General features: G+C 33.8%; 6 protein-coding genes across 6 annotated transcripts; 5 read left to right on the top strand and 1 right to left on the bottom strand.

Moving 5' to 3' along the window:
- The first annotated feature begins 163 nt into the window (after positions 1-163).
- On the top strand, positions 164-3816 carry LOC132602834 (intracellular ribonuclease LX-like). The gene is made up of 3 exons (XM_060315619.1): positions 164-489; positions 2091-2584; positions 3582-3816. Exons 1-3 carry the CDS (start codon positions 223-225, stop codon positions 3676-3678), a joined length of 858 nt encoding a protein of 285 aa, XP_060171602.1. The 5' UTR covers positions 164-222; the 3' UTR covers positions 3679-3816.
- A 1534-nt stretch (positions 3817-5350) lies between these two features.
- Positions 5351-7982, top strand: LOC132602837 (diacylglycerol kinase 3-like). The gene is made up of 4 exons (XM_060315623.1): positions 5351-5801; positions 7236-7358; positions 7507-7644; positions 7743-7982. Exons 1-4 carry the CDS (start codon positions 5415-5417, stop codon positions 7830-7832), a joined length of 738 nt encoding a protein of 245 aa, XP_060171606.1. The 5' UTR covers positions 5351-5414; the 3' UTR covers positions 7833-7982.
- Positions 7983-10778: 2796 nt separating this feature from the next.
- On the bottom strand, positions 10779-13659 carry LOC132602836 (ribonuclease S-4-like). Its single transcript, XM_060315621.1, has 3 exons — positions 13369-13659; positions 12105-12575; positions 10779-10971 (listed from the first exon to the last, which is right to left on the bottom strand). The coding sequence occupies exons 1-3, from the start codon at positions 13618-13620 to the stop codon at positions 10903-10905; spliced, it is 792 nt and encodes a 263-aa protein (XP_060171604.1). The 5' UTR covers positions 13621-13659; the 3' UTR covers positions 10779-10902.
- A 23062-nt stretch (positions 13660-36721) lies between these two features.
- Positions 36722-41706, top strand: LOC132602835 (ribonuclease S-6-like). Its single transcript, XM_060315620.1, has 3 exons — positions 36722-37047; positions 37987-38444; positions 41472-41706. Exons 1-3 carry the CDS (start codon positions 36787-36789, stop codon positions 41566-41568), a joined length of 816 nt encoding a protein of 271 aa, XP_060171603.1. The 5' UTR covers positions 36722-36786; the 3' UTR covers positions 41569-41706.
- Positions 41707-44021: 2315 nt separating this feature from the next.
- On the top strand, positions 44022-56807 carry LOC132602831 (diacylglycerol kinase 7-like). Its single transcript, XM_060315618.1, has 12 exons — positions 44022-44569; positions 46121-46243; positions 46392-46529; positions 46628-46713; positions 47794-47881; positions 50204-50279; positions 51341-51423; positions 52473-52543; positions 54390-54467; positions 54661-54748; positions 55971-56087; positions 56429-56807. The coding sequence occupies exons 1-12, from the start codon at positions 44201-44203 to the stop codon at positions 56585-56587; spliced, it is 1476 nt and encodes a 491-aa protein (XP_060171601.1). The 5' UTR covers positions 44022-44200; the 3' UTR covers positions 56588-56807.
- A 7326-nt stretch (positions 56808-64133) lies between these two features.
- Positions 64134-64756, top strand: LOC132602028 (uncharacterized). The gene has a single exon (XM_060315056.1). It carries the CDS (start codon positions 64318-64320, stop codon positions 64612-64614), a length of 297 nt encoding a protein of 98 aa, XP_060171039.1. The 5' UTR covers positions 64134-64317; the 3' UTR covers positions 64615-64756.
- Positions 64757-72089: the final 7333 nt, after the last annotated feature.

The following is a 72089-nucleotide window of genomic DNA, read 5'->3' as shown; positions in this document are numbered from 1 at the left end:
GTGATCTATATATAGGTCACAAAGACAACTTTACCGTTGCATCAAGGCTCCAACTAAAATTAGACGGGCCAATAACTTTCAAATATTAAACGGTTAGGAGGGGAGGGGGGGGGGGGGGGGGGGGGAAGAGAAGAGAAAACCCCTATAAGTATTCTTTATAAAGCTCCCTCCATTGCTTCAATCAACTCAACCAATGAATCAATCTCCACACACACACACAACATGAAGAAACTTCCTTTCTTTCTTCTTCTCATTTTGCTACTTGTAATTAATTCTGTTGACTCCCAAACTCCAGCACTCTGGAGGTATGTGCTCCAATGGCCACCGACTTACTGTATGGAACTGAATTCTGGGCAAGGAACAACATGGGGCAGGTGCCAAGAACCAATTCCTCAACGTGAATTCACACTCCATGGCCTTTGGCCAGCAGATGCAGACGGAAAAATCATCACATGCCCCGACAAACCAGATCCAAATTGGAATCAACTGGTACAGTTAGACCTCTCTATGACAAATGTCATGATCTATAATGACATTCACTTGGTCAAGTTTTATGTGGAATCTATTTTTTTATGTTTTGTTATATTATATGTTTATGACAACAATTCTCTATAGCAATCAAAAAATAAACGGACAAAGAACACCGTTATGTATATATATACACACATATATATACACAGAGACCCACACATCTTGCACTCACGAAATAATTTTAAGTTTTACACACTGATGATATAAGAGAATATTTACATAATTTGGTCATGCGTAAGATAGTCTCATGCTACTAAAAAGGGGAGATTTGATAGTCTCATACTACTAAAAAGGGGAGATTTAAATTTCCGACAGATGTTTCCTAAAAAATCAGTCACAATCCGTTGAAAACGTCATGGACGAATCAAATTCCGATGAACTTCCAACCGTAAATTATAAACTAGTAAATGGATAACTAACTTGTAAATTATATCACAGGTTAAGTAATTAACAGTGTAACATAACAACAACAACAACAATATACCCGGTATAATTCACCAGGTGGGGTCTGGGGAAATAGTGTAACATATTCAGTATTATTATTTTTATCGAGGTACCAATTGATTAATATTATAGAAAGTTACATGTACTATCTTATATATGATCAGATTATATAAATATTTTTTTTATAATGAAACAAGGAAAAGAGAGTGAGAAAGAAAGAATATTTAGATAGACCAGGAAGAGGTGGAAGAATGGGTTGTTTGCATAACGTTCCATTCCTAATCTTAGAGTAAAAAAGTTTCTAAGAATGTATTTCTGAGGTCTATTCTTATACTAAATTAAGGTATATGTATTAACAGAGTAAAAATATATTTGTACTTTAATAGTGTAGCTTTAATATGTAATAGTAGGTCAATTATCATTTTTATCTGACCCCCTTTTAAAGGCTAATTATAAAGATTTTGATGCAGTTATCTAATTAGGTGACCTGATCGTGCACATATTTATTTTATCACACTCTGTTGTTTCGACCGATTGAAAATACACTTGAAATATTTAGGCCACCACTTAGACAACACACATTCAGATTTAAGTCATATACACTAACAATACTACAAAAGTACTTTTTACATTAAAAGTACAATTTCAACATGTGAGAGTAGGTACGTCAGTTAACTATTATCATCATATCATTGTTTAATGCTCTATCATAATCAATCATTGTTTAATCTTCATTTTATAAAAATAACTATATGCTACCTATTAATGATCCTTTATTTTTTATTAATGATCCGATCGTGTAAATATATGTATTTTCTATGGCGCTGCAGTCTTGGCCAATCAAAAATGCACTTGAAACACTTAGGTCACCACTTAGACAGTTATACACACTCTTATACAAATTTAAGTCATATACACGAACAGCGCAAAAGTAGTACTATATTTACATTAACAATACAATTTCTAAGATGTGATATGTAGTATGTAGGCTACTGCTAGTTACCGTTATTATCAGATCATCGTTTAATGCTCATTATAAAGATATTGACATGCAGTACTTACCTATTAAGTGATCTGATTGTCTAAATATATGTATTTTTTTTATGACACTGCAGTTTCGACCAATTGAAGATAAACTTGTAAAATTCTGGCCACAACTTAGAGAAAACTCGAACAGTAGGGACTTATGGAAGCACGAGTGGAGATCTCATGGAGTGTGTGGGGGAATAACACCACAAGTATACTTCAACAGAGCAATAGGGATCAACAACATGTTTGAAAAGGGCAACTTGTTCAATTACTTGGCAACAAGTGGGATTATTGCATGTGATAGCTTGGCTTTTAGTAGAACAGAAATTATTGATGCTGTCCGTAAGGTGTTTGTCGAAAGCCCTCCTCCTTCTCCTCCTCCTGCCCTTGATGTTTACCTCACATGTATTCCAATTAATGATAAAAAAAAAAGTCATTTTTACTTGAGAGAGGTTACCTTGTGCATTAATCTGGCTGGCACTGCATTCATTTCATGTCCTAAAAAAGGTGCTCCGAGTAGTCAAGAATTCAGCTGTTCTGGTGGAGCTAAGATTATGCTACCTCATCCAAAAGCTCAACCGTAAGAATTTAATTCTGTAAAAATACTTACTCGCATTCGATATTTAATTAGCCAGTTTCCAACTGATTCTGTCGGAAAATTTCACGAGTTAAAGAATGCTAATTTCCGATGCAATCCGTCAGAAATTTGGCTCGTCGATAATATTTCTGACGGACTTCTCGTCGGAAATCTATTAGCGTCGAGCCATAATCTGACGGGGTATCCATTAGAAATTAACGTTTTTTATTATTCATACATGAACATTATAATTACTTAACTATGATTAAGTGATACCTATTAGATCTCCTATTTAATATTAAATAAGAAGTAACTACTCCCTCTGTCCCAAAAAGATTGCCCTCCTTCCTTTTTAGTCTGTCCCAAAAAGATTGTCCTCTTTTCTTTTTTAGAGATAATTTACAGCCACACAAATATCTAAGACTTCTTTTGGACCACACATTTCAAAAGTCTTCTTTTATTTCTTAAACTTTGGGTCAAATCAAAACTGGACAACCTTTTTGGGACGGAGGGAGTATATGTTAAGGTTAAATTGTTTGATTTGATATGACACCGAATACAAATATATACAACGACAACAACATACCAAGTGTAATCCCATAGGTGGAATCAGAGGCGGATCCAGGATTTAAATTTTATGGGTTCAATCTATAGATTTTTAGCATTGAACCCGTTATATTTTTAAAATTAGGAGTTCATATCTACTATTTATTGAAATTTTAATATTTTTTTACACATAAATTTAGGTTCCGCGTCCAAAGTTTGGGGTTCAGTTGAACCCCAACCTTATACGCTACATACGTCTCTGGGTGGGATCTGGGGAAGGTAGGATGTACGTAGACTTTACCCCTATCTTTGTGGGGTAGAGAGGCTGTTTCCAATAGCAAATATATATTTACCAATTTAACTAATTAAATATTAGAGTTTAATTCTACATATACACTGACTCTGTTATTTTATCTATATTATCATTGATTTACATTTATAAATTTCTTTGTAGGTCGGCTCCACCACCACCGAGGCTATATCAGGAAAATATAGACGGGACAGATCCTACGTTTGAACAATCATGGGCTGAATATATATTCAACGGCTGAGATTAATGTTTGGCTTAGAATAAATAAAAAAAGAGAATGGAATATTTTGTAGTGGATGATGTATAAGCATAATGCGCCCTCATAGAGTGAAAATAAGTTACTACCTTGAATAAAAGTTCTATTCTATTCTCTCTTTAACACTGATTTGCAACATAATCAAATCAAATTTTAGCACAATATTTATGTTTGTCATCTTCCGCAATTGAGTCAATCACGTTTCTTAGAATTCGATAATAAATAGTTTTGACTAGCAAAAACGAATATATGTTTTGTTGTAACATCTATTGATGTACCTTAGGCTACACCGAATCCTTTAAATTAAAATAAAAATGATGCGCAGGAACCACTTTCTGACCTAAATCTGCCTTCGGGGATGAGTTACGTAGATGGCGATTACAATAAATTGCGTCAAACATTTTCAAACTATATCTTAAGTTTTACAAATATATAAATTAGTAATACAAGATAAATATCAAAATTTGCTCTGTATTATCCGAAATTGAATAATTTTGTCATTCGTTAAACACTTGTTCTAGTCTTATTTTCGCCATTAGAAACATTTTCCCCTTGTCATTAATAAAGTCCCAATGTAAAATAGGTGAACTTCACTTATCTTTTTTTTTTTTTTCTTTTTCGTTTTTGAAAAAAAGGTCCATATCTGTTAAATGTTTGACTATGATATAAAATTACCCTCAATGAGAGGCCCAAGGCAAAAAATGCTACTTCTTCTCTAACATCAGGGTAAGATTAAACTAAAATTTGATGAAAGATAAAATTACTTGATTTCTGTTATTAATATAAGAACAAATTTTACCATTTTGCCTTAATATATTAAACGAGTTGGATGAAAAATTCTATTTTATTTTGAGAACTATAACATAACATCCCAACGGATAACAAATCTTCGAGACCGGTTCATCGAAACATTGAGATGAAGGTTAATGCATGTCGACATTATTAAAACTATATATTATGCGTTGAATATTACATAATGAGGTGGATCAAAGTCCTATTTGATTTTAAAACAATAGCATCTCCACATATTCTTCCTTCGTTATACCCTTCTAACTTTGCGATTTAGAAAAGATATATCTATCATTAAGAAAGTGATGCATATATACCCCTATCGTTACACAAATGATGCAAACACGCACGTTATTTGGTTGAATATATAAATTTATTCGATTAGATTAATTAAAAAATAAATTTTTATTTTCATTTAATCAAGGTCACAAAGACAAGTTATTTTAAATTTTTATTCCAAACTCAATTTTATTTTATTTTTCAAATATCAACTTAAAGTATTCTATTCTTAATCAAAATTCAAACGCGTTAGTGGCTTTCTTCATCTCCACTTTTTCCCCGCACAAACTTTAGCCCCCACCCCCAACCCCACCAACCCACTCTTCTCCACAATAATATTAGCTTTTAACCTATAATAGAATAAAAGAAAGGAGGGGAAAATTAGACAATTCACAAGGGTTCGTCAAAGTTAATGACGACTGATTTATCAACGAGTCAATTGACACGAAGTTTAAGAAATAAATGAAAGATTTTTAAAATTTTTGGACAGTTGCTTCTTAACCGTAAAATATCGACTTAAAAAGATATCTAAATGCCATTTCGATGCCTTTCTTCGTCTCCACTTTCCACCCCACCACCCGCCTTGTCCTCCTATATATATCCGACACATTATTCCCTTCTTAACCAATCACCGAAAACTTTAAAAAAAAAAAATGAAGAGGGGCAATTCAGTCATTTCAATGGGTTCGTCGGAGTTAACGACGACAAATTTATCATCATCATCAACGACGACATCATCAACTAGATCATCATCATCTGTTATAGATTCAATATGGGGATGTACAGGTTCAACAATACACAAAGAAGATTTACGAAAACGTATTACAATACCTGAATATTTAAGAGTAGCAATGAGAGAAGCGATTATAAACAAAGATGTTGATTCTGTGAAACGGCATTATGATATGGCTTATGCTGATGGATCGGAAACTCCTATTGCATCGGAATCTCCGATCGTTGTGTTTATTAATGCTAAGAGTGGTGGAAGACATGGACCGGAGTTGAAAGCCAGGTTGCAGGATCTCATGGGTGAAGAACAGGTAATGTTATTTGCTGGCAAGAGCGTCTCAATAAAATTAGTGGCCTAATTCAACAAGAGCAGTCACAATAGAATTAGTGGCATAAGGCCAAATATTAAGCAACGGTATCTCAATAAAATTAGCGGTATAAGGCGAAATATTGAACAAGAGAGCGTCACAATAGAATTAGTGGCATAAGGCGAAATATTAAGCAAGGGTGTCTCAATAAAATTAGTGGCCTTAAGGCGAAATATTGATCCGAGGCCTTAAATATGTATAAACCTAGGTTGCAGGATCTCATGGGTGAAGAACACGTAATGTTTTTTTCTTTTTTTTGCTGATTTCGTTATTTGCTTCTAGCAAGAACGTCTCAATAAAACTATTGACCTAAAGCCAAATATTAAGCAAGAGCGCTAGATAAAATTAGTGGCCTAAGACCAAATATTAAGCAAGAGCGTCTCAATATACATACTCTCCACATTATTCGGAGGTCTTAAATATATATATCCGACACATTATTGGCACATTTTTTCTATGTAATGATTTTGTTGTTTGCTTTTGTATGTTGTTAGCAAAAGCGTTTGAATAAAATTAGTGGCCTAAATACAAATATTAATCTGAGGCCTTATATATATATGTATCCGACACATTATTGGCTTTTAGACAATTATCGATAATAATTTATTCACGGTTCGTCAATGTTAACGGTAAATTTAATACGGGGTTTCGACGATACATTTGGAAGATACCTAGTGTGATCTCACAAATGGGTTCTGGGGAGGGTGGGTGTATGCAGATCTTACCCCTACTTTTGTGGCAGTGTTGTCAAAGGCGAGCTTTAAGCGCGCTTAAGCCCTGAAACAAGGCTCAAAACATGTTGAGCGCTTCGCCTCGCTTTATGTGCGCTTCAGTGTCGTCATCAAGGCTCTAAGACATACTTTCCTTGAAATGCATGCCTCTCTTGAAGAGGTGACACTAGATGATTGATATTTCACTTTATCGTGATGTTTTTACAATTTCTTTGTCCAAATATTTGTTATTCATGCTTGCTATTATTAGTCTTGGACTAAACATACATATATTTGTAATTTTGCACCATTGCGCTTTTTTTCACTAAAGCCCACACTTTATTTGCGAAAGCCTCAGCTAACCTTAGAGCTTTTTTGCGCTTTTCGCTTTTGATAGCACTGCTTTGTGGGGTTAAAATACTGTTAGAAGGCATAAAACCTAAAATAAATGTACTAACATGTCCAACTCCCAAGGCTAGTTCAAGTGGCAAAGGTTGAGGGACTTGTGTCAAGGGCATTTCTGCTCAATTGCAAATCGTTTAAGGACATATTTGGCCCTTTTTTGATCATTAAATAGTGTAATATCTATATAGTCATTTCTTTTACAAATGGCATTGATTTTCTTTCCTTTTGATCTTATTTGTGTCTTTGCGTTAAACCGTGTCAGGTTTTTGACCTTTCAGCAGTGAAGCCTAATGAGTTCGTTCAATATGGACTGAGTTGCCTGGAGAAGTTTGCTGCTCTTGGTGACACCTGTGCGAAAGAGACTCGTGAAAAGCTAAGGATCGTGGTATGCATACTATGCGACATAATTATGGCCCCTTTTTTCTTATTCTCCCAGTGCATTCTTTTCTGGCATTTGAGACTGTTATTGTTAAACTGTTGCAAAAAGGACATATTAATCAAGGAGCTACATGTTCAATTTTCTGGTTTTGAAGGCAGCAGGAGGTGATGGTACTGTTGGCTGGGTACTTGGCTGCCTTGGTGAGCTCAAGACACAGGGTCGGGATCCACTTCCACCGACTGGGATAATTCCACTTGGTACAGGAAATGACTTGTCCAGGAGTTTTGGTTGGGTAAGCTCCTAGTGGTATCTTTTTCCAACTTGCTTGATCAGTTCTTTCTGTCTTCTTATGACTAGTTTTTATGAAATTTGTGGAGCTGCACTTTTCAGGGCGGTTCATTTCCTTTTAACTGGAAGACAGCCACGAAAAGAATTCTTGACAGGGTTGCCAATGGTCCTATCTGCCATCTAGATAGGTGAAAATTTTATTTTATCGGTAGTTCTTGATAAAGCATTTTCTAGTTCCATGGTATTAATTTCCTAAAATCATAAACATTTGGATCTATTGTAGAACCCGTGACATGATTCCTTTATGCATGTAAAGAACTCCATTGCAGTGCTAAATAAAATGAAGAATTAAGTATTGCTCTTTTTATAGTCAAAAGTTTTTTTAAAATTTCTCTAAGACTAAACAACACTATGTCTTTGTCTTATAAATTTGGATTTGTTGTGGAACTTGTGACATGATTGATATTCCTTCACATTTTGTGCATGTAAAGAACTTTCATTGCAGTGTTAAATAAGATGAAGAATTAATTATTGTCACTAAATAGAAAACCACAAGAAATTTCATAAACTTCGAATTGATCAAATCTTAAAAAACTGTCTTTCCTTTGATATGAAACAGTTTTTCTTTCTAATTAAAAGTACTCAATATTTTCTAAAATGAGATAAACATAATCTATAGTACTCCCAAAAAGAAAAGAAATAAAGAAAAGATTTTTCTTTTGAAAGTTACAAGAATTATTTGTTTAATTGCTTTACTAAATCTGTTAAAAATATTTATTCTTTAAAAGATGCTGTTATAATATTATGTGCTGCATTCATATTATATTTAAAGTCTCGTTCAAGATTTATCAGGAGGATAATTGAAACTCATTGAGTACCGCCTGTAGTTGTACTGATGTTTCATTTTCCCTGCAACTTACATTTGCTTATGTCAATGTATACATTTTTTTACGCCATCAGGTTAATATTGGCTTATAATGTACAATATATGTACAATATATAGACATAACATGGTCTGACCCTTCCTAGAACTCAACTCATAACGAGAGCTTTATGAAGTTCTAGGCAGACAAATTTTAATTCATATAAAATGATTTATTCACGCTCGATACTTAAGTCAAATCATATCAATATACTATGATTAGGTGATACATTAGGGTGAAAAAACATGTATTTTTAATTAACATTACAATGGAAGTGCATATAAAAATTCAATATTGTGAATTCATTAGTTTGATATAAATATGATATTTTACGTTTTGAAGGTCACTATCACAAGAAATAGATGACTTCTATCCAAATCCAAATAAGACCATCAACTCATGAGCACTGATTATCGAATTTTTGTATTATATTGATATAACAATGTTTTGATCCTTCCTTGGATCCAGCTCATAACGAGAGTTTTGTAAATTACCAAATCGACGAATTTTATTCTTATTGAAAAAAACTTATGCCCCGCAAAAAAGTTACGAGGGGAAAAAATTAAAGAGGCAAAAGTGGATGTGACCCTTGATTTTATTCATTTACTTTGGTAGAACACAATTGTTCTACTTTCCTCGAGTCTTGACCCAAAATATAGAACTCATTATTAACTTAAAAATCAGATATATCTAGCCCAAGTGGACCTGGGCCTGTGGCTCTGTCTAATATGCTATGATGGAATTCAAGAATTCCAGAAAAATTCTTTGCTTAGGTATCATTGAAATCTTTAGAGCCCGTTTGGATTGGCTTATAAGTTGGCTTATAAGCTGTTTTCAGCTTTTTTGAGTGTTTGGCTGACCAGCTTAAAGTCATTTTATGCTTAAAATAAGCTCAAAAAAATAATTGGACCCATTTGACTTAGTTTATCTAAAGCAGCTTATAAGCCAAAAAAAATAAGTTGGACTACCCCAACTTATTTTTTTCAGCTTATAAGCTGCAAACAGCTTTAAGCTGTAAGCCAATCCAAACGGGCTTTAATTATTCTGTTTTGTTGTCAAAAGCCCCAATCAGACCTATAATCTGTTGAAAATTTTGGTTTATGATATTCTTATAAATCGATGGCTTAGTCAAGATGATTGTACTTATGGTAGTTCACAACTAGAAAATCTCTATTTTTTGACTTGATTTCCAACTGAAAAATGATTGGTGTCTATTTTCCACTGAATGTCGGTGGGAAAAATAAAATAAAAAGTAGTATTTTTGTATACGGGTAAAACCGAGGATACATGCACGCTCGGTTTCCCGTTATTATGGATATGTTCGGTCACAGTACGACCGTCTCACCGGGAACGAGGCTTCGAGTTCGGGACGGGATAAGGCAGTGAAGGAAGGGCAATTGACTGCTATCTGCGGGAGACCGAAATATCCGTCCTTAACCGGATATTTCGGCGTCGATCTCGGCAATGCAACTGTCACCAAATTTACTTGCTTTATTTAGAATTGTACTAGGGTTGAAACTCCTCAACTATATAAAGAGGAGGCTATCATTCATGAAGGTGGTTGGCAATAGCAAGGAGAGAAATAGTTTACATCAACAATCATAAGAATCTTATTAAATCAGTTCTCATCTGGTCTTAAGTTCATTTTTATTATACCTCGTGAGAGCTTGTAACAAAAGGGTATCGACCTCGGTTTCTATACCCGAGGCCATACGTATTTAACAATTGGTTAGATCCGCTTCTCTGTTCATTTTATTGACATATCTCGCTATTTAATCTTGAATTGAATTTAGCCACATATCTTTGGCATCACGTACAAATTTAATTGTTCTCCGTCTTAAGGTTAAACAATTTTCACATGGAAAAATTAAAAAATTGCATTTAAATGGAAATCTGTTTCCCACCATTCATTTTTCTCAGTGAGCTAGTTCGGTGAGAATGAGGTGAGAAAATCTTATTTTATAACACAAATTTCTCACTTAATATCAGTATGAAAAATCTCTGTTTCTAATAATGATTCTCATGTACTTCAATAACAGTTTTAACTAAAGGGTTATGGTCTTCGGTCTAGTGGTAAAAGCGATGCTACATTAAATTGATCTGTCTATACTTTGAGTGTGTGTTCTCTTTTTTCTTTGGCTTGGACTCCAGTAGCAATATTTTCTTTTTGCTCTGATGTTTTAATAAGATATGGTTTGTTCGACAAAGAATCAAATAAAATGGAAAGATGATCACTTTATTTGCTTCATTTATTCAATACACATCATAGTCACAACTGAGATATTATTCATCTTTCTATTACTCAAAACTTTCTTCCAAATGCTTCACAAGCTGTCAAATTAAATTAGTTGACGAAGGATCTCCCATATGCTATTGGGTCGAAGCTTTTCTGCAGTCCTTTGAAGAGTCTGCACAAAAAAAAAAAAAAAAAAAAAACACAACACAACACAGCTTAGTTTAATATGGAAAGTTGAAACCTCTGTGAAGGAGTTTAAATTATTTTTCAAATATAAAAATTTTATTTTAAAAAAGCTTGAAAAACATAATTCATACTCCTTGTGTTTCAATTTGTTTGTCTTAGTTACAATTAATTTGGACAGTCAAAGAATATTTTCTTTGATCATAATTTTTTCCAATACCTTCGAAATACTTGTGACTTATAATACTTTTTATGTAGTTTCTAAATATACAAATTTTATTTCAAAAAAATCAAAAAATTTATATCGAAATTCACACCGAGCGTTAGTTAATTTGACCGTAATATTCTTAATCAAGCCGATCAAATTGAAACGGCGGGAGTAACAAGTATGTTATCCATGACTACATTTTAATCTACTATAGCAAATTATATTGTATTATTTTTTAGGTTATTGATCCAATTTATTATGGTCAGTAATAAATTCATTTCTATTCATCCATCACGCGATCTGATAATATAGTTTTTTACATCATCAACAACAACAATAACATGTCAACTTAATCTCACAAGTGAGGCCTGAGAGGTCTGGGGAGAGTAGACTGTACGCAGATCTTATCCCTACCTTGTGGGATAAAGGGGTTGTTTTCGAAAGACCTCGACTCAAGTAACTTACTATTATAGAGCAACTTTTTAAAAAATAAAAATAAAGCCGACATAGCAAATAATACAAAACAATAATAACAACAAAATAATGTGATAACACAAGCAAAGAAACAACAGGTAGTAACAGAAATCGAATGACAAAAAATTAGGAGTCTAGTACTAATGCTACTGGAACTCAACTACCTACTAATCTTTACCCTAATCCTCGACCACCATATCATCATATCTAAGCTCACGTTCTCGGTATATAGAATTTAAACCTTTTGTTTCTTATATAGCCTTTGTAAAACAATTCGATCAAATAGATTGTGATAGAGATTAGATTTAATTTTAAGTTTACACTGACAATAAATGTGATAGCAGATAACTTTACGGTTTATAGCATCCTACCAATCAATTTTTTAATCTTTTCACAAAATCAATGCGTATAACTTAATTAAACTCAAAGAGAGCAAGTACCTGCAGGGATGAAGCTCGAGCAGGAGGTGAAGGACGAGGAATAATAATGTTTTCAACAGAACAACGTCTGTTAATGACAGAAGTTGGACAATTTGTAAAATGTTTTGCATCATTTGTCCGGCAAAATGTAACTTGATTCAAGTAAGCATGAGTGCTGTTAATGTTTGTGCAAGTGAAGGAAACTTCTTTGTTATTTGAAACTCGCTGGAACGAGTTCAAGATTTCAACATTTTTGTAAACAGCAGAGTCACAAGGGACAATTCCATCGGATTTTATTAAGTGATCTTGTAATAAATCTTTAATTTCTCCAGCCACTCTTGCAGCCCCGTTGAAATATTGTGTTGGAACTTTGAACCTTTGTATTGTGCATGTTCCATATGTTTTCCAAGCTTCCTTCCACATGTCTTTGGGGTCTTGTACAGTGAGAGATGGCCAAAATGGGTTGAGTTTATTTACCATTGTGGTATCAAACTGTGACACACAAAATTGGAGTTATCTTGTTAGTAGCGACATAGTCAGAAATTTATCGACAAGAAAGAAATTTACGTATATATAAATTTTCTGGAAAATATGGTTTAGTTGACCCCCTTTAATAAATGTGCATTCTTCGTGAATGCTTGTTACTTTGTTAATATTGTCGAAGATATAATTAAATGAACAAAATAAAAGTATGATATCTCCGACAACTTTAGCTTATAGATGAGAAGAGATGATCACACAATTTAACGTGATACCCCAGAGCCGGTAGGGATTCAGGATCCAAATCTCATTACCACCCATTATAAGAAGAAAAAAAATATCCATGATCAGACCCGCACATGAGCGGGTGCATTGAAGTTGTAATTAAATAAATAAAAATATATTCTATCTAACAATTTGATCTTTTAGATAAGGTTATCATACAATCAAACATGTATGAGCTATGAATGAAAATATCGTAACAACAATACTATTTCAGAAAATTAATCTTTTATACGAGATGGTCAAAAACTATATTTGTACTTTCCAGATTATACAACAATTCAACATACTAGAAATACGTGTATTTTCACTAAAACTTCAATTAAATCCAGCTCGTCGGATACTGTTTCCGATGACCTTTCGTCGAAAATCATTGATTTCCAACAGGATATGAGAATCAAATTTCTACACTAATGTCAAATTTGGGACTTCATTTTAGAGGATGAAAGTTAGAGAAAGTAAAGAACAAGAAAATGATGGATACTTAATTTAAGTATAGAATTGGTGTTAATAAAAACCGTACCACTTTGTTCCAATCATGTTCTCCTGTATCTTTGCAGTTTTTGAGAATTTGTGCATTGGAATCTGTTCCCCAAAAACCAACCAAAGTGAATTTCAGAGGAATTTGATTACATACCACTTTGGTGGTACCTTTATTACAGTAAGTTTCTGGCCATCTAACAACATATTGCATTTGCTGTATATTTTGTGAACAAGCAGAAATAAAAAGAAGTGTGAGACTGAGAAGTAAGAGTGAAAAATTCTTCATCTTCATATGTTTTTTGCAGATAGTCTGAGAAAAAACTTTGGATGAACCACAAAAGAATTTATAGATGGCTTATAAGCTCCGTTGTCTATTTTAAAATCCAACCCTCTCCATACCAATGGGGTTGCTTTTGTTTGAGCCGAGGGTCTTTCAGAAACAACCTCTCTAGCTCCATGGTAGAGGTAAGGTCTGCGCACACTCTACCCTCTCCAGACCCTACTTTGTGGGATTACACTGGGTATGTTGTTGTTGTTGTTTTAAATCCAACCCCCCCCCCCCCCCCCCTCCACCACACACACACAAAAAACAAAACTAAAAATAGGGCCTTGTTGAGTGAAAAAATGACCGAACGCGATCGGTTTTAAATGATTACCGACCGAATTGGTGGGTCGAAAAAAAAACTGGTCGGTACAAAAAACGATCGACTTGGTCGCTAAAAATCGACTAACTCCGTCAGTTAATTGGCAAGTAAAATAATTTTAAAAGCCGATAGAGTTGATCGGTAATTCGGTAGATATTTTTAAATAAGTTGACCATAGATTATTTTATCATAAAATTATTTCCCGATTAAAATTATCGAACGAATTTTCTGTTTTCCAGTTTTTTGACGCTAAAAACAAATCGAATTCAGTCGGTTTCTTCTTATTTCAGCCGACTTGGTCAATTTTTGAGTCGGTAAATTTTACCGATCAGGTCGATCGGTATGCTTTGATGGGAAAAGAGTTATTTTTCAATAGTGCCACAAAAAATATGTGGTTTCCTTCTACTTTTTTATACACGTAACATGTCACCAGAAGGTCACGAACTTAAGATGTGGTAATAAACACTTGAATAAATATAAGGTAAACTATGTCAGATATACAAAAAAATTGACTCGCATTTGATATATACATTGAACTATATTTTTTTAATCGGATGTTTGCACTGAACAGTAGAGAACAATGTCGTATTCAGGCGAAAAATTATATGGGGAACAATTTAGGGATGATGGGGGTAAATATAGATTTGACCTAACTAACTACCTTCTCCAACCCTACGCTCGTATTAGTCATTACTGGAGTGGAGATCGTGAACTCTTAATCGCCTAGTATATTGTTCCCTGTGGGATCGACCCCGATTCATAATTGGGTAAATTATATTGCATACGACCGTGTACACTTTCTCTTTGAGGAGTGGATTTGAACGTTATCACTTTGTGAAGCACCAGGCGAACAAATTCTAATTTTATTTGGAAGTTTATTTAATTGACGTGAAATAGAATGTATTGTTTGTACGGTATTATTTGCCAAAAAAGAAAACGATGCATTGATATTATCCTTCCTCACGTTTGCTCACTCATTTTATGATCTACTGGTAACAAAATTCAGCTAGTACGTAGCTAGGTCTTTAATTAAAAGAACATAAAAGAATCAAATTTAATCATATATTATTCGAAATTGGAAAAAAAAATCTCCTTCGTTAAAATTTTGGTCTAATATTATCTTATGTTGCTAGGAAAAATTATTATTATTGCCACTGATTCCTGACGGTGCTCTAACCGTAGGCTGACTTTAAACCATAATAAATATTGAAATGTAAATTTGCACTTTATTTACAAAGATTTTGGACATATGAAAAAGTTAAGCTATTCCACGTTGAAGATTGTTTGATGGCAAGGATAAAAACAAGACAATTTGCTAAGCCGCAAAAATATAAGTAATTAAAAGTCTAACAGATGAAAAACTTGTGTAATTTTTTTTTATAGAGATTCTCCTTGAAAGAAAAACTGTGTCGAATCAAGAAAAGCATGAAAATATATTTAAATATACATGATTATCACTTATCATGTTATATTATTAATTAATGAAATATATAATTTTTAATTTTATTAAATCACTTAATCATGATAAATTAAATTAATTTGTTATAAATACTTCATCAAATAAATATTTACTGAAACGAAACAACCTATTATGTTAGTTATCATTTCATATTTCGCAAGAGAGTCACAATATAGACAAATCTACCCTTCTACCCTACAAATTACAATTATTAATTGGTTGTTTCAGTTTCTGGGCATATGAAAAAATTTGTGTGGTCCACTACGAAGATATCGACTTATGCAAGGGTAAGAATTGTCGAAGCTTCATATGAGCTCAAGTTATAAAAATAATATCCTTTAAATTATAAGAGATGATGTTCGTTTATTTTTTAGGTCAGAATTTTAATCATTCAAATATTAATTATTAAGTATCATTTGCTTTTTTATGTTACTAACAGTCAGTAAGTTTAAACTGATCTCAAATTTATAACAAAGTCTTAATATCATATCATTAAGATATGATTTATTCAAGGATTTCAACGGAGGTGGAAGTTCACCAATTTCATCCTCTCACCGCTATAGTCATCGTCCACCATAATCAACTCCCACCACCACTGCTGCCCCACCCAACCACCCACAACTACCATCCTCATCCACAATAGTCACCACTATTACCACAATTTTTATTACCACAAAAATCACTATTCACTCCCGACGATCACTGTATTAGTCACCATTATATATTGCCAACCACCACAATTAGGAATTAGCTATCACTATCATCAACCAAAATTATAAGCCTTCACCACCAACCATCACCATGCATCGATAGTTACTGCCAGCCATCACTAGGTACTACCCGTAACACCATCATTAGCCAACGCCAACACCTACAACCACCACTGCTAGCCATTATGATCGTCAGCCGCCATATGACTTTTTAAAAATATTTTGTAGATATGTATATTAGATTAAATTTAGTTTTTTTTAAAATTATATTTATTATTTTTAAATAAAAACAATTTATTAGATCCTAATACAAAATAAAAACAAGTTTTTAGATCCTAATACAACATCTTAATATTCATTGGAGTATTCAAACTCAAACATCTAAATCTTAATGCACATCTTAATATTCTGATTGGGATGTCTTATTAATCTTAATAAAAACAAATGAGTTCTTAGGGTTAACTTATTTTTATTAGAATTAAGACGTCTGAATCTGAATACACATCTAAAAATTAAAAGGTGTATTACGATTAAGAGGTATAAATGTGAATATACATCTGAATTTTAATTTGTGTATTAAGATCTGATTACTAAATAATTGAGACTTTATTTTTTCAACATCTTAATCTGTAAACTTGTCTTTATTAAAAATTGATAAGCATAAATTTCAAATAAAATACGTACTAATTAATAATATACCGTATCAATATAATATTTTAAAGAATTAGAGCCTGTTTGGATTGATTTATTTTAGGTTCTTTTAAGTCAACATAGCTTTTAAGCACTTTTATAGTGTTTGGATAAATAAAAAAAGTGCTTTCAAACACTTGTTTTTAAACCAAAACAACAAAATTAAATAAGTCAAAAGCCATAAGCTAGAATTCCTAACTTGTGGCTTTTGGCTTATCCAAACGGGCTCTTAATATGGTAGTTGGTGGTGATGGTGGCTAATTATAGTGATTTCGGGTGCCTACTAAGGGTGGTGGTTGGCACCGATGGTGCTTGATCGTGATGACTGTGGATAGTAGCTAGTGATGATAGTGGCAGAAAATAAAGGTTAATGGTGGTGGATTATAGTGGCAATTAGTTGTAGAGGCTAATAATTGTGGTGGATGATAGTGACAACTAAAGTGGTGATAACTAATATTAGTAGTTGGTGATATATCAATAGTGGTGGATGTCTGAAAATGGTGGCTTGTGACGACGTTTGAAAATGCTGGCTTGTGATGGTGATTGTTGACTGTGGTACTTGGCGGCGGCCGCGGATGTAGTTGAGGATGGTAGTTATGGATGGTGGGTGGTGGAGGCATCAATTAGTGGTAAAAGTGAATGATAGCATCTTAATGCTATTAAAAAATTTCATATGTTTTAATCATTCAAACTTATTAAGTGGTTGCAAAATAAATGCAATTAATGAATGACTAAAATTCAAATCTAAAAATGACGAAAATATGAATAATTAATATACTCGAACTTTCATTAAGTGCGAGCAAATAAAATTTTAGGGGTTGTATGTCCCTTTCTGTTGTCTTTGTCCTCTTAATGGAATTTTGACGTGGTGCTACTTCACATTTTGCAATAAAGAAAAAGAAAAGTTAATTACTGCTCCATTTTGTCTTTTGCAATCAAAAATTTATTTACAATAAAATCTTTAAGACTAAACAAAACTATACGTCTTTGTCTTACAGAAATTTGAATATATTATAGAAATTGGTCCATCAGTAACATGATGACAGCAATAACATATCAAGTGTAATTTTATAAGTAGAGTTTTGGGAGGGTAGAATTTACGTAGACTGTATCTCTGCTTTTTTTAGCAGAGGGATTGTTTTTGAAAGATCTCGCCTCAAAAAAAAGGGTAAAGAGAAGAAAAGAAAGGGGAAAGGAGAAGAAAGAATGCGAAGCAAATACAAAAAATAGCAACAAGCTAGGAAGAAACTACACTATTACTAAATAATATTACTAACGGGAGGGGACATATAAGTAACTAAAAGCCTAACGTCTAAAAGACTTATGTAATTTTTTATAGAGATTCTCCTCAAAAAAAAAAAAATGTGTCTAATCAAGAAAAGCATGGAAATATATTTAAATATATATGGTTATCATGTTATATTATTAATTAATGAAATGTATAATTTTAATTTTATTAAATCACTTAATCATGATAAATTAAATTAATTTGTTATAAATTCTTTTTTTTATGCAAATAAATATTTACCGAAACGAAACATCCTATTATGTTAGTTATATGTAAAGCATGATCAACATCATTATAGAAGCATAGTAAGCAACATAAGAAATAGCATAAGATGGGAGATAGTAGTATCATCGTCACAAATACTTACTTGCTTTTCATAGGGACTTTTCATTTTTAATGTGTGACTGTGTACATGCAGCCGTATCCGTGAACTCTTGAAAGGACAGATTGTTATCCCTTGAATCTCGGGGTATCACTGTGGTCATGCTTATCTTTTCTCGGGTATTTTCAAATGAGATGTCTTGTCGTACAGAAGCCCAGAAGTGAAAAATGGCGTTTGATGACAATCTCTATTTCGCTTCCGGAACTTCGATCAGTAGGAGGGTGAATATTAAGGAATGTCCTTATCTTTTCACCATGTGTCCAATTCTCGGACCAACACATATTTACCAATACATTAGTTTAGGAAACTTATGGGTCTCTCCTTAGCGGAAGCGGAACTCTAGCAATCATGACTTGTGTCACCGATTGTCGGGAATCCTCACAAGACGGATGAACTCCCATAGTCCACAATGTCGATATGCTCATAAGACGAGGAAATTTTTCCTCTTGTGAAACTAATATTAGCCGTCATATTAACGTGACAATCTCATTGAACCATATTAGTAAACTTTGATTATGTGATAGTTAAATCAAGTTGGGAGATGCATTATTATCAATTAACAATAGTTAAGGAATAAAAATGCATGAAAAATAATATCATGCCTTTATTGGTTTGATATAAATATTGAGTATTGATGATTATTATCCTTCATGACCTTGTGGATCAAAGAAAATTGACAAAAATGATCCTCTAAACGAGACCAATACTATCAAAAAGAAAGTAGCAAAAATCATAAGAGAAGCAAAGTTTACATAGATCTAAAACAGTCTGTTAAGTGTACCCCCAAGCAATTTTGGTTGCCAAAAGTACAAAAGGCTTTTGGCCTCCGTCAAATATTTAACAAATCCTGATTATTAAGTTTAGCAGGAAATATGAAAAAGATCAATCAGAACTCACTTTTGGTGATGGAGTTCTGAATTTCTTCCATTTTTGATATATTTTTAGAGTCTGATGTATCTTTTTAAGATGCAGCTGCTGCTATTCTTTGTCCACTTTTTTTTTTTTTTTTGTCTGATGTTCTTTTGCATGCTTTAATTCTAGAATTTGATAAGACTTTCGTGATGCTTCTATTTGTTTTAATTCTTTTTTGGCCTATATTGTTCCTATTATATGTAACAGTTTGAATTTGTTAAGTATTTAACGAATTCAACCATACTTACTATGAGAAACTAACGGATCAAACTTCAAACCTTCCCAATAATATATTTGAGGAATTATTTTAATCATAATCTCAAACATATATAAAGGACTATTTTTATTTTCTCCCGTGAGTCACTATATTTTAGAAGAAATTAATGGACTACTCTAATCAGTACTAATTTGTTGCATTTTGATTGGACCACACCTAAAAATGATTGATATGCTGGAAGATTTTTCATTCACGTGAAATTGGATGCATTTCCTTCTAGAAAGTATTGTACAATTATTAATTGCTTGCTCCATTTTCACACATATAAAAACGTGTCTTATTTATTTATGCAAGAAAAGATAATTTTTAATTGGTCCACTATGAAGATATTGACGTATGCATGGGTAAAATTTGTCGTCAGTTGATCATTAGAAGATTACGAGTTTAAATTGTAAAATTAAATCTATTACAGAAATGCAAAGATAAGACTATATGCAATATATAAACATAACGTGGAACGATCTTCCTTAGACTCGGATTATAACAAGAGGTTTGTGAAGTGCCAAGCGGACAAATTTTAATTCTCGTTGAAAAAAGAAAAAAAAAACACCTCACTCAGGAGGCAAACTATCTATGTCAAGCCATATTTATATATTGTGAATTAGTTGAGATAAATTAATGATAGACTATGTAATAGTCTACGTAAATATTGTAAATATTCTCTTCCTTATGTATAGTAATTAGGTCCTATAATTTAGCCTAGTATCATGCTGATAGTGAGATACCTACTTTGTATATAATGACTTTCATACATCAATACAGATCACAGATTGATTTCCTACATGGTATCAGACTAGGTTTCTCCTAAAAACCCTAGCATCCTAAACCCTAGCCGTAGCCGCCCCCCCCCCCCCCCCCCCTTCCCTTCCTCCTCCCTCTTCTCTCTTCAATGGCTGACAACAAAAATTTCATTCTGCTTTAACCTTCACGAATGTGAAATCTTTAATCCCAATCACTCTAGACATGGAAACCAGCCATTATCACGAATGGGCGACACTATTCAAAGTTCTAGCCTGCATCCACTCCGTACTTGAGCACATCCTACCACCAACTGACACCACTGAACTCACCGCGTACAACGCAACGAAGGCGGCTAATCTTCCGCTCTGGAAACGGCTAGATGCGGTGGTCCTTCAATGGATATACGCCACCGTATCCGATGATATTCTTACCTCTATTCTCGTGGCGGATGATGTTGCGAAGAAGGCTTGGAATCGAGTTGCTCAACTTTTCCAAGATAACAAGCACTCAAGGGCAGCGTACCTTGAAACTAAATTCACCACCACAAAAATGGGCGACTTCGGCTCCGTTATGGCCTATTGTAATAGGCTCAAGTCTCTCGCGGATCAGCTTGCCAACGTGGGGTCGCCGGTGTCCGACCAACGTATGGTCTTGCGCCTTCTTGCTACCGGAGACATATGCACACTTTGTCACCACCATCCAGCAGAAGGATGTGCTGCCCTCTTTCTCTGAAGTGTCCTCCAGACTCAAGCTCGAAGACGCCGCAGCCAAGGAACGTGCCCGAGATTCTAGTCCCGCAGCTCTACTTGTTGATAATGATACTCCCTCCCCGCCACCTGGCGGCAACAATAATTCAACTAACTGTCGTGATAATAATCGTGGCAAGAATTCCAACAGGAATAAGGGAAAGGGGAACAACAACAACAACTGTGAGAAATCCGGCCGCGGCGGACAGACCAGCTGATAACGTCCAAATACACTCCTCAAAGAGAGTGTACACGGTCGTATGCAATATATTTACCCAACTATGAGTCGGGGTCGATCCCACAGGGAACAATGTGCTAGGCGATTAAGAAAGTAAGGAACTTTCACCAACTACGCTAAAGCCAAAAGATAAATGATATTTTGATTTTTGGAGAAAATTATAACTAATGCAAAAATATAAACTAACCTAGAAAGCGAGTAAAATGATCAATGGCCACAAGCATGGATAATAAGAGATTACACTCAAGTAGCGATCCAACGTATTTTACAATTTTACAACTAAGAGCGGGTTTATGTCAATAGATAATGATATTTAAAATCTCATTGAAAGTCTTTCAACCAAATCAATGAATTTCACTCTAAGCTTTCTCAAGCCTTAGAGTGTGATGTTAAACACAATCAATTCAACCTCAAGTTAACTATCCTATCTCTAGCTCAAGTTATTAGATGGGTTTAATGACCCAAATCCTTGCTATCTAACTCTTTTCCTAACTTCCACTTTCTTTCTCAAGCAAAGTAAAAGTACTTAGGCACAAATAATGTTTGCAACCATTAAGAGACATTTAAGCATGAAGAGTTAATAGAGAAACAATAAACCCACTTCATTAGAAATAAAAATCATTCAATACATAAGCATAACAAGAGTTTCATCCAACACTTTAATCCTAGAATATTTCCATAAACAAGATTCAAGTGAAGTAAATAAACACTACACACTTAGATATACAATACAAAGCAAGAGATTGAAGAAATGAATTAAAGGTTTTAGAAATGCTCAACCAAATCTTCAAATCTTCAACCCCAAAGTGTGGTGTAGATGAACCCTAGCCTCCAAGCTTGCAAAATGGCAAAAGATGAATAAAATTGCTCCCTTGTCTTCCTTTTGTAATTGCCTAATTTTTCCAAGTTCCAAAAATGACAAAATATGCCCCAAATTTCAGTTTTTGCAGTTCTGCCCATTTTTTGCAGTTCTGTCCCGTTTTTGCAAAACTGTCCACTTTTGACAGTTTTGCAAAACTGTGCAGTTTTTGTCCAATTTGGCCTCTTTTTGACTTGGTTTCTTCCGATCACTTCTAAATCACATAAACCTATAAAATGGAAGTAAACGACATTAAATGCACTATTTTTTCAATCAAAACATAGCAACAATCTAAGATTAAAGAAGAAATAAGTTGGTAAAATACCAACTTATCAAACCCCCAAACTTAAACTATTGCTTGTCCTCAAGCAAATCAAATTATAATTTCCTTCAAAGGACTCCATTCAAAAGTGCACCAACATCATACCAAGTCAAAAAGGTCTACTTTAAGCACAAACACATGACTTTGATTGGTACCAACAATTAATCCAAAACATATGAATCACCAACCTTCTTCTCAAAAACTTCATTTTCATTTCAAGTGCTCAAACACCAAGTTAATCAAAGTAGCAATCACGTCATGACACTAAAGCTTCAAAATTTGCCTCATTATCACAAAACAACTTTCTTTTGTTCATTCATCTCAATTGGAAAATGGAACAAATTCACAACTTAAATTCTCATGTGCCCTCACAATCAAGAGAGAATCTCAAACTCACAAAATGCAATTTGAAACACAAATGAGATATCAAATGGAAAGAATTAACTCTCTTCTCTCACAAAGATGTTCAATTGCACAAGTAGTACCATAAGCTTGCCCTTCATGTATTTCTCCACTAATATAGACACACTTGGTTCAAAATCAATTAGGACTTAAAGGGTTGTAATGTAGGCTTTTGGTTAAGGTAGGGATATAATTTGGAAATAGTGACTCAAAAACCTCCCTAAGCACTACAATTTTCAACAATCAAAGTACACTTCCTTTGAAATTTTTCCACCCCTTTCTTCATTTTTCATTGCACCACTTAGTCTTCCCATTATTCACAACTCTTTATTCTTCCTTCATTTTTTTTTTCTATTTTTTTTTCGCCTCACTTACCTGTGGCACGCTTTGCGGACCATTATGCGTCCCGCATGTTGTGTTTGCGGGACTGCAATACAAACGCATATCGTGTCAGAGTGTGGCCAATTCTATGATTCTGATGGCAACACTTGCGACTTCACATGCAGCTTCGCATGTCGAACATGCGAGTTGCAGTGACACCGCAAAGTGTGATCCATCGTTTTTTTTTTTCACCTCTTCGCCTTTAAAGTAACTCCCACATAACAACTTTTTCCAACCATCACCCCCAAACTTAGGCTTTTAGCCTATGTTTAAACTTTCAAAACACTTAGGGATGTAGGATGCCAAAAGATAGGTCAATGAAGAACAAAGGGGTAAAGCTTGTAACATGGTTGCCAAAGAAAAGGTTAAAGGCTCAAAAGGTGTTGACTAGGAGAAATATGTAAGGGTAGGAAATTAAGGGCACAAAAAATAACGATCCAAGGAAGGCCTAATATCATTTTCCTAACCAAGTTAATCTAGGATTTCGCCTTAAAACACATTCCGGGCAAGTTCTAGACCACAAGTTATGCAAAAGAACTCACAAATAAACCTCACCACACATGGCACATGAAAACCTAAGTAAAATATGTATTCAAAACCCAATTGAAACAAATGAACTCAAAAAGTTACTTCTAGTCTAAAGAGACTATTTAGTGAACAAAAGAGCCAAACATTGAGTCTAAAAGTCACAACACGAATCCTTACTTCAATCATTTTTCTTTTTCAAAATTCAAGAATTCATATGCCAAGGTTTAAATATGTTGGTACCAAGTAAGCCAAAAGTTAGTCAAGGGATAAAAAAATCACATCCCAACACCATTTTTACTCCTAAACTACCTAACTAAGAACGGAAATAAAATAATTAAAGTGACTAATCCACAACATGCCAAAAGAACGACATTTTCAGAAATTTGAGCAAGTTCCATTTGTAACAACGTCTATCCACAGCCACAACGACAGTCACCAAACAAGCCCGACAAAGGCACAAATAAAGCATAACCAAAATATAATGTGCTAGCTACCACATGTCACCCCCAACTACAAACATTGCAGTGTCCTCACTGCACATAATCAAAACAAAACATAAAATAGTAAGGAAAGAAAAAAAAAATTTTTTTTTTTACTCTCTAGCACAACCTGCGACCCGTCCTGCGATTTCGCAGGTATGATCTGCGAGTCGCAGGTATGACCTGCGAAGAAAAAAAATTTTTTTTTTTTTTTTTGTGTCTCTGTCACACTATGCGACCAGACCTGCGATTTCGCAGGTATGACCTGCGTTTCGCAGGTTATGCCACCAGATATATTTTTTTTTTTTACTGGTTTTAGGGGTTGTCCGGATATCCAATATGCTCAAAATAACTCCAAAATTTCTGAAACTTTGCAGACTAGTCACAAACCATAAACTAAACTATTCTAAAAAATAAAATTTCAAAAACGATTAAAAATTTTTAAAACGATGGGTTACCTCCCACCAAGCGCTTGATTTAACGTCGCGGCACGACGGTTACCTTTACCACTTTTCCTTCCATTTGGAAGATATGAATTTACGCCCCAACTTTGAATCAAGATCATGATGACGCTCATGGGGCGGTGGTAGAAAGTCAAAGAGGCCAATTCTCGGGTATCGCATTTTGCATTTCTTGGCCCGTAAGTGAGGCATGCCATTTTGTCTTCTTGGCATAGCAAACTTCAAAATGAAAACGCTTTCTTCTTCATCTCCAAAATTCTCGATAGGCTCGGTTAGTTCAACTTCCATTTCACTAACCAAGTATAATGTTGAAAAACGGTTGGAATGTAGTCTAAGGCGCTCCATTTTCAAATTCGCTTCATTTTTGACATCCTCATCCAAAAATGAACTAGAGTCTTCAAAAACCATTTCATGAACTTTTTTATGCAACTCTAGTATCATTTCTTCAATCTCGGCATCTTGCATTATATTTGGATTGGTCGGTTGGCAATTACCATTAGCTCATGAAAATCAATGTTGACCACTTTTTCATTGGAAACTAACTTAAAATTACTATCCATGACTATTTGATGTTGAGTATTGCATACCTCAACTTTTGCATTCAATTCGGCTTTCAAGTCACGGATAGCAATTTCAAGTTCCTTCAACTCTTGACTTTGCTCAACATGGATTTTTAAAAATTCTTCCATCATCCTTGAAATGCCTTTACGATGATCTCCATAGGCTCCAAGTTGTTGAGCTTGAGTCATAAGCCAATCTTGGCTCACAATTTCCACTTTGTCAAGGCTTTCTTCAAGTTGAGGGTCATTCAAAGCTTGTAAAAATTCACCCTTGGAGACATTCATGTTTTGGTCACTTTCTTGCCTACGTTCAACACCCTCAAGTTGTTGAGCATTATGAGTATGAACCAATGATTTCATTTGATCCTCCAAGATGTGAATAGCTTTGTCATTGCAATTAATTGCTTGCCTCAAGTCATCAAGTGGTTGCCTCAAGTCCTTAACCGCTAAGTCTTGTTTTTCAACTTTTTCAAGAATGGTCTCCAACATGAGCATTATCCTCTCATTTTGAGCGTTTGAGGCTTCTTCCATTTCCATATCCCTACTATCATCAAAATCAAAACTAGAATAGTCATAGTGGGGGTTCGGGGAAGGGAAGGACAAATAAGCACAATTATCCCAATGACCATTTTGACCACCACACCTATCACAAATACTTCACTCATAGGTTTGAGATTGTGCGCACAATCCGCCCCCGGGAGAATTCAAACAATTTTGCCATGAGTGTGGTCCTCCACAATAAAGACAAGGGTCATCAAAGTATGCATAACTACCATCCGACCAATTTTCATTATATGATGCCATTGTTTTTTTTTTTTTTAGCAAAAACTGGACAGTTTTGCAGAACTGTGCAATTTGGCAAAATCTGATCAGTTTTTTTTTTTTTTTTTTTTTTTGGTTTTTTTAGATAAAATAAAGCAATGAAAGTTTGAACCAAAGCAAGTTAGCTTAAATCTCAAACTAACTCAAATACGCCAAATTGTTCCCCGGCAACGGCGCCATTTTTGATAACGTCCAAATACACTTCTCAAAGAGAAAGTGTACACGGTCGTATGCAATATATTTACCCAACTATGAGTCGGGGTCGATCCCACAGGGAACAATATGCTAGGCGATTAAGAAAGTAAGGAACTTTCACCAACTACGCTAAAGCCAAACGATAAATGATATTTTGATTTTTGGAGAAAATTATAACTAATGCAAAAATATAAACTAACCTAGAAAGCGAGTAAAATGATCAATGGCCACAAGCATGGATAATAAGAGATTACACTCAAGTAGCGATCCAACGTATTTTACAATTTTACAACTAAGAGCGGGTTTATGTCAATAGATAATGATATCTAAAATCTCATTGAAAGTCTTCCAACCAAATCAATGAATTTCACTCTAAGCTTTCTCAAGCCTTAGAGTGTGATGTTAAACACAATCAATTCAACCTCAAGTTAACTATCCTATCTCTAGCTCAAGTTATTAGATGGGTTTAATGACCCAAATCCTTGCTATCTAACTCTTTTCCTAACTTCCACTTTCTTTCTCAAGCAAAGTAAAAGTACTTAGGCACAAATAATGTTTGCAACCATTAAGAGACATTTAAGCATGAAGAGTTAATAGAGAAACAATAAACCCACTTCATTAGAAATAAAAATCATTCAATACATAAGCATAACAAGAGTTTCATCCAACACTTTAATCCTAGAATATTTCCATAAACAAGATTCAAGTGAAGTAAATAAACACTACACACTTAGATATACAATACAAAGCAAGAGATTGAAGAAATGAATTAAAGGTTTTAGAAATGCTCAACCAAATCTTCAAATCTTCAACCCCAAAGTGTGGTGTAGATGAACCCTAGCCTCCAAGCTTGCAAAATGGCAAAAGATGAATAAAATTGCTCCCTTGTCTTCCTTTTGTAATTGCCTAATTTTTCCAAGTTCCAAAAATGACAAAATATGCCCCAAATTTCAGTTTTTGCAGTTCTGCCCATTTTTTGCAGTTCTGTCCCGTTTTTGCAAAACTGTCCACTTTTGACAGTTTTGCAAAACTGTGCAGTTTTTGTCCAATTTGGCCTCTTTTTGACTTGATTTCTTCCGATCACTTCTAAATCACATAAACCTATAAAATGGAAGTAAACGACATTAAATGCACTATTTTTTCAATCAAAACATAGCAACAATCTAAGATTAAAGAAGAAATAAGTTGGTAAAATACCAACTTATCACCAGCCACGGCCAGTGGCCGACGGGACAGCCACCGGCAGGGGGCTACTACTGGCCTGCCTGGTGATGTGGCGTGATTTTACACCACAATCGATGCTTTTTAACTATAAGTTTTACTTGTTTTTAAGCAAGTCTATGTCATTTTACGTAGTTTTTGTCATGTTTCAGGTAATACGAGGTCCCTAGAGCCTAAGTATGGAAAACAAGCAAAAAAGTTGCAAAACTGGAAATAACTGGAGGTTCTAGAAATTATTGGCGAAATATTGCTCTGCGCGATCGCGCAGTAAGTTCACGCGTTCGCGGTCACGCGCGTCCGTGACTCTGCGCGAACGCGCAGTAAGTTCACACATTCGCGGTCACGCGCGTCCGTGACTCTGCGCGATCGCGATACTTCTTCACGCGTTCGCGATAAATAAATTTAGTAATTCCACGCGATCGCGCAGTGACGTGGCGCGATCGCACTGAAGGTTTTTCAGCAATTTTCGACCAGAACTTGGGATTTGACGACTTTTTCCATTCCAGTTCATATAAATAGAAAATTAGGGCAAAACATCAGATATCTTTGGCAGCTCCCACAAGTTGGAAGCTAGGGTTCCTACAAAAATTGTTTTTTCTTCTTTTTAATCCTTGTTGATGGAAATCTCTTGGTGACAATTAAGATTGACACTCTTGTTGTGCTTATTTATTCATTTGTATTGTTCTTAATCAAGTAAGTTTTTGCTATTTTAATTATTCTTGTTCTTGAATGTTTTCAAGGGATTAGCTAACCTTTGAACTCGCCCATTTACTTTGTTTGAAACTCGGAAGAGGAAAAACGGAGTTGGGATAGGATAATTAACATGAATTTGGGGCGTTAACCCTCATCTAATGGAAATTGACCTAGGAATAGGCAATACCAATTGTAGCCATATTCGGGTGTTCTTAATGCTCCTAATTGCTTGAGGGATCTTCAATTGGGTAGTCTAGTTAATCTTCGGAAGAAGTTAATTTAGAGTCATTATCCGAGGCTAAATAACATAAACTTGCTATTATTTACAATTCGTGAAATAGATTGGATCGTTACTTGAGAAGTAGTTTCCCTCCTTCTATTCTTGATGCCATTGATCAATTTACTTGCTTTCTAGATTAGAATTTATATTTTCATATTTTATAAAAACCTTATCAAAAACCACCATTGATGCGTTCGGGCATAGCTATTGTTAGTGATAATTCCTAATCTGCTTAAATCACCTACATATTGTTCTCTGTGGGATTCGACCCCGACTCATAGTTGGGTAAATTATATTTGCATACGACCGTGCCCATTCTAATTAATAGGGTGGATTTGGACGTTATCACCTGGCCGCCCCAGCAGTGGCCATTGCCCCCCTGCCCATATCCGACACGACCGTGGCAGCAGCGTCCCACCACACCGCGGCCCAGCAGCGGCATTCTCGGTGCGGGTCCACGACCTCAGCAGGCTTATTCCATGCATGGTCCGACCTATTCTGGGTACACTCCAACAGACGTGGAGGCAGCCATGCACACTCTGTCCATGCATCAACTGGATGATAATTGGTACATGGACACCGGAGCGACTTCCCACATAGCTGCCAACTCAGGTACTCTCACGTCTTATTTTAATTTGAGCAATAATTCTGGAATCATTGTTGGTAATGGTAGCACTATTCCAATTCGAGGCTTTGGTCATACATCCCTATCCCCACCTAATCCCCAATTACGTCTCCAAAATGTCTTGCATGCTCCAAAACTCATCAAAAACCTTATTTCCGACGTAACTTCACTATGGACAATAATGTTTCTGTTGAGTTTGATCCTTTTGGGTTTTCTGTGAAGGATTTACCGACGGGGAGCCGCCTAATGAGATGTGAGAGCACCGGGGAATTGTATCCTATCACTGCCACAAAACGGACCACTCCACCATCCACCTTCATTGCCGCATCACCTAGCTTGTGGCATTCCCGACTCGGCCATCCGGGAAATGCTATCCTTAGTTCTCTTCGTAATAATGCCTTAATTGAATGTAATAGGGCCCGAACTGCTTTTTGTACCTCTTGTCCTTTGGGGAAACATGTTAAATTGCCATTTTATGATTCATTGACATTTACTACTATGCCATTTGATATCATTCATAGTGATTTATGGACATCTCCTATTTTAAGTTTTAATGGGCACCGCTATTATGTTTTCTTTCTTGATGATTATAGTAATTTTCTTTGGACTTTTCCAATCTCTAACAAGTCCCAAGTCTATTCCACTTTTCTATATTTTAAGGCATTAATACGGACTCAATTCGAAAGAGACATTAAAAACATTCAATGTGATAATGGGCGGGAGTTCGCCAATGGACATTTTCAATCTTTTTGCGCCTCCAATAGTTTAAATTTTCGATTTTCTTGCCCCCATACCTCTCTTCAAAACGGCAAAGTGGAAAGAAAAATTAAATCTATTAACAACATAGTGCGCACTCTTCTTGTCCCCTCCTCCATGCCCCCCTCCTTTTGACATCATGCTCTCCAAATGGCCACATACCTCCTTAATGTACTTCCCACCAAAGTCCTTGGGTATAAATCACCAACGCAAGTTCTCTATCAACGAACCCCCTCCTATTCTCATCTCCGGGTTTTTGGGTGTCTATGCTATCCACTTTTTCCATCTACAACTATTCATAAGTTGCAAGCAAGATCCACACCGTGTGTATTTTTGGGCTATCCGTTGAGTCATAGAGGATATAAATGTTTTGATTTATCCACCAACAAAATCATCATATCAAGGCATGTCATCTTTGAGGAAACTCAATTTCCCTTCTCCAAATTTCACTCACCAACCCCAACTTCTTATGATTTCTTTGGCCATGGGATTTCTCCATACACCCTGCATTTTCTGTCACAGCCTACTCCACTCGTCGTTCCCTCGGTCCAGCCCAACCCCCCCATTGCCCAGCAGCCCCTCCCCCCCACTGCTGCACCCGTGACCACTGCCCAGCAGGCCCTCCCCCCCCCCCCCCCCCCCCCGTGACTGCCCAGTAGTCCTTCCCCCCACTGCCCAGCGGTCCAACCCCACGGTCACTGCCTAGCAGCCCCTCCCTCCCACTGCCCCACCCGTGACTACCCAGCAGCCCACCCGCATGGTCACTAAAAGCCAACATGAGATTTTTAAGCCCAAACAACCGTTTAACTTAAACACTTCCACCACTCCCTCCATCTCGCCTATCCCGCAAAATCCTGTAAGTGCTTTAAATGACCACAATTGGAAAGCTGCCATGGTTGATGAATATAATGCTCTAATTAAAAATAAGACGTGGGAGTTGGTTCCACGTCCCATTGATGTGAATCTTATTCGTTTTATGTGGATTTTTTGTCATAAAAAGAAATCTGATGGTTCTTTTGAGAGGCACAAATCCATTATTGTCTGTGATGGCAGGTCTCAACAGGTTGGAGTTGACTGCGACGAGACTTTCAGTCCGGTTGTCAAACCGGCTACTATTCGCGATGTCTTGAGCATTGCACTTGCACACTCTTGGCCCATTCATCAGTTGGACGTCAAGAATGCTTTCTTACACGGCAATCTTAATGAGACTGTTTATATGCATCATCCTATTGGTTTTAAGGATCCAAAGCATCCCCATCATGTCTGTCTCTTGAAGAAATCGTTGTACGGACTCAAGCAAGCTCCCCGTGCATGGTTCCAACGCTTTGCAGACTATGTCTCCACTATTGATTTTCACATAGCCGATCTGATCACTCTCTTTTTATTTATTGTCGAGGTTCTGACATTGCTTACATTTTGCTATATGTTGATGATATTATTCTCACAGCTTCCTCAGATGCTCTCATAAAATCCATCATGTCTCTGCTTAGTGCCGAATTTGCTATGAAGGATTTGGGCCCTCTAAGCTATTTTCTGGGTATTGCTGTTACCCGGACTTCACACGGCATGTTTCTCTCTCAGAAAAATTATGCAGCAGATATTATAGAGCGTGCGGGCATGACTGCCTGTAAGCCCTATCAGACACCGGTCGACACCAAAGCCAAACTTGGTGCCACGGCCGGGCCTCCTTGCGATGATCCCACCCAATATCGTAAGTTGGCTGGCGCGTTGCAGTATCTTACATTCACAAGACCAGACATCACTTATGCGGTTCAACAAATATGCCTTCACATACATGATCCAAATGTTGCACATATGCATGCTCTTAAACGCATAGTCCGATACATTATATGCCAAATGAAGGAAATGAAAGGACAATTAAGACACTGCGGACACGTGGGGACTTAAAAAGTAAACACACAAGAGCTAGTATTAATGTTAAACTTCTGAAATGTACACATGTTAGTCCTGACTTAGAGTACAATTTTAGTTGCTTTTTGTACAACTTATTGTTGTTGTGTTCGTCCACTTGGGCGTTTGTTGTTAAAAAATAAAAAAAAAATTATCTTATTTTGGTTATGTTCGCCTCTTTTTATATTTTGTAAGTTGACAATTCAAATATTCTACATGTCAAGTTTATAATCACAAGATTCAAAGGATATTTTATTATATTATAAACATTTTAATTTAAAACCACAAGATTTGAAACTCGATCTTTATTTCTTAAACTCCATGTCTAGTCAGACGTAGACATTTAAATTGAGACAGAGGGAGTATATGCCAAATGAAGAAAATGAAAGGATAATTAAGATACTGCGGACCTGTCGAAACTTAAAAAGTAAACACATAAGAGGTAGAATTAATGTTCAACTTCTGAAATGTATACATGTTAGTCTCTGCTTAGAGTACAACTTCAGTTGCTTTTTGTAAAACTTATTGTTGTTGTGTTCGTCCACCTAGGGCGTTTATATATAAAAAGAAGAAAAATATAGAATAGAAAAATGGACATATATTTTTAGTAATGTGGTCAAGTAATATGGGACGAAGAGAGTACTTCATTTATTAATTCTTAAAGAACGTGAAAAGTCAAGTATAGTAATGTGGCAAAGTAATATGAGATGAATGCAGTACTTCATTTATTAATTCTTAAAGAACGTGAAAAGTCAAGTAATGTAGCCAAGTAATATGAGACGGAGGGAGTACTTCATTTATTAATTCTTAAATAATGTGAAAAGTCAAAAGTGAACAAGTAAAAGTGCACGGAGGAAATAAATATGTGTCGGAGAATTAGAATTAAAGTGCATACATGTATACATGAGAAGAGAATAAATATTCAGCAAGAACGTGAAAAGTCAAAAGTGAACAAGTAAAAGTTCACGGAGAAAATAAATATGTGTCGGAGAATTAAAATTGAAGTGCATACGTGTATACATGAAAAGAGAATAAATATTCAGTACTATGACATATATCCACGTGAAATTTATTAATTCTTAAAGAACGTGAAAAGTCAAAAGCGAACAAGTAAAAGTACACGGAGGAAGTAAATTTGTGTAGGAGAATTAAAATTGAACTGCATACGTCTATACATGAGAAGAGAATAAATATTCAGCAAGAATGTGAACAAGTAAAAGTGCACGGAAAAAATAAATGTATCGAAAAATTAAAATTAAAATGTATACGTCTATACATGAGAAAGAAATAAATATTAAGTACTATGACATATGGTCACGTGAAATAAAAAAATAATTAGGTGAAGTGTACAAATTATATAGCTTATAGTATAAGCATTCATTGCATGTATAATTTAAAGCTTTTAATACAAATATTTGATGCTTTATTGGTCTTCCTTAGAGGCTTATATATAATAGAAATTAACATAAAGTTTTGTGTGGTCCACTAGGAAGATATCGACTAATGCAAGGGTAAGGAGTTGTCGAAGCTTGATATGGCTCAAGTAATAAAAATAACATCTTGTAAAAAAGTAAGATAAGACAATGTGAGTCATATTTGGATATATAAAAACGTGTCTCGTTTTCGTTTTTGTAAGAAAAAACAATTTCGATTGGTCCACTAGAAAGATGTTAGACAGAAACAGGCAGTAATAATTGCATGCTTTGGAAACAACATTACTTGCTTCACATGAATACTATTGGTACACATCAACTATTCACCCTTGCTTCCCATGAGAAACTTAAGTCTAGACGGTGGAGAGGAAAAGGGAAAGGAGAAGAAAGAAAGCGAAGCAAATACAAAAAATAGCAGCAAACTCCGAAGATACAACGCACATGCGCAATAGATAGTGATGCACATGGAAGAGTAACAAACTATGCTATTACTAAATAATATTACTAACCCGGGGGAGGGGGGTTTAGGCGTGGAGAGAAGCAGTGGCCAGGGGCGGATTTACTAAGGGCCGAGGGAGTGTCACGCCACCCGCAAGCTTCAGCGGAAATTGTATGTATATATGTATTTATATGTATGAAATAGTACTAATAAGGAACTTGCCACCCGCATTAACAAATGATCCTGTAGTGCCAGTGGCAAAGAGCCAAAAGAACCACAGTGGCAATGCGGGTTCGAACTTGGCTGTCACCTGTTTTTTAATTTTTTGTTTGCTGGATCAAATAAATAGCACACAGTCACTGTAACCTTCACAAATTTATGAGCCCATACACGGTAACCTCTACATATTTAGGAATCCATTATTATCTAGTATGACTATGAATTGTAGCTTTTGCATCTAAGTCTGAAATATAAAATATATTCTAATTAAATGAGATTGGTGTAACTAACGAGTAATGGGTATGATTGATGTTGTTGTTAGTAACCTGCTTTTGTTACTTTTGTTTTTTGGCTTAAGCTCTAAATTTGAATTAAAGATATTTATTTGAGTATCACTTACTAATTTCATATGTTTGATTTGTAAAAAGCTCCTACGGTTTAGGACTTAGATTATGAGCAAGAGAAAAATTGATGATTTCAAAAGTAAATAGAAACCAATTCATTTCAAAGACGCTTAAGGTGGTAAAATAGTTGCCTCATTTGAACCACAATATGATATATTATCTATTTTATCATGTATTGTTCGTTATATTGCAAAGTAAAAGGAATAGAGTAATCAAAAGGATTATATGAGAGAAAAGAAAACGATTATTTAAAATTTTATATAGTTTGATTTCGTTAATTTTTCAAAATAACTAAATGTAAAAGATAAAATGGAAGTAATGATATTAAGGATTGCCAAAATGGGTAGAACTTGAGATTTTTCTTATCAATATTAGTGAGCATTTTCTGGTTAAAATATTTGTTAAGTTAATTTAATCTAAGCCTAAAATAATATATGAGTCAATCATCTAATGATACACTTGATCAGAAAATGAAAAAAATGTGTAAGGAAGAGCAGCTGAATACATGAGCTTTATTCTCTTTCTTTATCTTTTTTTTCCTTAATGCTTCGTAACTTGTTTTAATTATTAATTATATTATTATGGTTGCCTATTTTTATTTATTAATTCTTGACTTATTGTCTCTTGTTAATTATTTAATATAAAAATTTAAATTAATACTATAAGTTTCCTATTTCAAAATTTTCTCTCTCCGATCATAACAAAAACCCTTGTTTTGCCAAGTTGGAGTATATTTTTTCGTTTTCTCGGTTTATTTCTAGTATAAATCGAAAGACGAATAACCCGATCCTAAGCCCAAGATCATCAAACCGACCAAATGCTTATTCTATTTGGATTCAAAAAACTGTGGCACCCGGAACCTCAAAATCCTGGATCCGCCTCTGGCAGTGGCGGAGCCAAAATTTTAATAAAGAGGGTTTAAAAATATAAAGAAGAAGAAAAATGAAGGAGCTAAGTTGGTTCAACGTCTAGTATATATACATAAAAAAAAATTCATCTTATATATACAGTGTAATGTTTCGCCGAAGGGGGCTCAGATGAACCCTCTTGGCCCTTACTGGCTCCGCCCCTGGAGAGAAGGCTAGCCCTCTGCCTCTACCACCGAAAGTGTGACAGCACTCGGCTGCCTACTAACCTTCTACCCTAATACTCGACCTTCATACATCTAGGATCAGATGCTCAGTAACCATGATGACACATGGTTTTATCTAGAATTATTGCATTAACGAGGGATACAATTGATATGTAGCAATTATTGAACATGTCTTGCATATGGATGCTTTTCCTACGGTAAATTTCAATTATTAACTTTTGAAATAAAAACCAACTATTTTAATATTCTGTAGATATCTAGTTTTAACTTTTTGGTTAAGCGATATGATTTGAGTTGTTGTTTGAGAAATAATTCTATATGATGAAGTGATAAAAAATTTAACTAAATTGAGATGTTGATTGTAATAGTATTAAGGGTTGAATCAACAGAGTATTCAACTAAACTAAACTGATTATAAGAACATTGAGTGCCCAAATTTATTGCATGAAGCAACTTGCAATATGAGTCTCGGCAAAGAACACCAAGTATAAAATGATGATTTTCTTTACTCTTTGATATGCGTGTGCGCGTTTTGTATGTTACTCTCCCGTCCATTTTTATTTATTCACTATATTAAAAATAAATATTCACTTTATATCTAATTTTAATGATCTAGAAATAATTTACCATTTCATACCTATTTTAGTTTTATTATTAATTACTGGGTTTAAAACTTCAGCGAATTATTAGTGGCTGTACAATTTTTAAAGTATGTGTTTGATTGATTTTCATTTAGATGATTCATAATAATTAGGAGTGATAAAGTAAAATAGGCATCTTATTTTTTGCTCCTTAAGAGTTTTGCTAAGTCAAACATGGACAAGTAAAAATTGACGGAGGGAGTAAATTATCTCTTGATTTTCCAAACTGCACAAGTAAAGATGAACATCTATATTTAGCATAGAGGATATGTAAAAATGGACAGAGAGAGTATATTGTATTTCATTAATTTTTTCGTGTGTTTACTTCTTTATATTTTAAGTCCTCTTAATAAAAGTTTCGAAAAAAGCTAGATTTGCCCTTATACTCTCGCAAATAAGCTATATTTGCCCTTCATTATACTTTTTCATCATATTTGTCCTTTCCATTCAATTTTAGGACCATAATTGTCCCTCTACTCTAAAAAAGCCAGATTTATCCGTACTCCATTAAATGCTTATTTCCACCTTAATTTTCCAAAAAGATAAAAGAAAGAAAGAGAAAACCACTATAAATATTCTTGAGCTCTCTCACTCATTGCTTCATCAATCAACTCAATCAATTAATCAATCTCACACACACACCCCACATGAAGAAGCTTCCTTTCTTCCTTCTCATTTTGCTACTTGTAATAAATTCTGTTTACTCCCAGGTACCTCCTCCAATCTTGAAGTTTGTGCTTCAATGGCCACCTACTTTCTGTATAATACTGAATTCTGCACAAAATCCAGGCAGGTGCAAAGAACCAATCCCTCAGCATGAATTCCCACTCCATGGCCTATGGCCAGCAGATGCAAGAGGAGAAAGCATTACATGCACCCAGCCACCAGACCCAAATTGGGATCAAGTGGTATAGTCAGATCTAACTCTCTAACAATCATCCCATATATATAACAATATTTTATTATAACGGCCAAGTATTATGTATAACCAATCTTTTATACTCTAATACACTGTCTGGAAAAGAAATAAAGACAGGAATACATAAAAGGGGAGAGAGAATATATGTCATGTTGGCTGATGATGATCTGAATAGAAGAAAGTCATGCTCCAAGGATTGGAGATGACTGATTAATTATTTTTTTTAAAAAATAGAGTATATGTTATGTTATTGTACTATGTTATATATAATAGCACTTCAATATAGCACTTTTCACTTACGAGATTTTAAGTTTTATGCACTCACGACATAAGAAAATATCTACATAATTTGGTCATGTATGTATGTATTTAGAGGCGGCAGAGCTAGAATTTAAGCTTTATGCGTTCTGAATTTTTTTAAGCATGATTTCAAGTGTTACATATATTAATAGTGAATTTTTAACACAAATATAATGTTTTAGCAAAACTACTGGTTGAACTGAACTTGTGTATGAGCTTCTACCTCCGCCTCTACACACTCCCCGCCATTCTGGCCACCACTTAGTCAATACACACAACTCTTATACGGATTTAAGTTGTATATAAGCACTAACAAGTGCAGAAATACTTTTACATTAACAGTTCAATTTCAATATGTGGAGGATAAGATCTCTTGGCCTCTTACAATTTAAATAGAAGGAAATAATTTTCAGATCCCTTATGTATTTTTTTTAGATCTCTTATGCGTAAAAAATGAAGATCTCTTGTAAATGGTCATAAAACTTAAAAAAAAAAAATTGTAATAACCATTTCTCCTAAAATAGTACTTAGGCCAAATACTGTTACATTTATCATGTCATTGTCTAGTTCATTACAAAAATATTTACAAGTATATTTAAATGATTTGATCATGTAAATATTTTTATAGTTTCGACCGATAGAGAATCAACTTATGGCATTTTGGCCAACACTTAGAGAAGGCTCCAACAAAAGGGACATATGGAAGCATGAGTGGCGCGTGCATGGAGCGTGTGGAGGAACAACACCACAAGTATACTTCAACAGAGCAATAAAGATCAACAACATGCTAAAGGGCAACTTGTTCAATTACTTTAAAACTAATGGGATTATTGCATGTGATAGCTTGGCTTTTTCTAGAGATGATATTGTTAAGGCTGTCCAAAAGGTGTTCAATGGAAAGACTCTTTCTCCTTACCTCTCTTGTACACCAATTGATTCAAGAAACAAGACTCATGTTTACTTGAATGAGGTTACCTTGTGCACTAATTCGGATGGCACTAGCTTCATTTCATGCCCTTCACAAACTGCTTTAAGAGGTTGTCTTGCTGGAGCAAAGATTATGCTACCTCATCCAAAAGCTCAAAAGTAAGAATTTAATTCTGTAAACGTACTTACTCACATTCAATATTTAATTAGCCAAATTCCACTACTTAAATAACGCTAATTTCCAACGCAATCCGTCGAAAATAGGCTCGTCCCTAACATTCCTGATGGACTTTTCATCGGAAATCCATTAGGGACGAGCCATAGTCCAACGGGGTGTCCATCGGAAATTAGCGTTTTTTAGTAGTTATGTCATAATATTTGTGTGGCTATAAGGTTTTTGAAAACTTGTGGTCTTAAATATGTTACAGCATATACTCCCTTCGTTTCATTTTATGTGTTTTAGAGTGACTGAGTACGAAGTTTAAGAGTAACTTTTGAATCTTGTGGTCTTAAACTAAAAATGTATATAGTATAATAAAATTCTTTTAAATCTTGTAGTTTTAAATTAAAGATGTGTATAATTTAACAAAATACCTTTTAATTTTGTTCTTAAACAGATCAGGTAGGACGTTGGAATGAAAGTATTAGTACTAAGTATAGAAAGTGACAATATTTTTAAAATATTCTAAAAAAGACAAATAAGACACATAAACTAAAACAGATATATGGAGTATATATTTGTGGCAATAGAAGCTTCTTGTTAAGGAAATATATAAACGTGTCATTCTTTCTTAAACAAATTAATAAGGACAAATAATGGCAAACAAAATGGAACGGAGGGAGTACATCGTTCTAACCAATGAATGCAAGAGATACATATTAGATCTCACTGTAAGTAATAGTTAACTATATTATCATACACGTATATTTATACTAGTTTCAGCTTACATGCGTTACATATGTGTATCGCGTCAAGATATAGAATTCAAACATGATTCTCAAAATATCTGTCAATTTAAATTGTATTCACTTTTTTCATTTAAAATGTATTTTCAAGTTTGAGTTTATTGTACTTGACAATTATGTGATCAAGTTTGAGATAATTACTGTTTCACACATAAATTTAATTATCTGAAAGAATTATGCAGTAAAAGTCATTAATAGAAAACGTGATACATGCATGAGATTTTTGGAGAAATTAACCATAAAAAAGTAAAGTTTAGCTAAATGTATCATAATTTGTCTTTTAGTAATTTTCAAGGAACTTGAAAAATTTCAACAATGTTTCTGTTACATTAGTATTTACAGGATAATTATATTAAAGTGGTTTAATGGTCCATCAACATTAAAGAAGAACTATTTCAATATTTTGATACGGGGCATAATTCCCACTTTTGTAGCAGTATAGAGTTAAAAATCATCTTGGATAATTGATTAAACCAAATTTTGAATATTTCTGCCTTGCTCTAACATTATTAATATTGATTAAAAAGTCTAGCAGCTTAAAAAAGCATTATGTTTTGCTATTAATTTAAACTAAGAAAATTACTTACAGTCTTTGATACTAAAATTTTTAATCATTTATTTGTTTAAATAATACAAAATTATAAAATAAACTTCGATGCATGTGTTCATCGTAATATGACATTCAAACGCATTTGTTGCAGAGATTGGTCAAACATAATAAACATGGTTATTAAATATTGAAAATAAAATTTCAAATAAATTGATCAACACAAATTGATACTTTCCAAAAATATTATGTAAAACTAATACAAGAATTTACTTTTATTATGGAATTTTAGTTAGCAATCTTTGTTCAAATCAACAATTTTCATTGATGCAACTTCATTTAAATTAAAAAATTACTTATAGTCTTTAATAATAAAATTTTAAATCAATTATTCGTTTAAATAATACTAAATTATAAAATAAATTTTGATGCATGCTTTAATCGTAATTTGACATTCAAAAGTACTTGTTGAAAAGATTGGTCAAACATGATAACCATGCTTATTAAATACTAAAAAATTAATTTTTAAATAAATGGATCAACACAAACTGATAATTTCCTAAAATATTAAGTAAAACTATTATAGTAAGTTACTTTTAGTTATGGAAATTTGGTAGCAATCTTTGTTCAATCAATCAACAATTTTCGTAGATGCAAGCTCCTCTTTTTGTCGTGAGCTCTTGTTTTGCCATCTCAAGTAAGAACAAGGAAAGTTATTTTTGCAAAAACATATAGTGTTTATGTTCAACTTTAATGACATGTTCAGAAAGCCATTAGCAGTAAAGACTCATTCTTCACATGGATTATTCTTTCTATTCTCAAGCTTATTGTCAAAGCCTTATGGAAAAAAAAAAGGGGGGGAGACCTTTACGTTAAAACATTAGGAAAATAATAGGGTTTAATTGGAGACCTTTACGTTAAAACAATAGGTTTATAGTTTGAGTTATATTATGAATCTTAATAATTATGGTCAATGAGTTATTATTATCCTACGAAAAAAGAAAGCGGAAAAACCCAAATATAAAGGAAATATTATTTATACATGTAAAGTCCCAAAATAAAAGGGAGAGTTGTCTTTTTATTTTGAACTCTAATTATTATGGTTGATGTACGAAAAAACTTTCCAACTCATCAAAGTGTAACAAACGAAATTGGGAGTATCACATTTATGATAGAACTTTGTATATGGAAAGTCAATCACTGCCCAACAAAAGGAATAGTATTTGAATTTAGTGCAAGAATTCTAGATGGAAAGGAATGAAAACATTAAAGTCCGATCCTAAATTATAGGAAAATAATTAAATGACTATTTTTAAATATTAGGAAAATAATTATGTCTATATTCTAAATATTAGGAAAATAGTAAATGATGATTTTGTTATTGGAGGGTATTTTAATGAAGGGAAAAAATTCAATCAACATTTCTAAGACCCTTCGTGCTTTTAATATAGTATAGATATAGATTACTGAACCATTATTAGTTGGTACTTATATTAAATCTCACTTTAATTATTAAGCAACTATATATCAAGATTAAATTGTTTGAACTAGTATAACTATCAAATGTAAATAATTATTTACCGATTTAACTCAATATAAGAGTTTAACTCAATATATATATATATATTTTACACTATCAATAATTTTAACTTTATATATATTTTTCTTTGTAGGCTGGCTCCACGACTGCTGCGGGGATTTCAGGAAGAAACAGATGGGATATATTATATGTTTAAACGATCATGGGCTAAATATATATTCAACGGCTGAGATTAAAGTTTGGCTTAGAATAAATAACAAAAGAGAATGGAATATGTTGTAGTGGATGATGTATAAGCATAATGCGCACTCATAGAGTGAAAGTGAGTTACTACCTTGAATAAAAGCTCTATTCCATTCTCTCTTTGACATTGATTTGCAACATAATCAAACCAAATTTTAGCACAATATTTATATTTGTCATCTTTGGCAATTGGGTCAATCACGTTTCTTAGAATTCGATAATAAATAATTTTTACTAGCAAAAACAAATATATGTTTTGTCGTAACATATGACCTTAGGCTAAACTGGATCCTTTAAATCAAAATAAAAACGATGCGCATGAACCACTTTCCCACCTAAATCTGCCTTCGGGTGTGAATTATGTAGATGGCGATTACAATTAATTACTAATTTAAATTTTATAAATATATAAATTAGTAATACAAGATAAATATCAAAATTTGGTTTGTATTATCCGAAATTGAACAATTTTGTCATTCGTTAAACACTTGTTCTAGTCTTATTTTCGCCATTAGAAACATTTTCCCCTTGTCATTAATAAAGTCCCAATGTAAAATAGGTGAACTTCACTTATCTTTTTTTTTTTTTTTTTTTTTTTTTTTCGTTTTTGAAAAAAAGGTCCATATCTGTTAAATGTTTGACTATGATATAAAATTACCCTCAATGAGAGGCCCAAGGCAAAAAATGCGACTTCTTCTCTAACATCAGGGTAAGATTAAACTAAAATTTGATGAAAGATAAAATTACTTGATTTTTGTTATTAATATAAGAACAAATTTTACCATTTTGCCTTAATATATTAAACGAGTTGGATGAAAAATTCTATTTTATTTTGAGAACTATAACATAACATCCCAACGGATAACAAATCTTCGAGACCGGTTCATCGAAACATTGAGATGAAGGTTAATGCATGTCGACATTATTAAAACTATATATTATGCGTTGAATATTACATAATGAGGTGGATCAAAGTCCTATTTGATTTTAAAAGAATAGCATCTCCACATATTCTTCCTTCGTTATACCCTTCTAACTTTGCGATTTAGAGAAGATATATCTATCATTAAGAAAGTGATGCATATATACCCCTATCGTTACACAAATGATGCAAACACGCACGTTATTTGGTTGAATATATAAATTTATTCGATTAGATTAATTAAAAAATAAATTTTTATTTTTATTTGATCAAGGTCACAAAGACACGTTATTTTAATTTTTTATTCCAAACTCAATTTTATTTTATTTTTCAAATATCAACTTAAAGTATTCTATTCTTAAACAAAATTCAAACGCGTTAGTGCCTTTCTTCATTTCCACTTTTCCCCCGCACAAACTTTAGCCCCCACCCCCAACCCCACCAACCCACTCTTCTCCACAATAATATTAGCTTTTAACCTATAATAGAATAAAAGAAAGGAGGGGAAAATTAGACAATTCACAAGGGTTCGTCAAAGTTAATGACGACTGATTTTTCAACGAGTCAATTGACACGAAGTTTAAGAAATAAATGAAAGATTTTTTAAATTTTTGGACAGTTGCTTCTTAACCGTAAAATATCGACTTAAAAAGATATCTAAATGCCATTTCGATGCCTTTCTTCGTCTCCACTTTCCACCCCACCACCCGCCCTTGTCCTCCTATATATATCCGACACATTATTCCCTTCTTAACCAATCACCGAAAACTGGAAAAAAAAAAAAGAAGGAAGGGCAAATCTGTCAATTCACATGGGTTCGTCGGACTTAACGACAAATTTATCATCAACGACAGCATCAACTAGATGGAGTAATAAAGGACAAAGGTGTAAATATACCTTTAACTTTGCGATTTAGAGCAGATATATCCTCATTACAAAAAGTGGTACATATATACCCATGTCTTTACATAAATAGTGCAGCTATACCCTTTTCGCTAATTTTTCTTAGAGATCATTTAACTTATTTTTTTAATTAAGAAAATGTCACGTGTCTTTTAAAAAAATAAGTCTACCTATTTTTTTTAGATTTAATTTTTAAAGCCACGACACAATTTCTTTTTTCTAGTGGGTTGTCTGGTTTGTTTGAAAAAAATACCTCCTTCGCTTTAAAAAATAAGTCTACCCATTTTTAAATGAACCAGACCCGACTTGCCAGAAGAATAAATTACCACGCGGCTTTACAAAAATAAGTGTATTAAAAAAATGAGTAGACTTATTTTTTTTTTAAAAGGCAATGATATTATTTTTAATTAAAGAATAAGCTAATGATTTTTTTAAAAAAAAAATCTATCAACTAAAATGATATATTTGCAGCATTTGTGTAATGGCGGGATATATTTTCATCACTTTTTTAATGAGCGATATATTTTTGTAATGGGGTTAGTGTACTCAGACTTTAGAGTATATTTACACCTTTTTAAAATTTTGTAGTTAATCAAGATGACAAAAATTGACACCTATTTATTTTCCAAACTCAACTTTTTCTAAAAAATATTCTTAAGACAAAATTCAAATGCCATTTCGATGCCTTTCGTCATCTCCACTTTCTCCTCCTATACATATCCGACACAGTATTCCCTTTTTTAACCAATCACCGATAATACAAAAACAGGAAGAGGGGCAATTCAGTCATTTCAATGAGTTCGTCGGAGTTAACGACGACAAATTTATCATCATCATCAACGACGGCATCATCAACTAGATCATCATCATCATCATCATCTGTTATAGATTCAATATGGGGATGTACAGGTTCAACAATACACAAAGAAGATTTACGAAAACGTATTACAATACCTGAATATTTAAGAGTAGCAATGAGAGAAGCGATTATAAACAAAGATGTTGATTCTGTGAAACGGCATTATGATATGGCTTACGCTGATGGATCGGAAACTCCTATTGCATCGGAATCTCCGATCGTTGTGTTTATTAATGCTAAGAGTGGTGGAAGACATGGACCGGAGTTGAAAGCCAGGTTGCAGGATCTCATGGGTGAAGAACAGGTAATGTTATTTGCTGGCAAGAGCGTCTCAATAAAATTAGTGGCCTAATTCAACAAGAGCAGTCACAATAGAATTAGTGGCATAAGGCCAAATATTAAGCAACGGTGTCTCAATAAAATTAGCGGTGTAAGGCGAAATATTGAATAAGAGAGCGTCACAATAGAATTAGTGGCATAAGGCGAAGTATTAAGCAAGGGTGTCTCAATAAAATTAGCGGCCTAAGGCGAAATATTGATCCGACGCCTTAAATATATATAAAGCTAGGTTGCACGATCTCATGGGTGAAGAACAATTTTTTTTTTTTTTTTTTTTTGATTTCGTTATTTGCTTCTAGCAAGAACATCTCAATATTAGTGGCCTAAAACCAAATATTGAACAAGAGCATCACTATAGAATTAGTGGCATAAGGCGAAATATTAAGCAAAGGTGTCTCAATAAAATTAGTGGACTAAGGCGAAATAAAATTATTGACCTAAAGCCAAATATTAAGCAAGAGCGCTCGATAAAATTAGTGGCCTAAGACCAAATATTAAGCAAGAGCGTCTCAATATACATACTCTCCACATTATTTTGAGGTCTTAAATATATATATCCGACACATTATTGGCACATTTTTTCTATGTAATGATTTTGTTATTTGCTTCTGTATGTTGTAGCAAAAGCGTTTTAATAAAATTAGTGGCGTAAATACAAATATTAATCTGAGACCTTATATATATATGTATCCGACACATTATTGGCTTTTAAACAATTATCGATAACTATTTATTCACGGTTCGTCGGTGTTAACGATAAATTTAATACGGGGGTTTGACGATACATTTGGAAGATACCCAGTGTAATCTCACAAATGGGTTCTGGGGAGGGTGGGGTGTACGCAGATCTTACCCCTACCTTTGTGGCAGTGTTGTCAAAGGCGAGCTTTAAGCGCGCTTAAGCCCTGAAATAAGGCTCAAAACATGTTGAGCGCTTCGCCTCGCTTTATGTGCGCTTCAGTGTCGTCATCAAGGCTCTAAGACATACTTTCCTTGAAATGTATGCCTCTCTTGAAGAGGTGACACTAGATGATTGATATTTCACTTTATCGTGATGTTTTTACAATTTCTTTGTCCAAATATTTGTTATTCATGCTTACTATTATTAGTCTTGGACTAAACATACATATATTTGTAATTTTGCACCATTGCGCTTTTTTTCACTAAAGCCCACACTTTATTTGCGCTTTGGCGCTTAAAGCCCCAGCTAACCTTAGAGCTTTTTTGCGCTTTTTGCTTTTGATAACACTGCTTTGTGGGGTTAAAATACTCTTAGAAGGCATAAAACCTAAAATAAATGTACTAACATGTCCAACTCCCAAGGCTAGTTCAAGTGGCAAAGGTTGAGGGACTTGTGTCAAGGGCATTTCTGCTCAATTGCAAATAGTTTAAGGGCATATTTGGCCCTTTTTTGATGATTAAATAGTGTAATATCTATATAGTCATTTCTTTTACAAATGGCATTGATTTTCTTTCCTTTTGATCTTATGTGTGTCTTTGCGTTAAACCATGTCAGGTTTTTGACCTTAAAGATGTGAAGCCTAATGAGTTCGTTCAATATGGACTGAGTTGCCTGGAGAAGTTTGCTGCTCTTGGTGACACCTGTGCGAAAGAGACTCGTGAAAAGCTAAGGATCGTGGTATGCATACTACGCGACATAATTATGGCCCCTTTTTTCTTATTCTCCCAGTGCATTCTTTTCTGGCATTTGAGACTGTTATTGTTAAACTGTTGCAAAAAGGACATATTAATCAAGGAGCTACATGTTCAATTTTCTGGTTTTGAAGGCAGCAGGAGGTGATGGTACTGTTGGCTGGGTACTTGGCTGCCTTGGTGAGCTCAAGACACAGGGTCGGAATCCACTTCCACCGACTGGGATAATTCCACTTGGTACAGGAAATGACTTGTCCAGGAGTTTTGGTTGGGTAAGCTCCTAGTGGTATCTTTTTCCAACTTGCTTGATCAGTTCTTTCTGTCTTCTTATGACTAGTTTTTATGAAATTTGTGGAGCTGCACTTTTCAGGGCGGTTCATTTCCTTTTAACTGGAAGACAGCCACGAAAAGAATTCTTGACAGGGTTGCCAATGGTCCTATCTGCCATCTAGATAGGTGAAAATTTTATTTTATCGGTAGTTCTTGATAAAGCATTTTCTATTAATTTCCTAAAATCATAAACATGATGTGCAATTTGCTTTTTGAAGCTTATATAACAACTACGCCTCAATCCCAAACAAGTTGGGTTTAGATATATGAATCCTCACCGACTATGTTACTCCATTTGAACTCATCTCTACCCAATAAAAGTAGAAGTAAAAAGTACTAGAAGTCTCTTATAATTTCTACCGGCATGTAAATCTTTGTAGGGCTAAACAACTCCTAGAAAAGCATAGGATGTAAAGTGAAAGTGCTAACATGAGCAAACCATAATCTCAATTAATAGGTATTTACTACTCCCTCCGTCCAAAAAGATTGTCTTAGTTTGACTTGGCACGGAGTTTAAGAAATAAAGGAAGACTTTTGAAATGTGTGGTCCAAAACAAGCCTTAGATATTTTGGTGGCCGTAAATCATCTCATAAAGTTGAATTATTTCTAAATATAGAAATGTGTCAATATTTTTGGGACAAACTAATAAGGAAAGTAAGACAATCTTTTGGGGACGGAGGGAGTATATAGATCTTTTTCTTCTATTGTGTCGTATCTTTCGCTAAATTCGCATGATTCTTAAGAAATTGTAGGTCCTTCATGACAAGTCCTTCCAAGTAATTTTAGATATACCTAGTCCCTTTTGACCTTTAATCACGATGGTTTCACATCTACGGAGCGATGCATCTGGCGGTCGATGCAGACACGACCATACCATCTCAAGCGAGCTTTTCTCGTTTTATCCTCGATGTGTGCTACTCGAACCTCTTGCAAATGTGGTGATTACAAATCTTGTCTTGTCTTTTATGCACACCTATCTTAGCATTCGCATCTCTGCCTATGAACTATAAAATCAATGTGTCAATTAAGATAATTAGTAAACAGAACATGAGTTTATAGCAATTTCATGCAGTTGCAAAAGTGTTTACTTTAGGATGGGTATATGAGAATTATTTGTCATTTCTTCTTTCTTGTCTTCTACCTCAATTATTTGAGCCTCATTTATACTCTTAGCAACTTTATCAAACAGCAGCTTTCATTTGCAGCTGGGATCTTGTAATATCAATGCCAGGTGGTGAAGCTATGGAGACACCTTATTCTCTAAAACCTTCAGAGAGTGCATCTCTTGATCAGGTGATTGATGTACCTATTGTTTTGAAACTCATACTGGTATTGCCAACGTACATGGATTGGTCTCGAGCTGTCATTATCGCCCTTAATAATATAGTAATCTGGAAGCAAATATCTTTCATTGTTTTATTAGTCTTTAGTAATTTCTCCATTACTTGTTTTCTTCATAAAGGTTATCACATTTAGTCAGAAGTATATTTGAACTGGTTCATGTCTTTTGGATTTTTTATTTTGCTTGGATGGATGATTTATTTGGATTTGCAAATCTTTTTTATTTTTTAAAAAACAAAACCTTCTTCTATCAATGTGTAACTAGTTACCCCAATTAATGATTACTGTATCATCTAATAACTTAAGTAGTTAGAGAGAACACACTTTTATCTACGCTGCATGTCTTTTCCTTAGTTGACAGATTGGGAGTTTGTCAATGAGTCAATCCTAGTCACTTTTGGGCATGTATGCAGCTAAACCGCCATCTTCATGGTTAATATACTACCGAGGGCCCAAAAGTCCCTTGAGAGATTTGCAATTTGGTGTGGCCAATTTGGAAGTTAAGGAAGTCAATGTGCTGTAAATTTGTTAATATATACTAATACTTCTTCGAATGGAAGTCATATATTATTTGTTCAGTGCTATTTCATAGGGTCCTAAGGGAATCATGCGCTGTAGACTTGCTAATAGATACTTATGTTCTCTTGATGAAAGTCATTCATAGTTCGTTCAGTGCTATTTCATAGGTCCTTGTAAATAAGTTAACCTTCGAAGGGTATGCTTTACTACATAAACTTTTCTTGGGAATTCTAAATGTAATATTACATCAATTCCTAAATACTCAGCTTATGTGAGTATTGTCTTGGTACAATTAGATGCTCAACCAGAACAAGCATCCCCATATATTGGTTTAGTACATGCATCTTTTTACTTCTGTAACGACCCGTTTGGTCGTTATTGCACTTTTGACCCATTTACCCTCGTTGATCCTTCCCCAAGCCTTGTTAGTGCGACTGACCTGCGGGGATGAATGGCACGGTTCCCTAGGTAGTCGGGCGAGTTTTATGATGACTTATGTGAAATAGAACCTTAAAGTGAAAAACGTTTGACCAATAGTTGTATGTTGGGTAAGGGAAAGGTTCGCCTACCAAGGTGGGAAATGGTAGGTGCCCGCACGACTAAGCGATTTTGGGTCTGACAAGTTGGTATCAGAGCCCTAGTTTACCCGGTCTATAAGTACAAGAGCATGTCTAGTAGATCTTGCGAATCAGTACGATGAGCTTTGTACTTATCTGTGAGAGGTTATAGGATATTTAGAAAACTTCAATTTCTTTCATTCCTTCGTGCTACTTCATTCAAATTGGTATCTAGTCGATTCAAATTGGTATTTGAATTCCTTGTCTTATCACGGATGGTGGAAACTCGTCCTTAAATTCTTATGCGAGCGGTTTGTTATGACGTGGCTTGGTATGATACGAGATGTGTCATCTTGATTCGGACGCGTGACCAAGTTCAATTTCTAGCTATAGCTTGAGTTTTCAGTTGTGTGGGATCGTGGTTAGACTCGTTTTATTGTAGGGGTTTCTTGAGAAATGAGAAAGATGGTACGAAGGGTCAAATGATCTCCATGTTTTCAGCGTTGGGTTGCTCGGAAGTGGCAAAAGTGCATTTATGGCTTAACAAGAGTGATTTGTTCGATCATATGATTGGTTTTGGAAAAAGTTTCAACTTCGTCAAGGCATTATGATGGTGTGCATGGCACAGGTGCGCCAATGGCAGGTCAACAATTCATCAGTGGCCGGGTATTAGACGTCGATATCCAGACAGTATTCCTTTTGATGTTATGAACCTTGTATGACAACATTCAGATAGTTCTTATTATATATTCAGACCTATGTGTTTATTAGTAGCTCTTGTGCTGACTTAGACCAGATGCTTTGGGTAGAAGATGTTTTTTGCACTTATTCTCTTTTATTCGATATTGAGATATACTATCATTCCATTGTTCTTCCGCATTTATAGTTGTATGTTGGATAAGGGAAGGGTTCGCCTACCAAGGTGGGAAATGGTAGGTGCCCGCACGACTAAGCGATTTTGGGTCGTGACAACTTCTGTCAACTTATGTTGGGCAGTGTTTGCAAGTTGCAAGCTATCATATGTTGGTTTATTTCATTCTTTGTTTAAATTAATTGAAATGCCAAAGTTTATTCTGTCAATGAACTGTCTTTAAGGATACCCCTCTTCGGTTCCCTCAATTATTAACTATAAATTGAGTCATAGTGAGCATATTTAATTTTTCTAGCCATTTTTACTGATTCGACATTGGTTGTGCAGGAATTGGAAATTGATGGGGAATTACCAGAGAAGTCGTCCTACTATCAAGGAGTATTTTACAATTACTTTAGCATAGGTGTGCAACAGCAACTTGATATAACTAAAGCATCAAATACTTTCCATGTCATGTTTACTACTTTATATACACATATTTGCTGCTATCTTGGCAAGACATGACTGGTCTATATCAGTGTTGATGATCAATGATCTTATTAGAAATTCATAATTTTTTTAGATTTGTATGCAACAACAACAGCATACGTAGTGTAACCCCACAAGTGGGGTCTGGGAAGGGTGTTGTGTACGGAGCCTTAGATTTGTATGAATATTTGAAAATCTTTAATCAATTCTGGCAAAACTACTTAACTTGTATCTTTTTATCCATCTTGATCAAATCTTTACTTTTTTTTGATTAAGCACCGGGTGTCCGGGTCTCTTTGAGCCCCGACTAATCCCGGGGGTGCACAGGCCCTCGGCAAGGAGTTTTCCGCAAGTGCACCATGGGTAATTCAGGGTTTTACCCCAGTCCGATGGCCCTCAGAAATTGTTTACACCCAGTGGGTTTCGAACTTGAGACCTTGAAAGGGAGCAAACCCCAAGGCTCAAGCCAATTACCACCAGGCCAACCCCTGATGGTTCTTGATCAAATCTTTACTGCTTAAGCTGATGCGACTATTCGTAGTGGGCAGTGCTTCTGATAATGCATTTACACTCACCACCAGCACTTGTTCTTCCAGTCTCAATTTTTGGAGTTACTGCTATCGGCAAAATAGTTTCGATCCCCACCGTTGTACCACCACTTTTGCTACTTTTGAGAGCAACAGTTGTTATTTGGAGTCATTGAAACTATAGTTACTGCTGCACTGAATTGATTGGGAAAGATGCTAGATAAAGTTTTGGTACCTAAGAAGTATTTTCTTCTCCAATAATTTAAAAGAAAGAAACAACTCTTGGTGTCTAATACCAATTTACCCTGCCTCAAGAAGAAAAGACATGTCTCAGACTAGTTAACAAAATTAAAGTTATCAACAAAGAGAATCGTCTTTGCTCACTTGACAACTTTTAGTTCTACATTTTGTCAACAATATATGATAAACAAGCAGCTGTGACGATCTGTCTTTACAATGAATATTGCAGGAATGGATGCGCAAGTTGCCTATGGTTTTCACCATCTACGCAATGAAAAGCCTTACCTTGCTCAAGGTCCTCTTTCAAACAAGGTTGAAGCTCTTGTTCTTGATTACATATTTGTAGTTTTAGCTTTAAGAAGTTGGTTGATCTTTTATTTTCCTAAAATCAACTTCATAAAAGCATATTGTCAAAATGAAGAAATGTGGTACCAGAATCACCTCTAACAAGGAAAGGGACATAGAAAAGTTGGTAAAAGGGAGATGCCAAAAGCGGAAGACTTTACTGAAGTGAAGCAAATTTCAGTCGCAGGTGTAACATTTGATGAACACTAAAAGGGCCTCTGTGCTGACAGAGTAAAGTTTCTCCACAGACACATAAAACCTTGGAAGCCATATGTTGACTGAACAATAATCCAAGTAATAGAGGCACAAGTCTTTCCACTTAAATGATGGTGAGCAATTTGCACAAGATGGCTTTCTAATGTGGAGTCTAGAAAGCCATATTTGCATGTGTTGGTAGCACATGCATGTCCTGGCACATCTTTAACATCACGCCTCAGTCCCAAACAAGTTAGGGTCGGCTATATGAATCCTCACTTCCTAATTTAAGCTCAACTCATATCACCATCATACCTAATAAAAGTAAAAAAAATTATGTACACACACACATACACACAGAGTTCTATAACAAGTCTACATGTGGAAATCCCATGTAGAATCAAACTAAGATCAGTACTTACTTTCTTTTAGTAGAAGATTTTAAATTCTTCATCTTCTCTTGAAAGATATTAGGGTAACTACTGAAATTATAATATATCCTATGATAGGGTTCTGAATTTTGATCCTTTTTTGTAGTATGCAATAATCTACTAAAAATTATGGGAGACTCCAGTGCTATGTATATGGTGGCTAGCTGTTTTATGGTCACTAATTCTTGTCAGTTGATTTTGTTATTCTTACTGCAGCATAAATGTTGCCATCTTTGATGTTTTATAGCCAATAGTCTTTGAGAGTTCTATTGCAAAGACATCTACAAATTTTGAAGCGCATGCTAATTCATGTTTTAACTTTTCATAAGTACATATATTTTATTTCATGGGGTGAAAAGTTGTAGATTCTGACTATAGAATTTACTGCAGTTGATTTACTCAGGATATAGTTGCAAGCAAGGCTGGTTCTTTGCACCTTGTAGCAGTGATCCTGGTTTAAGGTTAGAACTTTCTCACTCAATTATCCACTCAAATCCTGGATGCAACAGCTGTTTGTTTTCTATTTGTTGTTTTCCCACATGCATAAAATCATACAATTTGCTTAACTCTCACTTGTCCAGTTCATCATAGATTGGGGTCAGAGCAAGTTAGAGGTATAAACCATTTCTTTCATCTATCAGTAAGGCCCTGCTTGGTCACTTTTCTAGCTTGGATCAACTGGTCTTTGTCTTAAAAAATACATCTTTTTTTCGCTGCAGCTCAGATCAAAATGAAGGGTTGCTTGTCTAGAGGCCTATCATAATATACATAAATCTATCAACGATTGCAGAATACTAATATTCTTTCTTAGGTATGAAAGATAGTAAATGCGGACAGGTTCGAAATGGAGGTCAATTATCAGGAACCACAAATGTCCTGGTAGATTGGTTTAACATGTGTTTTTTTTAATCTTTTGTTGTAGTATTATTTAAATTTAAAAGGATTTTCTGGTCAAAATCATGCACAAGAAATCACTTGCATTTACTTTCTAATAACTCAATAACATGTAGCTTGTCTTGAAGATTTGCGTGTCTTAAATAAAATACAGAGCTACTTGTCTTGCGTCAATTATGTACTTGTAACATCAACTACAGTCCCAAAAAGGTTGGGGTCGGCTATATAAATCTTCACTATTCCAGTTAAGCTCAACTAATGTCATCATCTCACCAGATAAAAATGAAAGTGATAGTAAGTTAAATATATGTAATAATAATAATAGTAACATTAACATTAGGATTCCTTAAAGCTCAAACAATACTGATATCTAGGGTTGTTCGTGGTTTGGTGAAAAACCAAAACCAAACCGAAAAGTTAATCAAACCGAATAAAAAAACCGACATTTGGTTTGATATGGTTTTAAATTTGAAAAACCGATAATTTTTGGTTTGGTTTTGGTTATATTAAAAAAAAACTGAATAAATAACTGAACCAAACCGATAATTATATACATAAAATTTATAGTTATTTATATGTATAATATTAGCTTTTCATAAATAATTATAAATATTTTATACCTTTTAATTATTAATTTGATTTTGGTCTACTTATTTCACATGATTGTTTAACGCCCATGTCTTAAAGAATATGTCCAAGCCCAACTCTATAAGTCTTAAGTGTAAGTGTTTAACCCTACTATCTCTCTTTTCATTTTACATTTCTGCCTAATCTAACTGAACAAGAGAAGCTCATGTTTCATTCTCACAGTCACAGTGAAGGCTAAAGAAATTTGAAGAATGTAAAGAAAGAATAGTTGAATTGTCACGGCTAGTCCTAAACTAAAAAACCGAACCAAACCGAATCAAACCGACAATAATCAAACTGGTGCCTTTTATTTTATTTGATTTGGTTTCGTTTCGTTTGGTTTTAGACATTTGAAAACCGACTAAATTGGTTTGGTTATGGATTTAATCAATAACCGACCTAAACTGAACCATGAACAGCCCTAGTGATATCTATTCCCAACTAATAGATATTACTTACTTGCATTTATTACTTACTCAATGTGAATACTACCATAGCTATATAGTGTAAGGTGTTACTGTGGAAATTCTGGATTATCATGAATGGTCATATGTGATGTATGCCTTCTTCCTCTTCTTTCGATATATATGATGGCTTTGGATATGGCGTTTGACTTGTTAATTCTACTTGCTTTGGGTGTCATGTAATTACCTCATTTAAAAAATGCATTGGGAAAGATCTTTTCGCCAGCTTGTTTTTTCTGTTGTTCCTTTATAGAATCTAATGGTCATTGAATCTAGCATACTGAAGCATATTTCTGATTCCTAAATGTAATTTTCGGTGCAGGGGGTTGAATAACATTCTGCGGTTATATGTCAAGAAGGTCAATAGCTCGAAGTGGGAGCAAGTCCCTATACCTTCAAGGTTAATATTTATTATGTGGTGTCTATTAAATAGAGAAATATATTTAAAAATCCATCGCGAAATGCAGAATCACTTTGATAGTGAAAAATAATGCTAAGAATAGTGCTCCTAATGAGTTGTTACATGTTTTGAAGTTTTCTGTCTGTACACTCCTTTTGCTTGACCTTACATTCCTAGTTCCTTCATGTTGCAGTGTTCGGTCTATAGTGACTTTGAATCTTCCTAGCTATGGCAGTGGAAGGAATCCATGGGGGAATTTGAAGCCAAATTACTTGGAGAAGGTATTTTTTGTTTAGGAACATAGGATCATAAATTTGATACTAGTAATGATGCACTTCCATAATAGAGGTTTCAGGTTCGAAATTCGAAACTCTCTGCCTCCAACAACAAGGGATTTGCCTTTTGGGTCTAGCTCGTCACACAGGGCTTGCCTAGTGCGGGTTATCTCTTCTGTGTGGTTTGCGAGCTACTGTACAAGAGCGGGGTTTACCCTTTGCACACCCGAAGGGTAGCGGCTGCAGGTTCCCTTGTCATTAAAAAATAAAAAATAAAAAAATGATGCACTTCCATTTTGCATTTTGTCTTTTACTTGTTGGGTGTGTTTGGTGCGAAGGAAAATGTTTTGTTGGAAAATAAGTGGGGTTCTTACTTATTTTCTAGTGTTTGGTAAGTAAGCAAAAAAATATTATCTCAAGAGCATTTATAGGTAATCTAGCAAATGGGGGTGAGATGGGTTGGGGAGTAGGGGTTTGGGGGTTTGGGGGACATTGGGTGGGTGGGAGGAGACAATGCACTTGGAAGGTCACTTGTTGAACTTGTTTTCCCTACTTTCATTAGAGAACTCATTTTTGAGGAACTTGTTTTCCTAGAGAACATATTTTCCTAAACATTTTGACCAACCAAATATGGGTTGTAAGAACCTTAATGGACTTAATTGATGTCCCTGGTAGACAAATAGACTTGTTTGGGCAGTTGAGATCACAATTAAGTAGAACGTGTAGATGATTTTTATATTGGAATGTGAACTTGATGATTAGTTTCTTCCATAAGCTAGTCATTGCTTTTAACAATGATCAATTAGGATTTTTGCTTAAAGAATTATTTGGCATTTAAGTAGAATGAGTTGATTGTTCCTTTCATTTTATAAAGCAATTTGTTTTTAGTCACCTTCATTTGAGGTACTGGATTTGGTATATTTCTGTGCTGTTGTAAATTGTTTTAAAGCACAATGAGAGCCGAAGTCCCCAAGTGCCAAATTGTCCAAGGTCTTTTTGTATGTGATTTTAATTGAAATGCAACGAACTGCATATTAATGGCCTGGCCACTGCAGACTATTATAATTTTAGGAAAGATGAAAGGCTTTTCCTTAATACCGTGATCCTAAATAGTCGGATTGATCAGTTGCCAATTTTACACAACCATTGATCGAAACCAAGTCATTATCCACTGTAATATTTTATAGCAATAATATTGATATCTTTTCACTTGCTTTTGAAACTTCAGAAAGGTTTTGTTGAAGCACACGCGGATGATGGATATATTGAAATATTTGGCTTGAAACATGGATGGCATGCTTCTATGGTTATGGTTGAACTCATCTCTGCCAAACATATTGCCCAGGTATCATCACAATACTCTAGACATGATTTAGGAAGATTATGCCATTACGTGGATCAAAATTGCTAGTCATGTGAAAAATAGACTCTTTTTTTTTTTGACATGTAATTCATAAACATATATGTTAGAGGTTTATAGCTTTTTCTGGTGTTTGTTCCATCATATATTGCACATTTGTTGTCTCACTCTCGCATGAACGAGCCACACTCTCCCACACACACACACACACGCTTGCAAAGAGAGTGTCATAACTATATTCATGTATTCATCTTTTGACATTGTTACCAGAAGTACCGCTGGTCCGAGTTGTTTGAATTACAAAAATATCTGTCTCTATTTTATAGGCTTCAGCAATTAGGTTCGAATTACGAGGTGGGGAATGGAAAGAAGCGTATATGCAGATGGATGGTGAACCATGGAAACAACCTATGAACAAGGAATTCTCAACCTTTATCGAAATTAAGAGAGTACCCTTTCAGTCTGCTATGGTCCATGGAGAGTAGCATGCAACTGTTTTTACCATCTTTTTTTTTTTCTCATTTTCTTGTTCTAGATAGTCTTTTTTTTTTTCCTTCCGTAAATTCATGTAAATTAATTTATTAGCTCCCGAGATCAGGGAACTGAATCAAATCTGGGGTCTGTAATTCAGGAGGTATTTTTGCCACACATTCTAACATTGTAGATTTGTTAATGATTTGGTTATGTGAAGAAATTAGTTGTGAATTGAGGCAGCTTGACGGTTACCGTGTACGTATGATTTTACACAAGCAGGGCCGGGCTGTCGTCCCAACTTGTTTGGAATTGAGGCACAAGGCCGGCCAGAGGGCCAAGCCACTAAAGCGGGGACTTTAGGCCCCAAAATTTTGGAGGTCCCATTTTTTTCATCCGGTGTTTGGTATTTGTATTGAATTTTTTGATTAATTCGATTTTGAGACATGCAAGGTCGATTAAAGAGGGAAGCACTCCCCAGCAAGAATTTTTAATTTTGAGGCTCGAACCCAAGACCTCTAGTTAAGGGAGGATGAGGTTTAATTTTTACTTACAATAGATTTATAGGTTAATTTTTCTTTTAAAAAATATTGAGCAGAAAAAATAAGGCGCCTCCTGTTAAAGTTGGCTTTAGGCCATCGATCTTATCGCATCCATGCTGAGGCGGTGTTGTTATATTTGTCTTGTCAATAGATTTTGTCTACGCTCGTGGTAGTTTTGAAGATTTACTTCTTGTCTCAAAATGATACTTGATACTAGTGATATTACTTTTAAATGGTGTTGGTTCTTTGTGTGTGTGTACTATTTTTAATTTATGCGATACTTTACACACACGCGCACACACACACATCCTTTATGCTCGTCTTGGTTACTTGAAAAAAAAAAAAAAACTTTTTCTATATGTAATATTGCTTGCACTTTATCTGTGTTAGGAATATATGGTTACAAGCAATTGATCGAGATTCGTGCCAGTGTGATGGCTATTTATTTAATATAAAGATAAAGGGTCAAAAACACACCCCAACTATCACTGTTTTTTGAGTTTCATACCTAAACTATCAGAAGGTTGAGAAAACTACTTAAACTATCATTATCTAGTTTGCAAAACACATCTCAAATTATTCTTGAATTGCATGTGATCTACACTCCATTTTATATAAAAATGTTGTCAAGTGTTGTCCACGTGGATAAATAATGTCACAACGGCACCTACATGGAAATTTTAAAAAAAAACTATTTGTTTTAAAAAACAAACTGAAAAATAGTAATTTTTGTAAGAAAATATCAAAAATTATAGAAAATAAAAAAATTGTTTAAAAAATGAAAAAAAAAAAAATTAGAAAACTGATTATTTAGTAAAAATCAACTTTTCCATTTTTTAAATCATTTTTTTTTTCTGATTTTCTAAATCTTTTGATAATTTTTTACAAAAAATATTTTTTAAAAAAATCCAGATTTGTTTTTTAAAAAAGTGCTGATTTTTTTTAAAAAAAATATACAGTTTTTTTTTATAAAAAAATATTAGTATTTTTTAATTTTCATATAGGTGCCACCATAGCATTACTTATGCCATGTGGACAAATTTTTAGAGAAATTTCAGCTTCACTTGCCTTTTGGAGTGTGAGTTCACACATTTAGTTCAGGTGTGTTTTGCAAATTAGATAATGATAGTTTAGGTAGTTTTCTCAACCTTATGATAATTTAGGTATGAAACTAAAAAAAAAAAAAATGATAGTTAGGGTGTGTTTTTGACTCTTATCGCTGTAATGAATATCTGTTTATAACATTCACCTTTCACTCTAGTAGGGATCCTTCATTAACTAACATTTTGTAGCACTTCTTTATTTCAATCATCCGATTTTGATTCTATATGTAATATTTTCATCTTTTCTTTTGTAACAAGACTTCTTATTTGCATACACAATTAATCTAGGCCAAGGCACGAGCAACACGGCTGAAGCTGCAGCATTTTTGTTTAGTTTAATATAGTGTGCCAGCAATGAACTAACATTAGCCTGGGCAGAAACTAATTCATTGCTACTGGTCAGATGCATCAACAAAGATTGGAGACCACCCTGGAGAGGTTCAGGAAATTCAGAGATTAGTTGAAGTTTATGGATTCAACATCAGTCATTGTTTCTGAGAAGCAAACAAACCAGCTGGAATCCAAACTTTCAACTCCTTTGCTGATCTTCCAAGAATAGTTAGAGAATTAATAAACTCAGACAGATGGAATATGCTTAGCTTCAGGGTTAAACCTATCAAACTGATCCTCTCTGATTAATAGATCCATGTAGTCATAGGTTAGTTTTACATTCTAACTATGAACATCCTTTTGGTGTTAACCATATAGAGGCTAACCTTCTAATATAGTCTCCTCTCATGATTATGTAAAATGTTTCGGATGCCAAACTCAAAAGTGTACATTTTTGCTAATCAATGATCAAATGGAGACAGTTTAAAAATTAAATTGAAAAAAAAAAAAAAAGCTCCTTCACACAATCTTTTATGAATGATACTTATATATTTAGCATGTTCTTTTTTCTCCGACACCAACCAAAGAACCTTTCTAAGTACTATATCATATGTTTTCGTTAGGTCAATTAACACAATATGTAAATCTTTCTTTCTCTCACGATAAACTTCCATTAACCCCCTTAGCAAAAATATAGCTTCTGATGTATGTTTACGGGCAAAATCCAACTTGGCGCTCTGTTACTCTTGTAGTGTCCCTAAGTCTACACGCTGTCACTCTTTCCCATAATTTCATTGTATGATTCATAATTTAATGTCACGATAGTTCACACAATTTCGGATTTCCCTGTTGTTTTTATGAATTCAAGGTACTCTCACTTGTCGAGCATCTGATAGCATTTAAATAGCTTGCAAATGATCCTACTTTGACCTTTCAAAACACTTCTAGACTCTATGCGGATACTATTTCAATGACCTTATATATGCTTAGGAGTTACAATATAGCTAGTTCCCACTAGAACACATCATGATGCCATGTTTGTTACATGTGCATAAAAGTTAACTCATGGTACATTATATCTCACACAAATAACATTAGGCACATCCTCATCCTCTTCTAAGAACTCTAAAATACCGAATGATCGATCTTATTTGTGATAACAATCTATTACTTTCATCGTATTGGCAAAAGAAAAAAAAATATTAGAGAAATTAAAGTTATAGTGGGATGGATATGATCCTTCCATCCTAATTATAAATCTCGAATTCGAGCTATATGGATGAAAATTGTTTTGAGAGTGACCGGGCTTACAATGCACGAATTTGAATTAGTCGAACTCGGACCAGTAAATTTCGGATACCAAAAAAAATAGTCAGGCCATTATTTTCTTTAGATTTTAAGTTGAATCTTCAAATTATCCACATAGTACGTATCACAACCAATTTTTTTCCCCAAGCATATTCTTGCTTTCTTAATTACACATGAAGGGCCATGTGTTAATTCACACATGCAAGAGGAAATTGAGTAATACAAAACTCCACATTAAATATGCATTATCAATATCCAAAAGAATTTATAAAAGTTTCATACCACTTTTTCATTATTTTAAGATTTGTTATTGGATACTCAATTTCCTTCATAACCTCTAATGAAAAAGCATCACAAGAATAGCATTTGTAAATGTTTTTTCAGATAAATGATATTCAAATCTATCTATGCTCTAAATGTGGACATCGTTTGACTATATATATTTGACTTCAATTAGCCACAACTATGGATATATCATATAAACGATTTTGTTATTAATGTTTTGTCTTGTCATTTGGGATTTGGACCTACTGCAAAAAGAAGGTGGTGGGTCAAGCAATTTCTCAATCAATACGATCAAGTCTTAGGATTTAGGCTTAATACCCAGATGGACCCTTAAACTTGACATGTTTTGTAAGATAGGCATATAAACTTATAAGGTGACCAGATAGACACTTAAACTTACTCAAAGTGTATTTTTCAAGTTTTTCAGTTGTTTTGAAAACAAAAACTATATTTTTCAAACACTCACAATTTTCATGGCCAAACAAGCCCTAAATATATCACAAAATATTTTTTTTAAAATGCAAAAATAAGGCAAACGCATATACATGAGACTATAAATGTGCACTTAAACCAATAAATACTCGCTAATCGCAATTTTGCAGCTTTCAAGTAACTCGGTTTTTTTTTACACTTGAATAATTAAAAAACAATAACTTTAACCAATAAAAATTCTTAAAAAAAGAAATTTCAAATTAAGAAATTTCTTTTTTTTAAGGATTTTCTTCTCGGCTTTACAGTTTTCTTAATTTGAAATTTCTTTTACACTTGAAATACTGAACTTAGAAATTTCTTAATTTGAAATTTCTTTTTTTAAGATTTGTTATTGGATACTCAATTTCCTTCATAACCTCTAATGAAAAAGCATCACAAGAATAGCATTTGTAAATGTTTTTTCAGATAAATGATATTCAAATCTATCTATGCTCTAAATGTGGACATCGTTTGACTATATATATTTGACTTCAATTAGCCACAACTATGGATATATCATATAAACGATTTTGTTATTAATGTTTTGTCTTGTCATTTGGGATTTAGACCTACTGCAAAAAGAAGGTGGTGGGTCAAGCAATTTCTCAATCAATACGATCAAGTCTTAGAATTTATTTAATCAAGATAACTTCTTTTATATTTGGCTGTACAAAATCTTGTTTTTTTTTATATTAGTTTGACTTACTATGCAGTGGAGTCTACTTCATCCTCGTTAGTGTCTCTGTAATGCTTTCCAGAAGATTTCTTCTTTTTCTTATAACCATACTTCATCTGACTCTCAGGTTTGATTAATTCGGATTCACGTCTTCAATATAGAACTCATTAAAGGAGAAAACAATTTCTATAAAAAAAATCTCTATAGTGATAATTAATTATGGCAGCTGATAATTGTAGTGAATGATAATGATAGCTAATAATAGTGGTGACCCATAGCAACAGTTGTCGATATATAATGGGGACCGATAGCAGCAGTTGGCGATATATAATGGGGATTGTCGCTTGTGATTGGTGATTGTTGTGATGACAGTGTAAATGAATAGATATTACTGGTGATATATAATGACTGACTGTGATGATTGATGAAAATGATGTTGATGATGGTGATTGTGGGTGGTAGTACTTGATAATATTGAGCGAAGGGAGGTGGTAGTTGATAATGATGAGGGGCCCGATGCCATGGTGGTTAGTTATGAAAGACTGGAGTAGTGATTATCTGGAGTAGTGATTATCTATCATCTTAATCATTAGATTAAGATTTAGACCTACGAAATGAACACATTTAATCACTATGATTTGAATGATTGAAATTCAAATTCCCTCAATACAGACAAATGTGATTTTAAACTAGCTAGTGAAATGTATGATTTGATTTCTGAATTGATAAATATTTTGAATTTGAACAAATTTTAATATTTTTTAAATTTTGTTATAATTCGACGGACACAATTCATGTGTTTTATGTGACTTTGATGAATAATTTAAATGCGTGAATGATTGATTTGTCTTACTATTTGCAAATTGCAAGTGCTATATTTTCATGTTGTCTCAGTCATTAGTTCATCAAATTCGTTTTCATGTATATTGTTCAATGTACTCTATTTCTTTAATAAAATAAAGTACTTGACCTACTTTCTCAATAGTCCAAAAGTATGTATATGTTGCTTAAGAAAAAGATAATATAATATAACATTTTGTGGTACAATGCTAATCATGTGGCCTGGTGGTGTAGTTACTTATATATATATCTAACATTTTCGATAGAAAAATGTAAAAAAGTTAGAGACAGATTCAAACTTTAAATTTGATAGATTTGATTTTCAAAGTATTAAATATTAAACTCATTGTACTTTTAAATTATGAATTCTGATTTAGTATTTGTTGAAACTTTAGTTATTTTTTTGCATATTATTTCAATTTTGTGTTGAAAGAACTGTGTTTGATTGAACTCGCATCACAAAATCTGCCTGTGCCACTGAGAAATAATATGATAAAATCTGACATATTTAAATACAAATGACCCAAAAAAGTATTTTTCTTTTTGATCTTGTGGTCCTAGTGTTCTAAACACGCATTATTGGCCCTTAAGAGTGGGGTTTTTAAACTTTTAAGTGAAGCTTAGTGTGGAATTAGTGCCTAATCTTTTATTTATGGAAATAATTTCAATAAAAAATTACGAATAATAAAAAATGACTTGCCTAATGGTTGGCAAGTTCTCTACTGTCATAGTCCCATCTTTTAGGAAAAAAGAAAAGAAATATAGTTAACATTACACACTCTATCCATCTAAAAGACTAAAATCTCAACAAATTGACACCAAAAGATACGGTGGAATGATAAAGGTCCCTTTATTTTGGACAAAAGGATCGGGTTCGATTTTTAGACATTGATTCATATTTTGTAGGGAGCGTTAAAATTTCCCATGAACTTTTTACGACGTAAATGCGGATTAGTTGGATCGATATACGTTTACAACATCGAATTATTGAAGAAGAAAAAAACATTATCACCATCTAAAAATCCCAATATTTGTCAAAGGAGAGATGCGAGACAAACTCAAATCATCAAGGATAAAAGAAGAGAAAATTTCATAAATAGTTACAGTTTAGAGTGTAATTACAAAACATAGCTACCGTTTGCGTATTTACGAAATGTATCTATAGTTGTTGTATCAGACGGAAGAGGCGTATCAGTAGAAATCGCGCGAAAGAGTTATATCATCGCATACTGTATTAGCGCTGATAGCTACGTTTCGTAGATATAGTCTAAATATTTGCAACGGGCGCGTAGTTTTTTCATAAAAGAAGGTCCTCTCCTAATAAGACCGGTATCCTAATCAATATATTGGTATTTCCTTGGATAAGAGAAGGTCCTATCCAATTTTTAGGCAAGTTCCTCGTTTGTATTACCAAAAAATGGATTCTTGCCGATTGGATTCGAGTTTGATATTCCAACCTTTATCAAATTTAACCTATTTCATTTAATATTTTAAGTGCTTATGTTGCTTCTAATATTAATTTGGTGTCTATCCAAAAGACTTAAATTTGAAAAACTAAGATCAATTATTGTATTATCTACTTAACAGTTTTCCTCCTCTCTTTTACCAAAATCTCACCCACAAACAAAGAATTAAAATTAAATGTATGATGGATCATATACATTGATCTTTTCTTAAAAAAAACAAAAACAAAGTATAACTAGGTAGCTTTGTCGGCAAGTTGGCTTATCAAGTAGACCCACAACCATTAATGATCGAGGTGGAATGGATAAAATTACTTTATTCTTGATTGAGATCTCAGTTCTCGAGTTTAAATTTTAGTAATGAAAATGATTCTGTTAAAAAGTTGTTCCAGTCTTATGCAGTGTAAATTTTGATTACACGGTCCAAAATCGCAAAACGAATATCGAACACCAGATAAAAAAATTAAAAAAAAAGGTACCCCACAAGAATAGTGTAGTAAAAGAAAACTCACAAAGTGAAAGTCCCCAAAAACAAAGCACCCATAAAAACTACTATTTGATAACTACAAGCACTAGCAACTCCACCATCAAAAAGAGAAACTATTCCATCAACTTGTTCCAATATTTCTATAATTGTTCTTCAAAAACCCCTATAAAAAATCTCCATAAAAAACCTAACAAGAAAAATAACACAAACAAACCCTTTTCACCCCTTATATAATTATCATGTGGAGTGTATTAGTAACAATGAGACAAAATTTGCAAAATATGGGAAAAAGTCCAAGAGTTGCTGATGAAAATATGACTAGTAATGGAGCTGGTAGATCAACAAGGCAACATAATTGGCATGGATTTTCGATTATTTGTGGCGTTTTTCGCGCACCACTTTCGTTGTTTTCCTGCTTAAATCATCCTCGGATCAACGGGACAGATGGAGTTTGGGTGTCTGGTGAATTTTCACAGATTTCTGAAATGAATCATCTTATGGTTAGTGATAGTATGCGTTATGCAATCTTGATGTAAAAAGAAGAAGAAAAAGAAATGGTAAGAAATGATATGAAAGTTTAGTCATGATAAGACTATTTTTTTGTTGGTTGTGTTTTGGGGATTATAGTTTTGTATCATAGAGTAAGGATTATAAGCATAAAACTTTCATCTTTCTCTACTTTTTTTGTTTCTGTTTCATATTTATTAGTTCTTCAAGATGTGCATCTGCTAATATATGTTGATTAATGTAATCAATATATATTATCTTGTTAAGTTTTGAATTTTTCCTTGTTCAGGGAAACATAGGGTTGCATATGTGTTATTTCATCTGTTTCATTTTATATGTCAATGTCGCAGTAGCTCCTTCTGCATACTCATATGTAGATCATGAACTAATTAAGGTATGATTACGAACATTATTGATGTCAGTTTTTTGGGATTAGGGGTGGCAGGCGAATGCCAAAGTCCCAAAGGTATGAGTAGTTTCCACTCTATTCGTATTGGATATCCCGGCCACTTGCCCAATATCTTAATAGAGGGACAGCCAAGCCAACGGTGAGGCCATCGGACCAATAAATAATAGTTTGATCAGACGTGAAAGAGTTTTTTTTTTAAAAGAAATTTTTGAAATTGATGATCTTAAACATATCATGATTACTGTAATTACATACTAGAAACATGCGTATTTTTCCGAAACTCTGACATAATTCAACTGAAATATTCTCATCTGAAGCTCTTTTCGATGAATTGCCGACAAATATCCCATATTACCGATGGCATTCCAACGGAAATTGACATTTGGAAATCCATAGATTTCTAACAAAAGTAAATGATGTTTTGGTAGGTTATTAGTTTGAACCTAATGCTCTCAAATATATCATAATATTTTATTATTATATACTAAAAACACGTTCCAGACTTCACTTGTGGGAATATTTTCTACTCAGTTCTAACTAATTCTTCGGAAATATGCTCGTCAAAGGAGCTAGCTAGAACTTTTTTGTTTTTTTGTTTCTCTATTGGTAATTTTTGTGACAATTTTGTACTGAAGTTTGTTACAGAAGAATAATACTATGGATAACTGAGTGAACATTGGTCATGAAGTTGAGGAGTCTATTTTTTTCCCTTTTTTATTTCTAGCTAGGTTAATTCTTATGTAAGTACCTAATTATTCCTTTGCATAAAGTTGTTTTTTATATTTTTTTTTTACTTTTGATTTTTGTGTACCTCTGTTATCCTTAGCTTATAATACAGATCTTAGGTTAAGAATATTTTGGCTGAATGGCCTGCTTAATTAATTAGTATGATGTGACATACCAATCAATTCTCTGACTTGTTTAATAATATAGTGCACTTAAATTATGGGGAACTTACACAAATACTAGTAAATATACAACTATTTACAGAATCTACAACTATTTTTTAATTTACAGAATCTACAAAATATACCCTATAAATGATGAAAGGAAAAATCTTTACATATGATCAATTTCGTATAAATATGATAATAAATTTATACAGGTTATTTTGTTTTCCTTAATTTGTCCCTACAAGTTCTCCTTTGCTACCTATTATTAAGGAAATATTATCTCAAACCCTATGATATTATACCATAAATAAAAAATGTTGTTATTAATAAAAGGCTAAGACTATGGAGTTTCAAGAATTAATGATAAGGAAATTAAATATGTATCAAAACACATTAAATACTTTTCTGAAAATCTCCAACATACTCAACTAGCATTCTAATCAATAAACAAGTATATTATTTATATGATATATATTATACTAAAATTCTTTGAACAAGTATACATATTATTGTACTTATATTTTATGTATATTGCACTGTTATATTCTATATACATATAATATGATTTGTTATATAGTTTATACTTTTTAGGTATACTTTCATGTACTTCTCTTATACCATATACCATATACCCTATCTTTTCATGTAGTTTTCTTAATATTAATAAATTTAAATAATTTCTTTTTAGTCACAAGAAAAAAATTCCATCAGTCATCCAGTGAAAATAAAAAAGAAGAATAAAGAAGAGGCAATGAAAGAAAAAAAATCATTTTAAAACGGTAGATGGAATATGAGATATGAAGTTGATTTTGTTTTGTTTATTTGAAAAATACATTTGGATGATTTTGAAAGAAAAAGAAAGTAAAAAGTGAATATGCATTAATGGTAGTAACTCCTAAAATGAAATATTATAGATATTTTAGGAAGGTAAAAGTTGTATTTTTGTAATTAAAAAGTTAAAATTTTGAATAAATTGTATTTATGTAATTTTTAGAAAGTAGTTATAATCTTTTTAATTACCATTTTTAAAAGTTGCATTTGTGTGACTTTTTCTTAAATTATTAAGTTGGGCCAGATAGTTACTTGTAACAGATAAGGATGGAGAATAGAAGGGGCAATTTGCAGGATTACCCTTCGCTGGGGGTGGTCTTTAATTTTTGTCCTTTGCTAAAAGCTCGTTGATTTTGGATTCGAACTCTCACTCAGTCAAAAATATAAAAAAATTCGTAAGGCATAAATTGAGATTCGCAGGGCAAGGCATAAGTTGGGTTTTAAACTCTACCTTAAGGGAAAACAAATTGCTGGAATTTTGCAAACTTCTGCCTTAAGGCCTAACTATGGGCAAAAGTTAGGCCTTATGGCAGAGGTTTGCCTTAAGACTTAATTTTGGGTAAAAGTTTGCCTTAAGACATAAGTTCGGGTCCAAACACGAATACCAACTTCTGCCTTGTGAATCCCAACTTATACCTTGCGATTTTTTTTTACTGAGCCTGGGTTCGATCCCAGAACCTGTGGGTGTTAAGCGAAGGGAAAATATTAAAGACCACCCCAAAAGAAGGACAATCCGCGCAAAAACAATGGAGTAGAAGTAATCGACAGTACTGGCGGAGCTAGAATTTTCACTAAGAAAATTTACAATATATAGAAGTAAATATACAAAAAACTCAAGAAAATTCAACACCTACTATATATACGTAAAAAATAATTTTGATTTTATGTATATAATACTTAATTTTTCAATAAGGATGCTCCTCTGAACCCCTTTTGGTAGTACCCCTAGCTCTGCTCATGGTGACAGGTTCAACTTTACTCGATACTTTTGACAAAATCACTTAAAAAAAATCAAATATGAAACTATGAATCAATTATTTTAAAGGTGCGACTTATTCGGCGATAAAAATCTGAATGTTGAATTCATTAAATAGAAATCCTAAATCGTCTCAGTAAATAGTGGCCGATATATGTCTTTCAATTTGTTGCAAAAGTTAGAGTTGAATTTTAATGTAAGTGTTTTCTATTCCATAAGTGCTCTTTAGATACATTTAAATTAAACTATGTAACTTTAGTTTCCTATAAGAACTTAGTTCAATTAAGTATCAAAAAAACAAAATAGATTTGACAGGGCAAATAGTTTTCAATGCACCAAGAGGCAAATAGTTTTCAATGCACCAAGAGGAAACTAACTGACAATTGCAATTCTATGGAACTTGAGAATCTTACTTCTTGTCATATCTTTTTCTAATTGCCTTTGGAAAACAAAAGAAAAAGAATTCATTTTCTTTTGAAAATAAGGGTACAATTTACACCACAAAAGAAGAACAAATGTTTACATTGAGATTAGCACATACGACAAGCAAATAATAATATCTGGGGATTCTTTTGAATTTGGTACCGTTTGTTCAGTGCATCCTTGGCAATTTGATAGTCCTCACCCCTTGAATGTTGACATAATAAAAAGCGTGACTACACTCTCTTTAAATACGTGAGAAAGAAAAAAATAATAAAAAAAATATGCCAATAATAATTCGACAAACACTAATAAATGGAATACTCAGATACTTGAGGTGCACTTAATAAGTATACTTTAAAGTTTGGAAAACCAAACAAGTTGCTCCAGGTAATTGTCTGATAGATAGATATTATTCTTCCACAATTCTTTGTAATAATAATTATTCTCTGTGTAATGACTGAGTTGTCCATAACATGTGATTCATATATAATTCTAGAATATGAGTTGATAAAACACCACTTAATTCCTTGGCTCCTAGAGAGAACAATCATTGCTAATATTTTGGGTGGTCCTAGAATTCCTTTTTTTCACTCAAAATGCTATGCTTTTATGTTCCACTATACCTACTTTTTAATGAAAAAATAAAAGGTAGAGTGTTGCTATCACACAGGTAATGGGAAATCATTTCTATTTGTTGGTAATAATAAAAAGCATGGAGGTCTAATAAGGAATCAATACCCTTGTTTTTTTTCTTTTATTCATATTTTTCTCAAAACATCTTTTACAATAAAACGTAGTAGTACTTTCAAAAGTTTATTAATAAGTTCACAAAATTTCACAGAAAAAAAATTACTCTTAATTTTGTTAAGATGTTGAAATTTTCACTTTCTTTTGTTATCATTAGGGAAGACAAGTGTCTTAAACCTCGATAAAAGTTAGAATCTTCAAGTTTTTGAAATAAAATTTGCATAGATGAGAACTAAGTAATCACTAGGACTATAGTTATTATTTCAAAATATTTAGCGAAAATTTCTTAATACATATATACAGATTTTGGACAAAAGTTATATATAGATTCACGTGAACCTATAGTAAACACTATAGATCCACCAGCTCTGCCTAGTTGTGCTGGTTGACTAGTGGTGTGCAATCCTAACAATAATACTTGAAACACGCTGAATATGCTTGTTTTAAAATGATATGTTTATCTCTTTTGGGATTGAGCTTAGACCCAAGATTCATTTTTTTTTTTAATCGAATTTTGACAAGAAAGTGAATTTTTGAAGAGAAGACTAGAGACAAATCAAAGGCTCTTGTTTTTCAGTGAAGTAAAAAAAATTATAGTTGAGAAAAACCAACCTATAAGATGAAAATGCTCCCTTCATCATAAGACACAACTTCTCAATCAAAATATTTTATATATCATTTTAAATTTAAATAAGTAAAATTCCGACAATACTCTAACTAATTTGTTGGTGCCAAAAGCATATTTAATATATCTATGGGCCTGTACCTGTCTTGGGCTTCTGGGCCTGGTACCGGCTGATTTAGGTTGCTATTTAGATTTTGTCCATACTTTAAAATTAGGGAAAAGGGTCAAATATACCTCTTTATTTTATTTTATTAACTAACTTTGCCCTCCGTTAGTGATAGTGTTCAAATATACCTCTGCCGTCAACAAATTTCACACATTCGTGTCCCCTTTTTTGTGTGTTTCTGTTGGACGATGGTTAATGGTGAAATTACATGGCTGAAAATGGCGGTTCACGGTGGTGTTTGGAGGTGGACATGCAGTTGCTTTTCTCTCCGGGAAGAAGATAAAAAACGAGAGGTCCCTGTATTGACATCTAACAATTCTTTTTCTGTTTTCTTGAAGAAAGCAGTGTAGCTAAATATACCTGCAAATATTTTTAACATCCTTCCCTTCTTTGTTTAATATAAATTGCATACCAGAGCTCAGTGGCGTACACAGAATTTTTAGTCAATAATGTCACATTTTAAAGTGAGTAATAATAGACGACATAATATAACACCACATTAAAAAGGAACAAATACTAATAAAACACAATTCACTTACATTATTATAACTTTTTTAAAATAATGAGTTATTTTTCTTGATGAGTTTTTTTTAAAAAAAAAATGAATTCAAAATTACCTCATTAGAAATAATGCTAAATATTTTTTTAAAAAAAATATTTAGAACCAAATATTCACTAAACAACTGATTATACATTTGATTTCGTAAATTGTCTTAATCAATTTTATTGGCAAGAAAATATGTGAGAGGATAAAAAACATAAAAAAGAACCGCACCTACAACATATAACTATCTACGAAAGCAGCAAGATGTTTATTGTCGCATCATTAGATAAGTGTGTGTTTAGACCGATGGGTTTTAGTTTTGTTAACTTCCAATAGGTCATAGGTGTGGTGACCAAAACTTTTATATAAAAACAAATGGGACTGCAAGGGGGTCGAACTCGCGCACTCACTAGATAATCTCAACGTCTAACCAGTTGAGCTGCGCAATACTTAGTGTTAAGCAATGTCACTATATTATATATATCTTCCATGCTAGCTTCTGCCTTTAATTATATATACATATTTAGCAAAAATTTCCGACGAAGCAGTGTCGCGTGACACCTCGGCTTAAGGTAAATCCGCCCCTGCAGGCAGAGCTTATACAATATCCGACCTTAGGAAGATTGTGAGACGTATTTTGGTATAAACTTAGGCCTTAGAATCCATAACCCTCGGCCTTACACCAAATCAAGGCATGATTTGTCATTTTCAGTATTGTTGATTGTTTCGATGATGAAGAAGAGGGTCCCTCGAGAAATGTAGTTCATGGTTGGGTGTCATCTTACCATTTTGGTTAATTGCTCCATTGTTGTTGCTCCGTTTATGCCAGTTTACACTATTCATTAATATAAAAATTTGTTTCGTTGTGCATGTACCATTTTCATTTAGTTACCTAAATCAACATTTCCTTGTTGAATTATGGCTTGTGTGTTGCTATGGTGGCGAAGATAACTGGTGGCAGTGATGTATTGGGTGGTAAAAAGGAAGAATGAGATTGTATTTGGGTGTTATTTTGTATGGGTTAAAATTAATTAGATGGATTGGGTCGGGTTAAAATTGGGTAATTTGATCGATTTGGGGGTGGGTGGGGGGGGGGGGGGGGAGGGGAGAATCCGTCCAATTGAGGGGCAAATGTGTGAAGTTTGTTAACGGGAGGGGTATATTTGACCCTTTCCCCTTAAAATTATGCAAATATGGCCCTTTGAAAAATATTTTTCGGACAATGTTACACTCCAGTTTAATGTTTGCTCATATATTGTTTAACGTTACATATAAAAGATTAGCCAGTCTTCTAGTGTTTGCAATACCTTAAATATTTTAAACCGTGGTCTAACATTTTTTCATAAATTTTTATTTTGTTCAAATGGAATTTTTAGACCATAGTCTAAAAAGCCCATGAATTACAAAAGATTTTTTTTAAAAAAAAGGTCATTTACCATACAATGACAACTGATGAAAATTTTGATCGATCAAATCAACCTAGACCAAAAGAACTTTGAATTGGATATATTCAATTCAAAGTTATACTAAAGTACGATCTCAACAAAGTTTATGATTATTAGGTAGGGGCCGGAGTGATCGATCACTCTGTTTTTGCATCCAGCCGTGGCTAGCTAAGGACTTCTATCTAGCCTCAAAAAAAAAAAAAAAAAAAAAACAAACAAACAGACAGACAGAATCATCAAGTATTCGGTATTTATTGGCCCGATCAATTCAGATTTGCTTATGTAAGACTCATTAAAAGAGAAAACGCTCCCGATCAGGAATTTTTTCATTCTCAAATCTCAAACTCAAAACTTCTAAATAAGGAATGAGGAATTCATCTGTCCTATCATACCCTTTTGTGGTAATTGTCAAGTCTCACTAACTATCCTAATGTCCCTGCACTCG

The sequence above is a fragment of the Lycium barbarum genome, chromosome 7 (genome assembly GCF_019175385.1).
Source record: "Lycium barbarum isolate Lr01 chromosome 7, ASM1917538v2, whole genome shotgun sequence".
Taxonomy (NCBI): domain Eukaryota; kingdom Viridiplantae; phylum Streptophyta; class Magnoliopsida; order Solanales; family Solanaceae; genus Lycium; species Lycium barbarum.
Note: the sequence above shows the minus strand (reverse complement) of the source record. Positions and strands in the feature narration are given on the sequence as shown.

Bases quoted from the DNA above. Each gene is read 5' to 3' on its own strand.
- LOC132602831 (XM_060315618.1), top strand. From the start codon at position 44,201: ATGAGTTCGTCGGAGTTAACGACGACAAATTTATCATCATCATCAACG. The intron at 50,280-51,340 runs GTGTGCAACAGC...TGAATATTGCAG, and splicing joins TTACAATTACTTTAGCATAG to GAATGGATGCGCAAGTTGCC. The intron at 52,544-54,389 runs GTTAGAACTTTC...TTTTCGGTGCAG, and splicing joins AGCAGTGATCCTGGTTTAAG to GGGGTTGAATAACATTCTGC.
- LOC132602834 (XM_060315619.1), top strand. From the start codon at position 223: ATGAAGAAACTTCCTTTCTTTCTTCTTCTCATTTTGCTACTTGTAATT. The intron at 490-2,090 runs GTACAGTTAGAC...ATGACACTGCAG, and splicing joins ATCCAAATTGGAATCAACTG to TTTCGACCAATTGAAGATAA. The intron at 2,585-3,581 runs GTAAGAATTTAA...ATTTCTTTGTAG, and splicing joins CCTCATCCAAAAGCTCAACC to GTCGGCTCCACCACCACCGA.
- LOC132602028 (XM_060315056.1), top strand. From the start codon at position 64,318: ATGTGGAGTGTATTAGTAACAATGAGACAAAATTTGCAAAATATGGGA.
- LOC132602836 (XM_060315621.1), bottom strand. From the start codon at position 13,620: ATGAAGATGAAGAATTTTTCACTCTTACTTCTCAGTCTCACACTTCTT. The intron at 12,576-13,368 runs GTACGGTTTTTA...TGTGTGTCACAG, and splicing joins AACATGATTGGAACAAAGTG to TTTGATACCACAATGGTAAA. The intron at 10,972-12,104 runs GTACTTGCTCTC...TTTTTTGTGCAG, and splicing joins CTCGAGCTTCATCCCTGCAG to ACTCTTCAAAGGACTGCAGA.
- LOC132602835 (XM_060315620.1), top strand. From the start codon at position 36,787: ATGAAGAAGCTTCCTTTCTTCCTTCTCATTTTGCTACTTGTAATAAAT. The intron at 37,048-37,986 runs GTATAGTCAGAT...ATATTTTTATAG, and splicing joins ACCCAAATTGGGATCAAGTG to TTTCGACCGATAGAGAATCA. The intron at 38,445-41,471 runs GTAAGAATTTAA...TTTTCTTTGTAG, and splicing joins CCTCATCCAAAAGCTCAAAA to GCTGGCTCCACGACTGCTGC.
- LOC132602837 (XM_060315623.1), top strand. From the start codon at position 5,415: ATGAAGAGGGGCAATTCAGTCATTTCAATGGGTTCGTCGGAGTTAACG. The intron at 5,802-7,235 runs GTAATGTTATTT...AAACCGTGTCAG, and splicing joins ATCTCATGGGTGAAGAACAG to GTTTTTGACCTTTCAGCAGT. The intron at 7,359-7,506 runs GTATGCATACTA...CTGGTTTTGAAG, and splicing joins GTGAAAAGCTAAGGATCGTG to GCAGCAGGAGGTGATGGTAC.